At 47.9% G+C, this 72,089-nt stretch overlaps 1 protein-coding gene across 1 annotated transcript; it reads right to left on the bottom strand.

The window, feature by feature from the left end:
- Positions 1–32,240: 32,240 nt before the first annotated feature.
- Positions 32,241–46,584, bottom strand: LOC144773840 (uncharacterized). The gene is made up of 3 exons (XM_078658934.1): positions 46,179–46,584; positions 44,876–45,819; positions 32,241–32,360 (listed from the first exon to the last, which is right to left on the bottom strand). The coding sequence occupies exons 1-3, from the start codon at positions 46,261–46,263 to the stop codon at positions 32,241–32,243; spliced, it is 1,149 nt and encodes a 382-aa protein (XP_078515060.1). The 5' UTR covers positions 46,264–46,584.
- Between the last annotated feature and the right edge of the window lie 25,505 nt (positions 46,585–72,089).

Here is a 72,089-nt window from a genome sequence, read left to right as displayed (position 1 = left end):
AACATCATTGCAAGTCTTGGCAAAAGTAGAGGGCCGCTAGACTACCACTACCACATTTTTTAATTTGAAACCCGTTCCTTGCTTCAAGGACACATTAGACGAAATTTTCCCCGTTGCCTCGTAAATTATTCTTTTAGTTTCACTATAAGACTATACCTACGAAACCTTTTAGCAAAAACTGGTGCAAAGATGTCCCTATTGATGATCTGTGTCCTACCTGGAATGCTAGTCCTGAATCCATTGTGCACTTGCTATTCTTTTGCCCCAACCTCAAACTTAGTTGGCCCTAGCCACTACCTAGAAGTGTTAAGAATTTTGAGTACTGATACACGCAGAGCTGTGGTCTTTGGCCTAATCCGATTATTATGGAGATGATATTCCATCTGTCAAAAAAAAATTGAAATTCACTGTGGATTTAGCGCACGAAAAGCACTTTATGATGCATTTTGTTTTTTAATTCAAGTGATTTTATATCAATTTTTTTATAGAAGATGAGCTTATTTATTTATGTCCACCCACTTGTTTCTTTCTATTGTATAATGTATATGATGTGTACTTTTATGATCCCCTTGTGATGTGATCGAAATAAGGCAATGATGATGATAATGCCATCTCCCTGTAAGATCGCTGTCAATGTGTTAGGGCATCAGGTGCTCAGAAACTTGGATTATCCTATAGACTAATTTAGTGTCCTCTCCCAGATTGAAGGGACACTGCGAAAAGGGTGATTGAAATGGGGATACACATTCACCCTTCCAGGTGGCAAAAAACATTAAAAAAAGTCTCTCTCCCGCATACATGAACCCTTACATGCAAGAACCTGAAAGGAGAAATTGCCTGTGAAGAGACAGTAGTTCTCCTATTGTTCTATTCTTCTGTTCGCTTTCCCTCGACACATTATGTTCAGTGCTGTTAACTCAATAACCAGGACTGTCGGAAGTTCACTCTCCCGACGTTAAGCTTTTTAACAGCAGCGAGAGAAGCAGTCAGTACAAAAGGAGTGCACACGGGGCTCACAGTTGAAGCAGGTCAGGTAAGCGACAAGGTTTGGGCAACAGTGTGATTTTTTCCCTCTTCCATATTTAGCTCTATAGATTTTGTACAGCACGTGATTGCCAACAGATGGCTTGGCGCTAAAACAGACCAAATACCAAGCCACAGCTGCTAGTGGAGAGGAAGCTGAACGAGCTATGTTACTGTCTAAGTAGCAGTCTCTTCAACTGCTTCCTAACATTTAACAGGTTCGTTTCATGTCAGAGAGAATGTGGAAGCTTGTTATTGCTTTTGGCTGTCAAATGGAAAACGGGACACTCTCCCTGTCACATCTTGTGAATTCTGGCAACTTAACGACGGTGGACTGAAGCAGAATATAATAGTCTTTGTGTGCAGTGGAAACAAAAAAGCTAACAAATAAAGAAGAGGCAAGGTTTTTAAGGACCTTGAAAGAGATATACAGGGGCGGCTGGTACCCTTTGAAAGTGGTGAGTCAAGTGAAGTGCCCCTCCACTTCCCAAAAACCCAAAATAAAACACCCCACCCTCCAAAACCCCAAAGTAAGCCACCCCTCCCTTCAAAAGCCCAAAATAAAATATCTCTCCTTCCAAAAGGCCAAATAAAAACATAACACAAATTACAAAATAAAACAACCACTACATAAATTACACATATCTAATGAAATAAAATAGACAGCCCTTACCCACCCGCAACCGCGCTTCCTCCTCGGTGTTCTTCTCCTTCTCCGATGCATGAAGAGCTCCCCTACTCAATCCAGACGTGACTCTCATGCTGGTAACCAGAATGAGAGAAGCGCCTGGATTGGATGGAAAGGGCTGGCTGGACACTCATTCAGGCCCTGGAGGCCTGTCGCTGGTCTCCAACCAGCAGTCCTAAGACAGCTGGGTGCATGGGGGCGTGGCTTGGTAGGCCATGATAGCGGTCGCACTCTGAGAGTGCTCCGGACCCCTCACTAATCAAAAGCTATCCTGAGCCTCTTCTAGCTACCATCTCGCAGGGGCACCACTACAGGCTTAGTTCCCGCACAAGCCCCACTGTGGAAATCCGATCGGGCAGTGGGGAGCCGCCAAAGACTCCTGAAGTGCAAAGGGCTCTGGGTCAGCATGGCGCCCGGAAGGCCCGCACCCTGAAGGCCTGCTGGGGTACATTCACAGCGGCCCCAAAGAACAAATCATCACCCTTGAATGCCGGCCCATGGCGCTCACATCCCTTGAGCAGCACATCCTGGTGGCAGAGTGGTGCTGGCGGGCCCTGGTCGAGCAGGCGGACTGGCGGATCTGGCGGTCTGGCCCAGAGAGGAGGTGCGGGCCGTGGAGCCATTCCGACATCTCCAAGCGAGAGTACTGCGGGCGGGGAGCTGCCCGCCTCGTTCTGTTGCGAGGGCCTGAGTGGTACTCGGCCTATGATAAGGAGAGTAGTGCCAGCTCTCCCTTCCCCCAATGCAGACTGTGATCCCGGGGGAGCAGGATGATGAATGAGCCACGCGTACTGGAGTAGAGGCGTGCCCTGTGGAGAGGAGCCGCCGCGTGGTCTCCTGAGGTGCCTGGAATGCGGGTGATGGCCTGACCTACTGTGGAGGACTGACGGGAGCAGGGCCACGACCACGACCGGTGAAGGGGCTGCCCTGGCCTCCTCCCCTCCTGTATGTGAACTGGTGATCCGAGCGGTGAAGAGACAGCCACCGACCGTGAGTACAGAGATGAGGAGGAGGCACTGGGTGTGGTGGGGGGCTACAGTGCCGCTTCCCGGACAGCCCTGCAATCGGCGGGACACGCACCCCTCTCCATTCCTCCATCCCCTAAGGGCCCTGAGCACTCCTGGGCCCGCTTGGCCATCTGGCTGCCCCGAATTTGAGCGCGCATCCGTAGGAGGCCGGGAGCACCGCAGGACCCGCCGGAACGCTGTGCAGGCCGCGCGTGCACTTCCAATTGACCCAAAACCATAGGAACATTTCCCACAGGGCAATGAGCTGTGGCCCTCACCACTGCACCGACTGAGGCCTTATGGGAGACTCTGCAGATACTCAGAGCGAATCCGCACTCTCCACGACAGGCCGTCCCGAAGGAGACCTGGCTACCATACTGAACGCTATTAAGACGGGCCAGGCATCGATGGAAACCAAACTAGGAGAGGTCCGAGTGGACATTGCCTTCATCTGCCAGGATCCCTGCAACTCAATGGCCCAAGTCACGGCAGCAGAGTCCAGTGGCGGTCCGTCCATTGGGGGCGTTGGGGCGTTGCCCCACTAGCCATGGACGACCGCACTTGCATTGAAAGCCAAGGATCTGATCTGTGCTGTCTGCAGCTGTCAGCTCAGCAGCAGCGGATGAAAAAATAAATCCGAGCGCACTGTGCGCTACCGGCCCCGGGACAAGCCTGACACAATCCGGGCATCGTAGGAAGTGGGCCGTGGCCGGGGGGCGGGGCTGCAGCAGAGAGAGTGACAGGCAGCGCATGCACAGGCAGAGTGAGAATAGCTGGGACAGTAAATCAGTAATGCGCTTGTGGGATCCAGGAGTAGTGAAAACTTCGACTGGCCCGCGCATGCGCACAGTAGACCTTCCCTCCCCCCCCTTCTCGAGACACAAGCACAGTCAGGTAGGGACCCGGGCCCCCGGTCTCATAAATGGGCAGATAGTATCCTGCTCGTAGCCCAATCCTGGCGCAGTGTTGCTTTAACGCTGCGCCAGGATTGGCTGCTGCAGCAGGATGTGTCCGCACGTTGGTTGCTCTGCTGAGGGGCTGCCGGCTGCACTGTAAATTTGCCAATCACCATATGGCTATCCAGCCATATCGAGGTGATTGGCCATTTTCTACGCTGTCGGGGACGTCACCGTGCGTGGTGAAACCCGGCCAGATCACAACAACAGCTCAAGTCTCAAGTGAACAAAGTGAAAGTGCAGAGTCTGGAGAGTTACGAAGACAAAACGCGTGACCACCACCAGTCGTCCTGACCGTCGTCTTTGTGTGCTCGCAGCTCGCCTCGGGAGTCTGACGGTAAATAAATATTATATTGTCCTTTCGCTGCCCTTTCAGCTGGTCAATTGGGTCGTTACATCCAATACAAGAACATAAGCAAGGGTACCAGTGCTTTCACTTTTGAAAGTGTTATGGAGCCGAAAGTGAGCCATGTTTCATTGGTGTTGTTACAGCGTAGACCCAAAAGAATACAGGCTGGTAGGTGCCGAATTTTCCCTTTAAGCTGTCATTAATATACATACCTTTTTATGGAATTTTTACGTGCAGTTAAGCATCCATATGGTGTTCACGCAGGAGTTTGTAGTTAGCAAACGCGAACCAAATATATTGGCGCGCATTGCATGAGTACCCGGGCTACATTAATCAAGATCAGATGTGTTTAAAGCACCAGCAATATAAGTGATTTGCACAGAATCACAGGATATACTGGAGCCGGTCGCCGAGACTTGTACAGCACTTAGTGTTTTTTTTCCTAGAACACTAGTTCGGCTCAAGGCAGATGTATAAATATTTTCTCTGTTAGGAGCTATCTTTATGAAAAGGGGGGGCCCTCGGCCCCCCCGCACGCATGGCGGCGCGGCGACCGTCGCCCCCCCTTTCCCCATTGTTGTCTCTCGGTGGTGGGGGCGGGCCCTGGGGGGCGCGACCCACCACCGATTGGCCGGCGGCCTCCCTGACCCGGATACAAGGTAGAAGGTCCGGGTCAGGGGGGGCGGGCTACAGGAGGGGCGGGCCGGGGGGCGTGCCCCCCCCGCCTGGCCCCTCGGGAATAAAGAGGTGGGGAGCGCCCAGGAGACCCCCTTGTCCCTGGACGCTCCCTCACAGTACGGTGTGCCCCGCGCTCGGGGCTTCTTTGTTCTTCTCTTTGTCCCCTTTTGCAGGTCAGGTTTGGCGGGACGACGCTGGGACGGACAGAGCCGGAGCGACGATGGATCGACGAGGGCTCCAGCTCCGACGGTCTTTTTTGTTTTCCTGGTCCCGAGTCATCAGCTGGACAATCCCACGGAGCCATGGACGGGGATGTCGGGACATGTGACAGACACGGAGAGCGTCGGAGCACGGTGAGGGAGCCCCTTCATAGGGGCGGAGCAGTTGTGTGCAGTGGGTGGGGGCGCCTGTGGGTTGTGCGGGATCCTGGGTCGGATCGGAGGCGGAGTGGCCGTGCCACGTGTGTTTTTCTGCCCCATGTGCAGAGCCGAGACTGTGGCTTGGTGGATGCGGCGCCATCCTGTGTTTGTCACAGGACGGGCCATTGAGTGTTGGGACGGGTTTCGGTGTGCGAGTGCTGTTGCCCGGGGCGGGGGCAGTGCAGAGGCTGACTGGTCTTTCTTCCGCTGTTCTAGCAGTGGACGCTCGCTGCTCCCTTGTCTCACTGTTGGTTCTTTTGTCCGGCCCGCGTTCTCCCTCCTCCCCCTTCGTGTTTGGGTGAGCTTTGAACGCGAAACGCTGTGTTGTGGTTGATTGTAGCTGTGAATCAGACTTTTTTCATTTTGGGTCATGTGTCAGGTGTCTAGGGTGAACACTGCATCTCAGCAGAAGCCGGGTAGAGTGTGTGATAAATGTATGCAGTGCAGGGTGACGGTCTATTGCTGGGGGCGGTTTCCATTTGTCGTTGGAATGTGGTGAAGGTAGCGACCACTATTACCTTTGAGCTTTGAAGTGTCGAGTTGCATATTTCATCAATACGCTCACACGTACGTAGTGGCCTCCACAACATTTTACACTACAAGGCTTGGTGGAGAAATTAATAGCTTAAGTTTTCTCCCGTTTGAGGTGCGCACGCTCAGTACTTGTGCAATAATACGCGCCTTTGTAATTGTGCAGTTTGCCTACACGGTGCTTGACCAGCTTTCCAACATTTCATACCGGTAAAAACTTGGCAGCGTGTGCTTTGTATACATTAATTAGAATCACGATTCTGGTGTAAACCATATCCTTGCCTCTCACGAGCCCATAGACAGTTAACAATTTCAAACTAAAAGTTTCAAACTAGGTAATGTACATCAAAATATGCATTTTAAGCGTTCAACTTAGTTTCTGCCCTACAGAATGTCGGTTCTCGTTTGCCTGCCTACAACAATGTACAGCCAACAACATATGCCTTATTAAATCGACCCCAGAGGTAGGAGGCCAGAAGTTAAAATGCCTGTCTGTCCTCTCAGCTTTTCATTCTTCTGAAGCCAATAAAATGAGCAGTATAATAGTACCACTTGATATTATAGTATTTTAGACTTAAAGGAAAAACATGCCTTATAAATACCCAGTAAAACACAGAGTCAAAAGAGTCCAGAAATAAAGCACTTTATATTTATCTGTCTGGTCACTCGCTGCTTCAGCGCTTCCGCTTCTCTAGCGCGCAGACGGGTGGAAACTGGAAAGAGTGACTGGGACCTAACGTTCACAGAAAATAACTTCTGCCTAAGAAAAGGAAATGCCCTTTTCCTGGTAGCATGCACCATTAGTTACAAAGGCTTTACATGTTTCACACGAAACTAAAGGAAACTTTATACTCACAGCCCATAACACTCAGTCGTCTGCAATTGTGTCATTCATGTGTGACCTCGCTCGCAAGCATCTTCAATCCTTCCAGGTGACAAACTGTCCAACAATTCTCAAAATTCTCAAAATTGTTCAAAGCCAGTGTCCTTTTATGAAGAGAACTGTCCCCATCCCTGCTAGCTCTGGCAGAGCTCGCACAGACTAACGGGAGATGTAGTCTTTCTGCCTGCATGTCTCAGAATGAGGACCGTGCTGCGAGCAGCTGAATAAAAAGTGAAACTATTTTCTAAACAGGATGAGGGCGTGGAGCCTCTTTAAGTGATACGGCGGCTGAGACTTCGCTCGCACTCGGTGACTTTATAAGGTGATGTAATGTGCCCGGCTTTCCGCAGGATCAATGCATTTATAAACACTTCCCCCCTGAGTGCTGAAATTATACAGACGCCAAATACAAACTCAATACCATTTGCATTTTATTGCTCCGAGGAACAGGGCAGCCGAACTTTAGGGCATTCAGAAGCGTAAAGAAATTCCATATTTAAGCAACGTTGTTGCAAAGTCTGTAAAAATGCAACCCGGCATATTTAAAATAAGGTCTATTTGCAAGCTTACTTTGTCATGTCCTTATGTGTGGGCCGGCACTCCTCCATGATGGAAGGTACCATTGTGGCTCAGGATTGGGGGTGGCCAAATTCCCGGCCAATCCTAGCATGAGCAGCTGCGCTTGCACATGATGCTGACAATGTTCAGTGCAGAGGTGCCAGCTATCGACATCACCTGACTTAAGTACCTTGATTGTGCTTTCCATGCGGCTGATATACATAATTAGAGATGTTTTTAATCTGCTTTGTACAGTTAACAAGTTTTTCCCTATGCGTGCGTTAGAACACTTCTAGAATACTGTGGCCTCTTCCTTTCACCTGTACCCTAGTAAACGGGCCACTAGCTAAAATGATCTAACTAAACCTACATTTGTTGTTGTACCATAATAATTTGCCTATTGTTTTTATATGATCTACAACAAATAAACAATTAAGACTCTGCTGTCTACAAGGTACAGCTAACAACGGGCTATGGTTGCCGTTAGAATGTTCAGGTTCTGTCCACCTGGAGGTGAGAAAATAAGGCAGACACTCTAGGCCTCCTATTGGATGGGTACGATATTAATTCGCATCTCTGTACCAAATCATTTGTACACACCGGTCTTTACACTATTTCAGTTGTGTGCATAGGTTCCCGCCACGGGGTGGCTTATTCCGTTGTCCATGTGAGTCTTCTGCGGCATGAGTATGTTGATGTTGGCCTATAGAGAGAGGTTAATAGCTTCCTAATTACCGATGCACCCCTGGTCTGAGGCATCGTATAGGTCTTCAATTCACATTGTTGGTGCCCGGGTTGGCAGGTGGGAGCCCGACAAGAAGGTGAGCTCGAACTTCAGAAAACAATAGGTCTGTAAAAATTCAAGTTGTGACTAACTCTTCTGCCATCTGGGTAAAACTTTATATACATCACCCCTGAGAGTGTGGTATGAAATCCTGCATTCGATTTACATGTAGAGTTAAATAAGATGCTGCCTAGTAACTGCATTAGCTATTGCATATATGCTTAACCTAAAAAGAGCATTTGTTTAAGGAGTGGTGATGTAAACGGCAATTCATTGCCTTTAAATTGATTATTAATGGCTTTTTGCCAACCAGGGGCAAATTGATTTCGCAGAGTGCATAGTATTGTCAGAAACAGTGGAAAATGCTGCTTCGGAATTCAGTTTTTGGAAAACTCATTGTCTAAATCAGAGCTAACGCTACATGGGTGACATTAAATTTCACCTGGAGAATAGGATGGATGTTGACTTTCCTGGGCTGCTTTATTGATGTCCTCTAAGCACTTGCAATACTTTATCCAAGCCATGGTTGCTGCTTATGTCTCTTACGCAAGGAACAGCCATTGACATAAGTCAAATTTTGACACTCTAGAACGACTATCATTGGTATCAGCTAGGTGATAGTTAGAACAATCATGGAACCATTCACGAATAGGGTATACCACCTTCGCCCGGGGTCATCCTGGGGATTAACGACATCTAGGGGTAGGGCTTGACGAGACTGAGAGAGCCAATTTCCCAGGTCCCACTTCCCTTTCCAAGCCAAAACAGAAAGCCAAACAATGGACTGATTTCATTGTGGAGGTAATTACCATGTGAGGTGCTGTTCACTATTCTAGGGGGGAAATTGCACCAGTCCAAACATTGCACCTGTCCAAACGACCTTTCATGGATGATAGGTTAAAGTCAACATCATTAGTAAGCTATCCTAGGGTTAGCTGTATTGCGTGCAGCCTTCAGGTTAAGTCTTGAGGGAATATAGAGCAGCTTGTTTTACCAGTCTTTAATCTCATGAATGAGTAAATGAAGGAAGAACAGGTGTATAACAACAAATATATGTATTTGTTCTAAACACACCCCTTTAGTTCCTTTCCGAGGCTAAAAGCAAGAAATTGCAGTCAGTAAACTTATTTAACACACAAGTAAATTGGCACAATATACGTGAGCCTATGATGAGATTTGAGGCGAATAATTACAGTGTGAAAACTTATATGGCACACAGTAATTTAGCACCATATACGTTGAGCTCTAGGGGTGTACCAAAGCCATATATTAAAAATATGGTGGGGGAACCACGGATGGCATAGAGACAGGGCCTAGAGCCTGTAGAAAGACTACTCGGGGTCCTGATAATGTTACACACCCTGATGTCACACCTAAAAGTGCCCAAGAGCCTAGTTGCGGCATCGCATAGTTCTGGGGATGCATGTGATCATGTCCGGTTGGCTGGGATGATATTTCCCAGACGCCAAAGTGGCGAGCGGAAAAGGTCCTTGGGCCAGCTTATGGCCTGGCGGAGTTGGGGCTGTGCTAATTCTTTTAGCTAAAGACTGTGATGCTGCACTGTTAAGTAGATTGTCTTGTTTTTTACACATAGATCCTATGCATAAAGACGTGGGTAGAACACCAGGGTTAAGAGGTGATCTCGCCTGCAGCACAACTTTCTTGTGTAACAATGATTGTGAAAATAGGAAGCCAATTTTACAACCTACCATGGTTAGGGCGGCGCTGATCCTATGCTTAACGACATAGATGCTGCACTAGCAAACAGACAAACTGAGGCTATGCTTAACATTTACTGTCGACGCGTTAATGTGTAGTAATCTGGCACTAAGATTATCTAAAGCTTAGCAACTGATGGTAATGTAAGACTAACGCGTGTACAGCAGTTATCGCCGGAAACATTAATGGTGTGGGTCTATCTTTCCAATTTATGTACGACCGGGTCCATGGCGGATACCTGGAGTGCTCCACATCACAACAGCTGCAACAGGTGGACAGCCCAAGGGATGCTACGTCAGTCACGGCTGGGTCCATGGCGGATATCTGAGGAGTGCTCCACACCGCAACATCAGCAGCGGATGGACGTCAAAAGGGAAGCATACGTCAAGAAAGAGGACACCAAGGGCCTAAGTATTTCTGGCAGGTGTAAGAGCTACCCATTCCCTAAGGTGGAAGTGGGAATTGTCACCCAGGTTTGCTTGGTCTTTTCCTGGTTCTTGCAGTTTCTCAAACCTGTCACGCAGGGGAGGAACTCATCACCAGAAGTGGAGGAGCTACAATGTGCCAGCACAAGCAACATGCTGGACGCAGGACAGGGAAGAGTTGGTTTGAGGGTCTGTGCCCTGGTAAGTTCAGGAACTTCTTTCAGGGACTTTTAGCTCAGCAGCCCGACCCCCTGTCAGTGGTGATACTTCACCTAGGGGGGACTGAAGTGGCCAAACTGGGGAGGCGAATACTCATTGAGTTCATCTCCACTGTGGGTGGGTCTTCAGGACTTGCCCGGGTGGCACAGTAGTAGGGTCTCAACTTATCCCGTGGTGCCAGGGACTCGGTCAGGGCGTTGAATCACTCGATAAAGAGGATCAACACACAGTGGGACAAATTATTTCAAGCCCCCCTCGGTTGCAGATGATCCAACATGGGGTATTTGTTCTACCTGGTGAGGGGAGTCCATTTGACGGAGGAAGGAAGGGTCCTGTGGTCTGATGATGTCAGGGCCTGGTTGGAAGGTTTTGCTAAAGTGAGAACTTTCTAGGGTAGGTCTAGGCAGGGGGAGGCCAGATCGTCGGTTAACAATGCTGGCCTGTGGCGGTAAGGTCATTATCGGTGAGCACATATTTGAGGTCTGAGGGGGCGGGCATCATCCTATGGAGGTTCCCGCCCAGGGGGAGGGGCCTGCGGGCCACTCCTAGAACTCCAGGGGCAAGGTAATGGATGCTGCAAAGCAAAGGAGCGCGGATAGGAGTAGTTCACGCTTTCCTTAGGCTGGTAGCCACCCCGCGCGCGTATACTCATGACGTCACCGGCTGGCGCAGAGTAAGGGCCCTCCTTCAGTGGGTAAATGGAGTTCAGGGCGTAGACCGGGCAATTCCCGGGGTAACACTGCGCATGCGCACGTCTCATGGGGAGGCGCAGCTTGTAGGACCTGACACCGGTAGTGACCCTGCCATATGGCCAGAAATGTACAAAAATCAAGATGAGGATGTTTAGACTCGGTTAGGAAACAACATGTATTAGAGTTTTGTTAAGGTCAGGCTCTCAAACTTGTTGACAATAATTTTGTATCGAATGTCCTGCTGATTTTTGTATAAATTGTTGATCATGCAATTAAAAACCTTTTTTAATTTCATACTTTAATAAATACGGCCGGGCGACTAGCGCCCGCCTTCCAAAAAGTAAAGACGTCTCGTGTCCACGTTTCTGGGTGTTGGGTGCCGGTTTGGGGGGGAGGCGGCAGCTAGTCGCTGACCATGTGAAAAGGGGGGGCCCTCGGCCCCCCCGCACGCATGGCGGCGCGGCGACCGTCGCCCCCCCTTTCCCCATTGTTGTCTCTCGGTGGTGGGGGCGGGCCCTGGGGGGCGCGACCCACCACCGATTGGCCGGCGGCCTCCCTGACCCGGATACAAGGTAGAAGGTCCGGGTCAGGGGGGGCGGGCTACAGGAGGGGCGGGCCGGGGGGCGTGCCCCCCCCGCCTGGCCCCTCGGGAATAAAGAGGTGGGGAGCGCCCAGGAGACCCCCTTGTCCCTGGACGCTCCCTCACAGTACGGTGTGCCCCGCGCTCGGGGCTTCTTTGTTTTCCCACCCACCATCCCTTGGAACAAAAGTCTTGTGGCATTCATTATGTCTTGTTTAATGGTAAGTTGTGGAAGGTACTGTCCACATGTTTTACATGGTAGTAGAAATAGATCTGTTGGTATATTTTGTTGATACGTTTGTTTAGGAATTTTTTCCCCTTTTTAGCAAACTGTGTGTGAAGTGATTTTTCCTTGATGCCAAGTGTCTTTAGGCCTTTTTTCCCTTTGTAGCTGTACGGTGATACTGTTATTTATTAGCCAGTGTAGCTGTCCTTTAGAGTTTTTTCCCATAGGTCGTCGTATTTATTAGGTATGGGGCATGCGGTAAGGTCATTATCGGTGAGCACATATTTGAGGTCTGAGGGGGCGGGCATCATCCTATGGAGGTTCCCGCCCAGGGGGAGGGGCCTGCGGGCCACTCCTAGAACTCCAGGGGCAAGGTAATGGATGCTGCAAAGCAAAGGAGCGCGGGTAGGAGTAGTTCACGCTTTCCTTAGGCTGGTAGCCACCCCGCGCGCGTATACTCATGACGTCACCGGCTGGCGCAGAGTAAGGGCCCTCCTTCAGTGGGTAAATGGAGTTCAGGGCGTAGACCGGGCAATTCCCGGGGTAACACTGCGCATGCGCACGTCTCATGGGGAGGCGCAGCTTGTAGGACCTGACACCGGTAGTGACCCTGCCATATGGCCAGAAATGTACAAAAATCAAGATGAGGATGTTTAGACTCGGTTAGGAAACAACATGTATTAGAGTTTTGTTAAGGTCAGGCTCTCAAACTTGTTGACAATAATTTTGTATCGAATGTCCTGCTGATTTTTGTATAAATTGTTGATCATGCAATTAAAAACCTTTTTTAATTTCATACTTTAATAAATACGGCCGGGCGACTAGCGCCCGCCTTCCAAAAAGTAAAGACGTCTCGTGTCCACGTTTCTGGGTGTTGGGTGCCGGTTTGGGGGGGAGGCGGCAGCTAGTCGCTGACCATGTCTCTCTTTTGAGGCGATAGGGATTTCGCCGTGTGCCAAGTCATATCGTCCTGCACTGCTCTGCTTATATACACTGGCAACTACGCTTGGTTTCATTGCTGCCGTGTTGGTGTTTTGCCACCATCCGTCTTCACGTCATATTTATTATTTGCACTCCTGCCCTTGCACATTACTTTTGTCCTTGGTAAAAATGCCTCGCGCCTTTCCTTGAATGTTTGTTTTAAGGCGGTAGCTGACGTTTCATGCCAGAAGTGAAGTTACACCGTTCCCCCCGGTATGCTTTCACTTCTAGACAAAATGTGCTTGAACTGGTAACCGATTTATCATTTCTGATAATAAAAGGGCAAGACTGTGGACATCATTAATTGTGAGCTGGAATGTGTTTGTCTGGTGACTGCTTCCTGCTGCAGCATGACGAGTGAAAATAAAAAAAGACGGAAAGCTGATCTAAATTTTACATGGTGACATTTACATATGAAGCAAATGGGGTTTCTTTTTGTGCGTTTTTAATTGTTAATTGACAATTATAATCCTAAGGAACTCAAATGTAATTATTTCTAATGTAAATGTCACCATCTATTATTTAAGACCAGATTTTCATTTTTCGGGGCTGTGTTTCATTGTATATGTTTACTTCCACTCGGTCGACACACTCCTGCAGGACTACTCCACATTTATTACTCAACAACAATAATGAACTCAATTCCCTGGACACTGGCCATAACTAATTGTTAATCATTCTTTGCAGAGGCATAGCTGCTCTCAATGGCATATATTGCACTATGGTGATCTCATTATTTATAGCTGCTGAGTCTTCATATTGCTTATGTGCAACACATTTATCGTTTCATTTGCACAGTACTTAAGTCCAATCGTACAAGTGGCTCACTACAGTAACTGTTTAATATATTTAAGGCAGTAAGATATGGAGCAGGTTTTGATGTATTTAAATATTTCAGTACTGCATTTTCACAATAGCTAAATAAACCTCTCTTTCTCAAATTTTCTTTAAAATGTACCATTTGCCACTGGTTTCTTGAAGGTTTTCTCCCCAAACACGAAATAACACTTAAATCCAACACTTACGCCCTACCACTTTCAAATGTCACCAGCCGCCACTGGCAGAGTCCCTTCTCTCAGAAGTAGAAGATGCCATCTCCATTCTAAAAAAGCAAGTAAAGCAGCTTTAGACTCATACATCGGATCTCCATAGACGGGCCAAAGACACCAACAACCGCTCCAGCCGAAACAACCTCCACCTGGTTGGCCTTCCTGAGGGCTCAGAACCCACTCAGGTCACCACCTTTATTGAGGATTAGATCAGGTCCTGGATGCCGGCAGATGCACTCCCTCCATGGTTTGTCGTGGAGGGCACCCAACACACTCTTGCCCCAAAGCCACCACAAGAGGCTCCACATAGTTAGTTATCATGAAAATCCTCAGCTTCAGGGACCGCATCACCATTCAACTGGGAGCCCACTTGCAAAAAGATCTGCTCCACAAAGGGGTCACACTTATGCTTTTTCCTGATTATACTAAGGAGGTGCAGGCCCACAGACGTTCTTATCTCCACGTGAAACAGAAGCTGCACGCTCTCAATCTGCTCCTTTCCGGCTCCTTTTTCCAGCCCGTCTTAAAGTAATGTTCCAAGGTAATTCCCTTTTCTTTGATATGCGGGAGGTGACATGGACCTGGGCCACTGAAGAATGCCCGTTACGCCCAATTAAAAACATTCCTATGACAGGCTCCCAACCGGGACTTAAAAAGACTGCATTTGCGCCCCCCCCCTCCCCGTGGGAGGCGTGCTGGGTCCCGGAAACAGCTTAACACCCATGGTACAGCATCCCCTTCACCGACTGGCTCTCCCCGTGGAGGGATAGATTGTCGCGATTACCAGCCTGCCGCTAGATGGAAGGATTAGATCAGGTATAAAACACACAACACTCTTCTCTTTTTCAAATAAACCCTTGGTTTCACCCAGGTTCCTCCATAGGACTACTACTCCCAGAAGGCTTAAGAGGCGAGGTAACAGGAAGACGGAATCAGGTGACCCATCCAGGACACCTACGATAAAGCACCGCCTCAGGAAGTGAACGGTGCTTGACAACTTTCCCTGAAGCCTAGGTGCGGAGGGCGCTTCTCGATGAAGATTCCCCTTCGCTACACCCTTTGATGCTGAGGTTCCTTGCCTTGGCAGAAAGAAAAGGGGGGGCCAATCGGCCCCCACGCATGCATGGCGGGGCCCGGCCCCTCCCATATCTCCCCGTTCCCTTCGTGGTGGCTTGCCCCCGCCCCTGCCCCGGAAGTCGTTGGGCACTTCCGGGCCGGGGGGGCGGGGCCGCGGCTGCGAAGGGGTTAAGAGCTTGGGGAGCACGGGAAGCGGCCTCTTTTTGCCCGCGCTTCCCAGGCTCGCTCCTTGCCCCACCGTGGGGCAGTTTAAATTTCTTTTTTGTCTTCCAGGTCACCTTTTTCCGGAGCGGGATCAGTTCGGAGAGGAGAATCGTCCATCAACAGGAGCGGTTTGGCGAGGGGTTCCTGTGGAGTTTCTGTTACTCCACTTTCTTTTCGCTCTCCCTCTGCAGGTGATGTCCGGGATCGCTGTGATGTCCATGGTCGGACATGGACATGGAGTCGGCGGGGGACTGCGGTGCTCCGCGTGGGACGGGATGACCTGGCGCTCCGCGTGGGACCGAAGGACCGGGGGCCCTTGTTCTGCCCGAGAGAGGATCCGGACTGGATGATGAGTCGTGGCGGAGTGTATCTTGGCGCAAGTTAAGTATGGGCAAGCAGCGGTGTCAGGGGGCCTGGCATGCAATGCTAAATTGCGGTGTTTCCCTGGCCGGGTAGAACGGGAGGGCAGAAAGGTTCTGGGTGGTGCTACCTCTTCGTCGTAAATTGCTGAGTAGGCAGTCGTTTGAAGGATCGAGGCAACAGTTAATTTTAGGATGTTAGATTACTAGTGTGCCCGGCAAGCCATACTGCTTTGTAAGCTCTCTGCTTCGATCGGATACCGCTCTACTGATACCTAATGAAGATGACAAGTGCCCCGCGCGCGTTAAAAAAGCAGAGTCAGAAGAGCCGAATACAGTAAATGAGCGAACAGGTCGGCGGAGTGGTAATACTAATACTGAGCGGACTGAGACATCTAGCACGTCGTCAGGGGGTAGCAGTTAATGGCGGAAATTTCTTAATTTTAGCACTTTTTGCGATGGGCTATAATGCTTTAGTAATGCCCAGAGAGCATCCCTTATCTACATGTAAACCGTGGGATTGTGGAACAGCAATTTGCAGTGGTAAACTCTTCGTTCTGTTCTGAATGGGACGCTGTTTTATATACAATTTACAAGTCATAGAAGCGTGTAGTTAGCGCTGATTTTAAGATCAAATGCAATTTTCATGGAAACTGCGCCAGAAATATTATGGAAAAGTGCTGTGCATTGGTTAACGTAGTGAAATTAGGCAGCATTCATTTGCGTATGTCAAGGGCTGCTGAGTAGATAACATCATTCCAAGACAAAAATGTTTAACAATGCATCCGGCTTTGAAATAATAATAATGACGACAAAGGTTGTAGGAAAAAGTAAGCTCACAAGGTAGGTCTTCAACGAAGGCATCTCTCCTCCCTAGGAAGCGTAATGATGAATCAGAGAGGTTTCGATTAGAGGTCCGCCATTCTGTGGGAATTATGGGAGCTGCTGCCAATAATGCTCGTCTAACCAGGGGAGATTAGGGACTCTGAGAGCAAACATGGACGGGGTGGAATTTAAAGTGGAAAATGGAAGGAGAGGCGCCTCCAATGTAAATTTCAAATGTGTTACATACGTTTAACCTTGGTTTATTGAAGTAATGAAGCTCTCGGTTTAACTTTTAGCTCAAAGTGTTTGTTTGTGATTATTTTACCACACGTGGGTCGCAGAGGAGTGCTGGGTATTTCAGGGAAGACCAACAAGAACAGTTTTGTGCGAGGTTTCATTTGAATAAACTGTAAAGGGTGCCAGTCTGCACAGTTTTCGTAACTGACAAGCAGCACGTGGGTGATATAATAGGCAGCATGACCTGTAAGTGCCAAGTGGGCCCTAAGTCTTGTTTTAGACCTTTAGCTTGTGCAGGTTTTTAGCTGGAAACATTTTCCCAGAATGCATTTTGATGTTGGGGAAAAAGCCAGGAGTGGCTGAAGGTGTCTCAGGTGACACGAGGCCTCTACCTCTATTCTCGTGAGGGGGAGACCCCATGCTTGCACTGAGAAGCAGAAACTCTTCCCTTGCACGAGTGAAACTGGACGTCAGATTGGCCAAAATTTTAAACTAAGATATGTCACACAATATATATTTCGGAGTACAAAGGTCAAGGCAGCTGTCCTGTAAAATCCGAAACATCTTGCTTCGTAGTTCAGCGCTAGGAGAAAGAAAGTGCAGGTATGAATTCGATCATGCCCTGGCCCAAGAAGTGTTTGTATATGGAACGTGCGGTATGCACACTGACACCTTTAGCAACTTCCCACTAGGGAAGTCATTATGAACTAGCCTTCGGGTTGCTTATTGGTGCCAGTAAACCAATTTCCTTAACAGATAACAGTAAAACCAACTGTGACGTGCTCGTTTAGTCAAATCAGACAGGTGACACATTGGACAAGGTTCAGGAAAATGACATTGCCTAGTAAAGTTCTGTTTCCTGGTTGCGCGGCAGCTATGCTAAGCACAGACGTCAACCACGTTCTGTTGCAACTCAGGGCAGAAAGCCTAACATAGGAATTTGAATAGCATTCTGCCGTGGCTCTGGTATTGAGAGTCGAATGTTGCTCATTCCTAGGGGGGGTGCGTCATGTGGTTATCCCATGAACGTCCAACTCTTCTATTCTGAACTTTATGCATTACTGAATGCAACGAATCTTAGGTGACTATGACTTCCAGGCCTTGGCCACTGGGACCAAAAAGGGAGTCATCAAGTGGATTTCTTATTGAAACCTGAGTGGGAATCTGAGGTGTTGCCACTCTTGTTGTCTGCATTGCTCACATTTTGTTTGTAAGTGTTCCTCCTTTTCCTTGAGATGATTTGTAGGTGGTTCAGAAGGCCTTAAACATTGTTCTAGCCAGGTCAGGGAGCCAAGTTATGTGAGCATAGTGCGAGAGGGTTTCCTGACATATGCTGCCCAATATTCTAGGGGGCACACTGCTCCAGTCTAAACGACCCTTATTGATGGTAGGTTAAAGACAACCTTATTAGTAAGCTATCCTAGTGGTAGCTGTTGAAGGGCAGCTGTCAGGCTAAGGCTTGTAGGGAGGTAAAGCAGCTTGTTTTACCAGTCTAAAATCTCTTGAGTGAGGAAATGAAAGGGAACCACACCAAATATAAGTATTTAGTCAGAGCACATCCCTCTGGTCCCTATAGGAGGCTATGAGGCAGAAAATTACAGTCAGTAAACTTATTTAACACGCAGTAACTTAGCACAATATACGTAGTGCCCTAGGGGCGTACCGAACCATATATCAAGAAAGTGGTATACGGACCACGGCAGGCATGCTGTCAAGGCTTGCAGCCTTTAGAATGGAGGGGACCAACAGGAAGCACTCAAGGTAGTGACACATGGGGACCCACGCGAAGGAAAAGCCTTTATCTCACAGGTCATCTCATGTTAGTACTAAGATCAATGACATCAACCGATCTGATAGTTTCAGCAAGCTTGGAACGTCCCCACGTTAATGACCGATTGCTGGGGGTCCTGATATTCCTACACACCCTGGCCCCGGATGTCACACCTCGAAAGGTGTCCAAGAGCCTAGTTGTGGCATCACATAGGTCTGGGGATGCTTGTGATCATGTCCGGTTGGCTGGGATGGTATTTACCAGAAGCCAATGTGGGGAGCGAAAAAGGCTCTGGTGCGATTTCACAGCCTGGCATAGTTGGGCTGTGCTAATCCTTTTGTGTAAAGATTTGGAGGCTGCACTGTCAAACAGACTGTCCTTTTTTCACACATAGATCCTATGCATAAGGACGTGGGTAGAAAACCAGGATTAAGCGGCGATGTCCTCGTCTGCAGCACAATTTTCTTGTAGTAACAATGAATGTGAAAATAGGAAGCCAATTTTACAGCCTAGCATGGTTGGGGCGGTGCTGATCCTATGCTTAAAGACTTAGATGCGGCAATGGCAAACAGACTGTCCCTTTCAAACTTAGTTCTATTGCCTACAGACGTGGGCGGAAAACCAGGAATAGGAGGAGATGTCCTGGTCTGCAGCTGAATTTTAGTAACAATGAAGGTGCCATGGCACTGCACTGCACACTGTGTAACGTCCTTAAGGAGCCATGTGGGCACTAGTGGATTCACGGTGGACCCCATGCACTGGGTCACTATACGGCACACTGGGTACTATTCTTTAATGGAGGTCATTCTACAGGGCACTCTCTCCGTAGCACTAATCCAAACACACTACATGGGACACAAACTGAGGCTAGGCTTAACCCTTGCAGTTGGAAGTGTTAATGAGTATGCATCGGGCGCTAATTTTATCTAAAACTTAGCAGGTGATGGTAATGTAAGATAAGCACGTGTGCAGAAGTTATCGCCAGAAACACTCATGAAAGGGGCCGCCCAGCGGGAGGGGCCACTGGTCTCTCCCAGAACTTCAGGGGCAGGATATCCATCGCTTAGAAGGGTGCAGGGGAGGGAGTCTACGCTTTCCTCAGGCTGGTAGCCACCCCTCACATACACTATGATGTCATCAAGGTGCGCGAGTGTACGGGCCCTCCTGTTATGGTTAAATGGAGTTCATGGAGCGCACGTGGGTGAAACGTGCCCTGGGTTGCGCATGCGCATCTCGAACGTGAGAGCGTAGCTGTAAAAGGACCTGACACCGGTTAGCGACCTTGCCGTACGACTTAATTATTAGAATGCACAGTTATTTTTCAGGATGTTAGATTCGGTTAGGAACCATGATGTACTAGCTGCTTGTTAAGGTTAGCCCATCATACCATATCAAAATGGATGTTAATCTAATGTTCTGAAGTGTGCATTTAATAATTGTATAAAGGTTTTATTTTATTAAATTTTTTAATTTTGTTTCATATTTTAATAAATACAGCCAGGGGGTCCCTGACCCCCTGCCTTCCAAAGACTCATGTGTTGACTGGTTGAATTAAGTAATGTAGTCTGTGTATTAAGGCGGGGGGTGGGCGGTAGTCCCAGACCATGAGAAACGGGGGGGCCAATCGGCCCCCACGCATGCATGGCGGGGCCCGGCCCCTCCCATATCTCCCCGTTCCCTTCGTGGTGGCTTGCCCCCGCCCCTGCCCCGGAAGTCGTTGGGCACTTCCGGGCCGGGGGGGCGGGGCCGCGGCTGCGAAGGGGTTAAGAGCTTGGGGAGCGCGGGAAGCGGCCTCTTTTTGCCCGCGCTTCCCAGGCTCGCTCCTCGCCCCACCGTGGGGCAGTTTAAATTTCCCACCCTCCATCCCCTTGGTTAGCAGAATTTGGGTAAGGACACTGGTAGGTATATTGTGTAGCGATATGCAAGATCATAGGAATACAATGTTTTCTTCCTTAGGCCTTTTTCCCGTTTACAGACAAATGTACATATGTATATGTTTTGTGGGCTTTTCTGTGGTTTTAACTAATTTTCCTTAGGCCTTTTTTATGCAAGATCATAGGAATACCATGCCTTTTCTTCCTTAGGCCTTTTTTCCCGTTTACAGGCAAATGTACATATGTATATGTTTTGGGTGCTTTGCTGTGGTTTTAACTAAATTTCCTTAGGCCTTTTTTCCATCTTAGAATAGCAATGTCGTATTTATTATGTGGGTCTGGCGGTAAGGTCATAATCGGTGAGCAGCAATTTAAGGTCCTTAGAGGGGGCGGTCCCATTCACTAAAGGGGCCGCCCAGCGGGAGGGGCCACTGGTCTCTCCCAGAACTTCAGGGGCAGGATATCCATCGCTTAGAAGGGTGCGGGGGAGGGAGTCTACGCTTTCCTCAGGCTGGTAGCCACCCCTCACATACACTATGACGTCATCAAGGTGCGCGAGTGTACGGTCCCTCCTGTTATGGTTAAATGGAGTTCATGGAGCGCACGTGGGTGAAACGTGCCCTGGGTTGCGCGCGCACGTGGGTGAAACGTGCCCTGGGTTGCGCATGCGCATCTTGAACGTGAGAGCGTAGCTGTAAAAGTATCTGACACCGGTTAGCGACCTTGCCGTACGACTTAATTATTAGAATGCACAGTTATTTTTCAGGATGTTAGATTCGGTTAGGAACCACGATGTACTAGCTGCTTGTTAAGGTTAGCCCATCATACCATATCAAAATGGATGTTAATCTAATGTTCTGAAGTGTGCATTTAATAATTGTATAAAGGTTTTATTTTATTAAAATTTTTAATTTTGTTTCATATTTTAATAAATACGGCCAGGGGGTCCCTGACCCCCTGCCTTCCAAAGACTCATGTGTTGACTGGTTGAATTAAGTAATGTAGTCTGTGTATTAAGGCGGGGGTGGCCGGTAGTCCCAGACCATGCGGGTCTTGTACCTCGACATGTCGCGTGACATTCTGCAAGCTGGAGGCCAGTGCCTACTTGGAACTCCTTCGAATTTACAGGTATTCTTCCGCCATTCCGAGAGTGGAAGACTGCTCCTGGATTGAGCTCTCCTCTCGGAATGGTTTCCGGACCCTGCAGCGATGCGGATTGGCTCACCTTGAGGGGTTTTTACGTATTTCCTGATTGTGCCGGTTTGTGCTTTACCAGTTTCCAGCCTCTGCTGTAATAAGAGGTGTTCTGAGGAGCTCTTGTGTCAGGTTCCACCCGTTACTCCTCGGGGCTGCGTTGAACGTCCTTACTCCACACCCACACGACCACCCCGCGGCCCGATAGTAATAATCAAAGACCACCAGGATGATCCCGTGAGCGCGGGGAAGGAAGGGAACAGCGGGGAGGGAGATCTGTAACGATAAACACAAGAGGTTTTAGAATCACACCCCTCCCTATCTGAAACTAGCAGGTAATACAATTAATACTGAACACCCAGTTATTGTTAACAAAACAACAGCATACCTGTAAAGAAAAATATACAGGCTTGAAATACAGGAGAGGGAGGTGAGGTCCTGTCAATGGCGGGGATTGATTCTAAGGAGCAAGAAATTAAACATAAGACTTAGAACATTTGGATACAGAGCTTAAGCTGATCCTGAACCACACCTACCACTTATATGCGAACGCTATGCTGTAAGCCATTTCTTCCATCATACTTAGGTACCCCCCTTTGTTCTCTCCTGTATTGTAATAGAAAGCAAAAAACAGGTTGTCTTCAAATCAACACACTTGAAATGATTCATAGGTTCCAGACACCTTCAAATTCCGGTGTAACGCTGCATTCACAGTTCAAATATGTACAAGTCCGACTTTAATAGTGCATACGCACTGCAATCTCCGGTTAACTGCAAGTCTGTCTCTTTCTTGTAACAAGGTGGTTTTAGCCCCCACCAAACTCCTAAGCAAATTATCCAATTACCACCATTGGATTACATGGCCCATTTCAATACTCGACTGTCCTGTTTCAATCACCGTTTTCCCCGCATGAGAAAGCAGCCACTTTTCTCTTCCGGAAAACGGGGAAAACAAACACAGGTCATCAACCGTCACAAGGATCACACACAGCCGTGTGCGCATCAAAAAACGGGCTCACCCGTAGTCTCGTGAGGCGTGGGGTCGTGTGTCACCAGCCGGCGAACACACACACAGAAGTCTACTCACAGTAGCGTTGGTCTCCAGACAAGAGCCGCTCCACGAACAGACTCTCTCTCGGCGGAATTATCGGCACTGTTCCTGCCGGGTTCCTGGTTTAAATTTCCTGATCTGCGCGTCTGACGTCACGCGCTATGTGCCCCAGAGCCCTCTGGGGATTGTAGTTCGACATTGTTTTGGTTGCCGTTTCTCACGCATTGCGCGGACGGGGGCCCACAAGGCCGGGTTCCTGACATCTTGGAAGTAAGAGGCATGATGTGATATTCCTTTGATCCCATTTGAGACTTCTGTCCCGATTCTTTTTACCGCAGTACACTCAAAAGATGTTTATTTTTTCTCTGCCATATTATTTGTGCCAAGTATTGTACTAGGGAACAATGAAGTAATATTGACCTAACTCTAGTGATAAGCAGCCTGCTGATACTGTTCAGTGTACCACAATGACTTGCTTTCATTGGCCGGAGAACCGTGGAATTCCCTGAATGTGTATTGCTGTTATTGAAGTTTTGGGAGCCTGCAATTGATGTCAGTGCGACAGTCCTGTATTTCTAGTGCGGTGACCTGGGTGAATGCATACTGTGTTTCTTACTGTCTTCTCGGTTTTTTCGTACACACAGTGTTACCAGACGAAGGCAGGCGCGCTAGACCGGACCTGTGAAGCAACAGGACTTCTTTATTATTTTGTTCCCTTCCCTTTTCCCTTGGGTGCTCCTTTTTTACGCTTTGTCATTTTAGCAATGTGATGGAAGTATTGATCAGGGTAAGAGGGAGGCTACTCTTCACGGCATCGTTCCTGCTGCCTGTTAATGACAGGTTAGTGGCGTACATCTTACCTGGTGCTGCTGACAACCCCGACAGATGGTCAAGCCCAAGTACGACGCCCAGCCTGAACGATGGACACCAACGCGGTCTTGACCTCGTTGCTGGAGAGCCTAACTGCTCTGCAGCAAGAGGTACAAACCTCACGCTTAGAAAATCAGGAATTGAGGAAAGAAATGGGTACATCAGGAAGGGAAGTGTCAGGTCTCACCCGGCAAGGTAGGGGGTCTTATATTAGGGAAGCTACTTTACTCCCTCCATCACCTACCACACATCCCCAAGCCCCTACACCTATGGGGTGGGTTTTCGCTACCAATGCTAGCTCCCAATGGAACACAGACCCAGTTTCCACAGTACATGTTATTCAAAATACTGGAATCCCTTGGCTCCTCCTGAACACTTCTACGGGTATCCCAAAAAATTTGAGACTTTCCTAAACCAATGTCGTTTGCATTTCCTCTGCAAACCTGCAGTGTTTCAAGATGATGCTGCCAAGACAGCATTTATGATGTCCTATATGGGAGGTAATGCCGCCAGCTGGACTATTCCCTTAATGGAACGAAACGATCCTACGTTGCATAGTTTCACTGATTTTTGCTTAGAAATGAGGAAGCCGTTTGACCACAAGTCCCACATGATGACCTTGGATCGTGAGTTAATTACACTTCGACCTGGGTCACAAGATCTGCTCACATAAATCACAACCTTCAACCGTTTGATAGTGGAAACTGACTGGCCACAGGAAAAATGATCTTCTCTCTTTTACCAGGGATTAAGGGGTGAACTGAAAGATGTTCTATCTCAGGTGATACAGCTGCCTCAGACTTGCGAAGAAATTATTAACCTCACAGTCCAGCTTGATCACAGAATCCAGGAACATAATGGAGACAGATCCAAGGGAGAGTCATGATTTTTACTCCCTAGACCCAAGCCTCAGCCAGAAGAATCCTCCCGGCAATTCGACAAACCAGAACCAATGCAAATAGGAGGCATCATAGGGCCTCTTACCACAGAGGAAAGAGAGAAATGGAGGAAAATGAAATTATGCCTGTACTGCGGAAAAGGGGGTCATTTCATCAGAGAATGTCGTGCCAGAGCTCAGTTGCTAGACAAAGGCATCGCCCAACGAGGACAAGCATTGATTGGAACAAAAGAGCCGTCGGAAAACTAATAGGCCTGAGTCAGAAAGGGATCACTGGTTCATCAGGTCTCAAGACAACGATCTTTTCAGTTATTGTCAATACAATACAACCCGCAGTGGCACATCTAACAGTGAGTATCCATCTACAAATGGATGAGAACCAGACTATTACAGTGGCAGCGTTACTGGACTCTGGGGCTACCGGTAACTTCATCGATCTACAATATTCCAAAACCATTGGTATTGCTTGGGAGAAGAAAAATGCCCCAACAAACGTAAAAGCAGTAGATGGAACTGCTCTGACCGCTGGGCCTGTTTGGTACCATACAGTCCCACTTCTAATGCGGTTCGGAGACAACCACTATGAACACATACAGTTCGATATCATAGACGCACCCCAGTTCCGCCTCATCCTGGGCATGCCCTGGCTCACTTTGCATGACCCTGTTGTGGAATAGGCAGCACGCATAGTTGGATTGAATTCTGATTATTGCAGAGAGCACTGTACCAAACATGCAGTTATTTCAAAAAATTCCTGGGAAGATTCTCAGGCTGGTCTTCTGGCCGCTGCATGTGTTACTCCTGCTTATTGTTTTGCTACCTCATTGCCAAGTGAATATGAAGAGTACCAGAGTATCTTCGACAAACAGAAGGCTACCCAACTTCCACCCCATCGAGTCTATGACGGCCGCATTGAGCTGATCCCTGGAGCAGAGATACCATGCAGCCGGGTATATGCCCTAACGGAACCCGAGACACACTACTTCCGAAACTACCTAGATGAGAACCTGGCTTCCGGTTTCATTAAACATTCCTCATCACCTGCTTCCTCGCCCCTCTTCATCATTTCCAAGAAGGACTGCGACGAATTACGCACATGCATTGACTAAAGAGCTATCAACCGGGTCACTATAAAAAATCGTTATCCCTTACCATTGATTCCAGTTCTATTAGACCAACTAAAGGGGGCTCGTTACTTCACCAAATTGGACCTACGAGGAGCCTACCATTTGGTAAGGGTTAAACACGGTGATGAGTGGAAGACCGCCTTTCGTACAAAGTTTGGCTTGTTCGAGTATAGGGTAATGCCATTTGGGCTCTGCCACGCCCCGGCGGCGTTTCAATACTTCATGGATGAAGTACTCCGGGGTTTGCTGGAGACTATTTGCATCGTATACATAGACGATATCCTTGTCTATTCGTCCAGTCTCCAAGAACACATTCTGCATGTAAAAACAATTTTAGAACGACTCCGGTTACAGTCCCTCTATGCCAAATTGGAATTTTTTTTATTTCATGTCCAAGAGGTCACATTCTTGGGGTACGTTATAAACGCACAAGGATTCCAGATGGAAACAGGCAAGGTGGAAGCAATCACTGAATAGAAAACACCTCTAAATGTGAAATCCATCCAAAGCTTCTAGGGGTTCGCCAATTATTATTGCCGTTTTATCAAGGACTTTTCAAAGATTATCCACCCCATCTTCAGCCTGTTAAGAAAGAACACTCCTTTTCAGTGCGGGGAAGAGGCTGAGGAATCATTCAACATACTCAACGAAAGGTTCACACATGCTCCTATCCTCCGACATCCCGATCCGCAGCTTCCTTTTGTAATGGAGACCGATGCCTCCCAACACGCCCTCGGAGGAGTGCTGTCTCAATGCCATCCCACTACCAGACAGCTACACCCTGTGGCTTATTACTCGAAGAAACTCACCCCAAGTGAAGTGAATTACTCGATAACGCACAAAGAACTCCTCGCCATAAAAAGGGGGTGTGAAGAATGGAGGCATTATCTTCTAGGAGCACATCATGTTATTGAGATCTACACTGATCACAGAAACCTGTTGTTTTTGAAAACAGCAAAAGCACTAACACCTCATCAGCTAAGATGGACTCTTTTCTTTTCTGACTATGACTTTGTCATCAAGTATAGACCCGGGCCGCAGAACGGCAAGGCGGATGCGATGTCCCGCATCAATGATCCTGAAATCCTGTCGTCACAAGAAAAGCTTGAACCCCCGTCTATTCTTCCTGAGACTTGTTTCCCTACTATATTGACGGCTTTGATCACTTCTCAGGATTTCCTTGAAGCTCTTAAAGTGTCCCTAGCAAATCTAGACTTCAATGCTTGGATACAGGAGCAACCAAAATACCGCACAGAAAAAGACAACTTGTTGTATCATTATCAAGCACTATATCTCCCCAACGACAACGTTCAAAACCAGGTGTTAGCGTGGGCTCACGATTCCCCATTGGGAGGACATTTGGACGATATGAAATGATTGCTAATATTGAAAGATCCTTTTGGTGGCACACGTTGAGAAAAGACACTGCGACATATCTACAAAACTGTGCTGTGTGTGCACAAGGAAAAGCAGTCCACAAAAAACCCACAGCCTCCTACAACCGTTACCACTACCCCCAAAACCATGGCATACAGTGTCAATGGATTTTATCGTCGAGATGCCACCCTGTGAAGGGTACACAACCATATTGGTAGTCGTCGACCATTTATCCAAGATGGGACACTTTATACCCCTCAAACGTTTACCCACTTCTGCCGAGCTGGGCCTTGTATTCTTACAAAATGTGATCAAACTCCATGGAATTCCTAGTGTCCTTATTACGGATCGAGGATCACAATTCATTTCCCGTTTTTGGAAGGCTTTATGCAAAACTATGCACATGGAAGCCAGACTATCAAGCAGTTACCATCCACAAACCGATGGGAAAACGGAACGTCTGAACCAAACCCTGGAACAATACCTCCATTTCTTCACCCTTCAAAACTCTTCCGATTGGTATGCTCTGTTATGGACAGCGGAATTCACTTATAACAACTCTGAACATTCAACTCTGGGATGCTCGCCCTTGTTTTGCATGAACGGGTTTCATCCTAGCATGCTCCCTTTTGAATGGCCAATCCAAACGAAGCTTCCGAGCATACAAGAACTTCATGCTCATCTCAAGGCTGTCTTGATAGATGCCAAGAAGCATCTTAGATCAGCTCAGCAAACACAGAAACACTTTGCTGATAGAAAAAGATCCCCGGAACCCGTTTACCAAGTGGGAGACAAGGTCTGGTTGGCTACCAAGAACATACGCCTTAAAGGGGTGAATAAGCTTAAACCTAGATATATCGGTCCCTATGGTATTGAAGAAATTATAAACCCTGTGGCTATGAGGTCATCCTTACCCGAATCCTGGCATATCCATCCTGTATTTCATGTCTCCTTACTCCAACCCTGTCCCGCCAGCATGAGACTACCTGACCGCCCCCTCCCTGTGGAAGTAGGTGGCCAGGAAGAATATCAAGTCCAAGTACTCCTCGATTCCAGAATAGTGAGAGGGACTGTGTAATATCTTGTTGAATGGAAGGGGTATGGGGTTGAGGGCAGGACATGGAAGCCAGTGCAGAACCTCAACTGTCCCGACTTACTAGAACAGTTCCACGCTTTTCACCCAGGAAAGCCTGGACGACCACCGAGTCGGCGGTCCTTGCGAGGGGGTTCTGTCGCGATTACCAGCCGGCCGCTAGATGGAATGGTTAGATCAGGTATAAAACACACAACACTCTTCTCTTTTTCGAATAAACCCTTGGTTTCACCCAGGTTCCTCCATAGGACTACTACTCCCAGAAGGCTTAGAGGCGCGGTAACAGGAAGACGGAATCAGGTGACCCATCCGGGACGCCTACAATAAAGCACCGCCTCAGGAAGTGAAAGGTGCTTGACAACTTTCCCTGAAGCCTTGGTGCGGAGGGCGCTTCTCGCTGAAGATTCCCCTTCGCTACACCCCTGTGATGCTGAGGTTCATTGCCTTGGCAGAACGGGTCTTGTACCTCGAGCCCGTGACATTCTGGAAGCCAGACGCCGGTGCCTACTTGGAACTCCTTCGAATTTACAGGTATTCTTCCGCCATTCCGAGAGTGGAAGACTGCTCCTGGATTGACCTCTCCTCTTGGAATGGTTTCCGGACCCTGCAGCGATGCGGATTGGCTCACCTTGAGGGGTTTTTACGTATTTCCTGATTGTGCCGATTAGTGCTTTACCAGTTTCCAGCCTCTGCTGTAATAAGAGGTGTTCTGAGGAGCTCTTGGAAGTAAGAGGCATGATCTGATATTCCTTTGATCCCGTTTGAGACTTCTGTCCCGATTTTTTTTTTACCGCAATACACTCAAAGGATGTTTATTTTTTCTCTGCCATATTATTTGTGCCAAGTATCGTACTAGGAACAATTAAGGAATATTTGACCTAACTCCAGTAATGAGCAGCCTGCTGATACTGTTCAGTGTACGGTGTACCTTACCACAATGACTTGCTTTCATTGGCCGGAGAACCGTGGAATTCTCTAAGTGTGTATTCCTGTTATTGAAGTTTTGGGAGCCTGCAATTGATGTGAGTGTGACAGTCCTGTATTTCTAGTGCGGTGACCTGGGTGAATGCATACTGTGTTTCTTACTGTCTTCTCGCTTTTTTCGTACACACAGTGTTACCAGACGAAGGCAGGCGCGCTAGACCAGACCTGTGAAGCAATAGGACTTCTTTATTATTTTGTCCCCTTCCCTTTTCCCTTGGGTGCTCCTTTTTCCGCTTTGTCATTTTAGCAATGTGGTGGAAGTAGTGTTCAGGGTAAGAGGGAGCCTACTCTTCATGGCATCGTTCCTGCTGGCTGTTAATGACAGGTTAGTGGCATACATCTTACCTGGTGCTGCTGACAACCCCGACATGGATCCCCCGGACTCCAGAACGGCTCCAGTGGTCAGTACCTGATGACTGCCGAGGGCCCCGGTGGCTCACCTAGACCCAGTCCTGAAGATGCCGACCTATCACGCAGCCCCTGCATTGGACTCGGAGCGCCGCCATGATGAACACTTTAGCTAGAAGAGCTCGTATCCTTGAACATTGAGGGACCCGCTACACAGCCCTGTAACACGTCTTTTAAATCCACAAACCTCCGTACACAAGCGGTTTAGTTTGGCATTGTGTTAATTGTTAGGGCGACAAATGCTTCAGGTCCTAAAGTATAGGGTGGGTGGAGGGGGCAGGGAAGGGAGGGGTACAGTTGTCCTGTTTTTTTTTTTGTTTTGCACCCTGTTTGTATGTTTTTCTCCATTCAGCGCAGCGCACTTTCACGACATAACATCGCAAACACATGGGGATACTGCACACATGCTGCATCTAGAGGTGCTACGTCCATTCTTCACCCCGGGCCCACTGCTGACCCAGCCCAGGGGACCCGCTGCATTTCTCATCTGACATGACGTTTATGTCCCAAGATCACAGCTCCCTCTGGGTCATGTCCTGGAATGTAAACGTTTGCTTGACTGTATCAAATGTACGACAGTCCTGAAATGTGCTCAGCGCCAGTCTCCTGACATCCTCCTACTCCAGGAAACTCACCTCATGGGATCACACTGTGCCTTTATGGTGTGCTGTGGCTTTTACAGAGTGTGGCACTCTGGCTTTAACAGGGGCTCCTGGGGAGTCGCCATTCTACTCAGAAGGGCCTTCCTCTTTGTCCTCTCCCAGGTTGAGGAAGACCAGCAGGGGCGCTTCGTGATTCTCTCTGGGACGTTGGGCAGTGCGGACCTTCACCTCCTTTCTATCTATGTCCCACCCACGACACTTGCCTCAACACTACAACACCTCACTCATAGCATCTCCAATGTAGCCCAAGGTCGTCAGTTGATCCTTGGTGGGGACTTTAATGCTGTTATGCAGTCCACTCTAGACTCTACAGGTACCCCCTCACCTACCAGGCTGCTCCACGCCAAGAAACTGTCTGACTGGGTGGCCAACCTAGGCCTAAGTGATGTATGGGGGATTTAAAACTCTTAAGGGTGTATATTCGGCATGGAATAACGTACGAAAACTCCTGGGCATCGGGAGATTCTCCTATTATACAACTCTATTGGGGAATAACAACCTCCCAGAGACTTTTAATGATGCATGCATGAAAAGGTGGCAAAGGGCAGGGATTAACCGGTGTGGCAATTTCTACTCCAACACAGGATTTAAGTCATTCGAGGAACTAAAAAGGGAATTTGGGCTAAATCAAAGAGACTTCTTTAAGTTTCTACAAATCAGAGACTTCTTAATGAAAAAAGGGGGAGGCCCATCTAAGTTTAAAAAAAATCAGACAATTGAAATAATCAGCCTAAATACGACTGTTAAGATTGGAATAATTTATGATAACCTGACGTCCGCACTACCGGACGACATGGAAAAAATCACGGCAAAATGGCAAGATAAACTGGATGTGGCGGAAGGGACAAGTGAGAGATCCTTCTAAGCATCCCAATCATGGTTAATGTCGGCAAACTTACAAGCCCAATACTACAAAACCTATTTCCAGCTATACTATACACCAAAAAAGATTGCCAAGTGGGGCACGGGCAGAGGCACGGAATGCCCAAGTTGTATGCAGTATGAGGCAGACATCGTACACATATTTGCTACATGTGCTACTTTGGGTAGAGTTCGTATGGAAATATCCACCTTTCTGTCTGAAATCTTTATTTCAAGAATTGAAATTACAACGGGTGAATTAGTATTAGGGCTGGACGGAGATATTCGTCCTAAAGGAATGCAAGGGCTTATATTTATCTCCACGGCAGTCTTTAGAATATGTTTGGCCGCAGCCTGGCTAGACCTCAATCCTCCCGGTTTTCAACAATGGCAGGCGAGACTCCTGGCCACATATAACCTAGAAATGGCTATATATCGTAGGAAGGGTAGAAGGAAACAAATGACGGGGCTGGAAATCTGGGACCCCTCACAAGCTGGATACAGAATCTTGCTTCATAACTCAACTATGTCAAATCTTGTGAACTAATATAGGAAATGTATAATACTTGTGTCAAAATGCTCCAACAAAAATGTCATATCACTAACCATGTACAAATATTTATGCTTTCATGCCTGGGGAGGAGGGGGGCATGGGGGGAAGTCTATTTTTCTTCTGATCGTATGTAAAATAGGGGTTAAAATATATCTCAATAAAGACTTGTTTAAAAAAAAAAAGAAAAAACTATTTTTCCATTTTGGCATATCCATCTGTCACGAAATATAAAGCAGCTTCACTGTATGAAATTTACCACATTGAACAGTAAGTTGGATTATGCTGCTAGAACTGTGGGCACAGAGTCAAGAACTTTGCTAAGTAGAGTGTTTTTTTATTTATCATTAAAGCAGCTTTGCCTGCCAATTACTTTTTTTGTAATGCAAGATAAAGCCTTTCAGGTGTAACATGCATATGAAACCTAGACCTTCGTGGCTCAAGAGCAGCACTGCTCCTAACAAATTACTCAATTTTTGTTCTGCGATGTTGAACCAATTTTTAAGACTTTATGGCACCATTTGACATCTTGTCTCATACTGCAACCTTAACCAACAGTGTAGTACAACTAAACCTATGCACGCCAAACTGTGTATGTAGCTACCCAACCATCACCTAGTCTTACCATAAGTAATACAATAGACCTGGGAGACAAAATTCTGCCTTATTGAATTGTATTGTATTGTTTTTTATATCGCATTTTCCATACACCATTTGAGGCTTAAAGCGCATTATGGATGTATAGTAAAATATCAACCACAGAACAATCATGGTACAACAACATCATTGTCAACAACCAATGTGTCTGTGTGTATACACACACATGAACAAACACAGACACACACACACACACACTATATCATATCTCTATTTATGAGGACCGGTCATTGGCCGCAATATAGTGTGTATTCCCCTTTTCTAACTTCACCCATATTTTGATACAGAAGTAGATTATAAATCAGATCAAATCAAATGTAACTAAACTTTTACTTGCTTGAAATCCTCTCACAAATGTGCACGCACCCACACACAGAAACTCACACACATATTATCAAGCGTAAGAACATTGATTACAACTACTCCTCCTTAAGGAACGGCTCTCAAGAGAAGACTTGAAGTGAATCTGGAGCTTGAGGTTCAGCAAGTCCATAGGGTCACTTTCAGGAGGAATCTGAACAAGCAGAAACACAGAAAGATCCTTGTTAACTTTTCGTCATATACGATGAAAGAACTCATCTTATGAAGCATATTAGAAAATGTCTCTTTTACTAGCAATGGGTATACCTTTATTATATGGTTAGACGTCTGTAAGGCCACGGAACAATGGCAGTGGGAACTGGGGAGAAGACTGGAGGAACTCAATGTTCTGTATCATGTGGAACAATACAATGTATAATTATCGGAGGGTTGAAGATGTAGAGAAGCTGATTGAGTCCATCAAGGGAAACGTTTGTCATTGAGATGGGTACGGGGCTTTGGATTAGAAGGGGCTTTAGGTGGGCTATAGGTGCTGGTGGCGGGTCTCATCTTGTTCTGTGTGTCTGGGCGTATGGGGGCACATTCGGTATTGGAGTTCATATTTTTGTTTTGCGCCACCATGATAGCGTTCATACAGCATTTTAATAATGCCTGGTAGTGAGGGGAGGGTTGTCCAGGGTGGGGGTTGGGGGTGTGCATTGGGTAGGGAGCAGTGGAGACTCAGGTGCTGTTTTTAAATAAAAAATGGATGGGACAATACTTGGTCTCCGACCAAGCAGAATACTGTAAGAGGTTGCCAATTATTGTACGGAAAGTGGCTGATGTAGATTTGATATATTTTGAAAGTGAATGCTCTGGCAGATGGATTGTGGGACAAATTGAGTGCCAGAACAATATTTTTATACGGCCCTAACTCAGATGATCCCTCACACCTTTCAAAACTGGAGTGGGACCTTTTAGAAGTTCCCTGGCCAATACTCCTGGGAGGAGATTTTAACACGCTATTGGATTTAAATCTGAATAGATCCACTAGGAGGGACAGTATAAATACCCTTAGGGTCAGGAAGGCCCTGTAAAGCATTTTCCAGCGTAGGGCCTAGTGGATGTGTGGCGATGGAAGCTGTTGCCAGATGGATGAAGAACAGCTGCCTTCAACTCAACTCGGACAAAACCAAGATACTCATCATGGGCCCACACCGCGATGCCTGGAACGACACCTGGTGTCCCCCCGCACTCGGAGCCCTCCTCCCCCATAGACCAGGCACGCAACCTCAGAATTATCCTTGACCCGAACTCAAAATGGACCTCCAGATCCATGCCATCACCTCCTCCTGCTACCATACCCTCTGCCTCCTCCGTAGGACCTTCAAGTGGATCCCCCCGAACATAGGAAAACTGTCACATACGCCTTCATCAGTAGCAGACTGGACTACGGCAACACACTCTATGGCAGGATCAACAAGAACCTCATTCGCAAACTCCAGAACATCTAGAACGCCGCAGCCAGACTAGTCCTCAACCTATCATGCCACATCAGCCAACACCTGCGGACACTACACTGGCTCCCCATCGTGAAGAGAATCACCTTCAAGCTTCTCACCCATGCACACAAGCCCCTCCACAATACCAGAACCGCCAACCTGAACCACTGCCTCTCGTTTCACGCTCCCCAGCGCTCTCTCCGCTCAGCCCAGCTCTCCCTCACAACGGTTTCTCGGATCAAGAAAAACAGAACAGGAGGACGCTCCTTCTCCCTCCTCGCGGCCAAGGCATTGAACTCTCTACCCCTCCACCTCCGACAGACTGCATCGCCCCCTAAGTTCCTAAAGGACCTGAAGACCTGGCTCTTCGATGGAACTCAGTGAACTACCAGGACCTGCGGAACCCCCCACCCCCTATCCTTTAGCTCCTTGAGACCCGTTCTGGGTGAGTAGATTGCGCTCTAAAAAACCTTCATTGATTGATTGATTGATGTAGAATGGGACACCAGAGAGGGTACCCTTTCCACAGTAGGAAGTATGGCCATTTTCTTTGTGGATGAAATTAGAGAGATCAAACATCTGCCTGGGCATGTTCCGATTATACAGCTGTCCAAGTGCTGATTGAACTTCCCATTCACCTAGAGAATTACAGATGGACTGTTAATCGTGCACTCCCCTCGGGCAGACTTTAGAAAAGGCCAGTCAGTCCTTTATGGTTAATATCGGGTCTGCCCCCGTTGCTATAGTCTGGGGCACTTATAAAGCTTTTATTCAGGGGGTCCTGCGCAGCCTGGCTGCTAATAACAATAAGAGGACTAGAGAGGAGCTGGGGTCCCTCAAGCAAGAAATAAGGCAGTTGGAGGTATTTCTACAAGTGCAGACCTCTAGGCTCTAGGTTAGAGCCGGGGCAAACCCATAAGAGATTGGAGGAGGCAAGGAGGTTGAATTGGGCTTGAAGGGAAGTGCCAGGAAAAATGGTAGGTGAACTGTTGAACTGTACCTGGCTTTTTGAGTATGCGGGGCGAAGTGCGGCATTGTTGGCTTGTAAAATAAGAGTGTAGAGAGCCAGAAATACTATTAAAGAATTGGTTGTCAAGTCCCAGGAAGAAGGTACTGGGAGGGCGGATGAGATGGAAGATCATTTACTCGCTTTCTTCTCTTCTCTTTATAAAGAAGAGGTTAAACCAGATCTTGGGAACCTTAGGCGTTTGCTAAGAGATAGGGGATTGCCGGGTCTCCCAGATCAGTTGCAGAATGTCTTAGCTGCTAGGATTGCTGAAACGGAAATTAGGGAACATCTGAAACTCATTCAGCAGGCTCAGATGCCGTTTGCTTCAAGCTATATAAAATGCTGAAGGAGGTGATTATTCTAATATGGAGAGAGTTATTTTATGCTATTCACTTTGCGGGTGGGAAGGCAGATTCCCGAATCATGGAAGGAAGCCACCTTGGTGCTGATTTTGAAGCTAGCGAAGGATCCTAAAAAAGCGGATTCATAAAGGCCGATTTCACTGTTAAACGCTGACTATAAAGTGTTTACCCGTATTCTTGCAAGCTGGATAGCTACTCTAGCTACCCAATTAATACACCCATACCATAAAGGTTTTGTTACCAAGTGGTAGATCTACGAGCTCACGCAACAACTTATCGGTCCAATTGATCTCCTTTGGCTGTGTTCACATTTAATGCAGCAAAAGCCTTTGATATAGTTTGTTGGGAGTACTTGTGGGAGGTTTTGGGGCATTGCAGGTCTGCCCAAATTTTATCTCCACTATGCAAAGGCTCTATGAAACCCCAACAGCCCGAATTCTGTTGAATAGGGTACTGACTAAGAGTTTTAATATTTACAGAGGTACTAGGCAAGGCAGCTCCCTTTTCTCTTTGATATCTATATGGAACCATTGCCCAAATGCTCTGGGGAGATCTTCAAGTAATACCATTCGCAGCACAAGGGTTTAGTACTAAGATCACTTTATATGCCGACGATCTGGTTATTTATACGGCAGAATCTGATGCGACTATAACAATGATAGAGTTTGTTAGGAGTACTTTTGGGAGGCTTTGGGGGCATTGCAGTTCAGCCAAAATTGTATCTCCTCTATGCAAAGTCCCTATGAAACCGCAACAGCCCGAATTCTGTGAATAGGGTACTGACCAAGAGTTTTAATATTTACAGATGTACTAGGCAAGACTGCCCTCTTCTCTTTCTCTTAGATATTATGTATTGGAATATTTCTTGGCAGCAGGGTGGCACGCAACCAGAATTTAGATATTTGGGGATATCCATCTTTCAATGCCATGGGGCAATCTTGGTTTATAATCTGGAGAGGGTTGCTAGGGATTTAGATAAGCCACCTACTAGATGGACGAATCTCCCATTAACCATATATGAGCCAGTCTATTTGATTAAAATGAACATTCTTCCCAAGTTGACATACCTTTTTAATTGCATCCACTCCCTTTTCTTGAATTGTACATTTTTAAGATCCAGAGGTAAATAATATCCTTTATATGGGCCTCTGGGACAGTGAGATTGTCATGGAAGACACTGAGGCATAGTTTGGAGAAAGGAGGCTTGGCATTACCTAATCTGGGGAAGTATTTGAATGATTTTCAGATTAAGAACTATAGAATGTTATTTGAAACACCAGCGTTTACAACATGTAGTCAGCTGCTAACAGGTATGAGAAAGGACCTGGAGAGTCTGGGGACTTGTGGTCTGCTGTACAAGTTTGGTGAACCAAAATATTTTTTAAGTCAGGCTAAAGGTAGTAAATGCAGCCATCATACTTTGGTATAAAATCAGGAAGGCCCTGGGCATAAAATATTACCCAGATTTCACCCCTATCTGTTACTACGCAGGCATGCCTCAATGCCTGGAAGATATCTTGAGTCATTCTTTGCGGGATGCTAGGCTAGTGCTGTTGGGGTATCTCTTTACTGTGCAGCGCCTGGTGCCTTGGGAGGTAGTGTTTAGCAAGACCTTCGGCTAGCTGTCAAGGTTTAAATATGTGCAACACCACTCTTGGTATATTGGCGAGAAGCAAGAAATTGGAAATCCCTGGGGGATTGTGAGGAGGCTAAAGGACACACAGTCTATAGAAGGAGGTCTCCATGTGGTATTGGATGCTGCTGGATGCCAAGGATAGTAAGTTGCCTGCTCCTTCCTTGATCTGGGAAGATAGGACGCTAGGGTCTGAGTTACCACACTTGTGGCAAACATCTCTCAGGCTCCGATATCATGTTGTTAAACCAGCAAATTTAAAAAGGAACCACTTTTTTACAGGATTTTCTGGTCTCCCCAAAAGATTGTGAGATTTGCAATAAATGAAGTCCCGAGATGTAGAAGATGTGGCCTCCTCGAGGATAATGATGAACATATGTTCTTTTCCTGTCCCTCGCTTGTGAAGTTTTGGGAAGATGTGAGCAAGGTCCTTGCTGGGACTTTCCGAGCTGGTGTTGTGATCAATCCCATACTTGTCTTATTTGGAATTGACATTGCAATCAGCTGTTGGGTAGACGTAGCACAGCGGTCCCTCCTGTTTTATCCGTTGCTTCTTGCTAGAAGGGAAATTTGCAAGAAATGGCTCAGTCCCATAGGCCCCTCTATGGAAATGTGGGTAAGGACTGTTCGATGGATTTGTAAGTTAGATACTTTCACGTTGAGAGAGAAAATGCTGCTTTTTGGGATTTGAAATTTGAAAGAAATGTAACCATTAATTTAAAAATTTGATTGCAAAATTATAGTGAGCCTTTCTCACTCCCCTCTGGGGTTCCGCATGGATCAGCACTTATCCATACGCTTTGTAATGTTTATGTGTCTTCTCTTGCCTCCCTGATGAGATCATTTGGCTTTTCTCTTACCTCATATGCTGATGACATACACATTGTGGTGTCTCTCTCCAACCAGGACACAGATACAGGTGATAGATTTTGCAACTTTATGCAGGCCATCACTACCTGAATGAGTAAAATTTGCCTAAAATTGATTTCAGGAAAAACTGAAGTCATTCTGTTAGGAAATAAAACCTCCTTCTGCTTACCTTCCTGGTGGCTGGATGAACTAGGGCTTTCACCCTCTGCCAGTGCCTGTGAGAAAATCTAGAAACTTGGATGTCCAAATGGACAACAAACTCTCCTTTGGAGGCAAGGCAAGCGTAGCTACTGCTTCTACCTTTTTTACTCTATGGTTGAACAAAAACATTCTTCGGTTTATACCATTGGAGCCCTAAAAAACAGTTGTGGCTTAGCTGGTTATGTCAAAACTGGATTACTGTAATGGACTTTATCTAAATATACTGCAACAACACCTAAAAAAACTTAAAACGCTGTTTAATATTTGCCCGACTGTAACTTACTACACTGACTCCCGATAAGGCATTGCATTAAATTTAAAGCTCTATGTATAGCCTTTAAAGCTCTCCACCATATTGGCCTTTACCATCTTAGGCAGAGCCTTAAATGGAGGTATCAATGAGGACTAGCTAAGTTTAAGGGGAGGGGGGAATATTAAGTGACTCAGGTACGTCAGACAATAAAAAGGAAAAAAGCAATGTTTTCCTTTGCAAGCCCTCACCCACCGACCTAGTCGGTGGCATGCTTCATCATCGGGCCCACCACAGTGGCACCGAATGTGCCCCGGGTGTGCTGCAACGCCAGGTGACTGCGGAGCTGGTATATTGCTGCGTGTGCAGTGAAGGAGTGAGAAGTGAAAGTTTAAAAAGCTATACAAGGGGTCCCAGCACCCGAGGGTTAACAAGTATTTAATAAACTGGGCCTCTGTTAGCTGTTTAAAAAGGCAAAAGGACAAAGTGGAGTAAATGATGATCTCCCATGTCCAGTGTGGTCTACATGTTTCTGCCAGTGCCTTTTCTATTATAAGCTGGCTTTCCTCAGGACCGAAAAGTAAAGTGATAAAGTGCAATTAAATAATAAACTAATAAACTATATTAAGTGTTTGTGTTATTTCCTTGGCTATGTGTCGCGCTCGCTAAGGCGCTGTAGCTGTTAGAGGGGGATTCCCTCAAGCTTTTCTACATAAAACACATAGGACAAGACGTACAGGGGAGAGTCATGTTAGGATGGCATTTCTTAGAACTCATGGTGGCCGGCTTTTAGGGTGGTGTACGGCTTAAATCCGGCTAGGGTGAGCTCATAACACTTGTATGAGACTAGTGAGAGTATAGAAACAACCGTTAGTGGGTGGTGGTGGGCTAAAAAACGAAATCACAAGGTGAGGTACAGGAAAGTACTAGTACTGGGTCCTCACGCTGTTATTTCTTGGTAAAAAGCCTCATGGGTCGCCTGGCAGAGAAAGAGACCCTGTGGAGATAAACGAGGTTCACAAGGCTATCTAACCTGTAAGGAGAGAAGAGTTTTGGCTTACCCCATGTTGCTGGACAAGTGGTTTTACTCACGAGTAGTTCGGTCTGGTTCCTCCTTGGACCTATTCGTCCTTCTGCGGCGCCCGGTGTGAGGTGAGTGGGCCGCCTGCCTTTGTATTTATATTGTTTGTTAAACTCGATGCACCTGTTCAGGTTAGAAAGAGGGAGGGGTGCGCGATAAACGCTGTCTCATGGTGGGTCTCGCTGCGCATGTGCAGAGGAGTAGTGCGCGTTTCTAGCGCATGCGCGTTGGGCTGCCGTAGCGTTCTGTATTGGGCGCATGCGCAGGAGGATACGCGCGTGTGAACTGGTTCTCAGGTTGCCGGTAATCAGTAGTTTGACAAAGTCTGTAACATGGACGGTGGGTTGAGAACATAGATCACGTAACAATGTCAGCATATGTGCGTTCTGCCGCATTGGGCGGAATTGGAAGGAGAAGAATGGACTGAGAAGGGGGCGCTCATGCAGGAGCATGATGGCACTGCTACCCGAAGGGTTTAGCAAGGGTGTCTATGTGGCCAGACTGTTCCATGGGATGGAATCATTAAGGCCTTGGGTATGGGTGGAAAGACGGTAAATCCAGCGTTGTTCTTTTTGCAGTAGGAGTTTCTCATCCCTGAGGTTGTCAAATTTCTCAATGACGGTCCACGTGAAGTCATTGGGTGTGTGGTTATGGGTCAGAAAGTGGTCTGTGAGCTTACTGATGTTTTTCCCACATCTTATGGTACTTCTGTGTTCTGTCATTCTTGTGCGTACTCTTCTGGTTGTCATGCCAACGTACCTGAGGCCACATCTGCAGGTAATCAAGTATACTAGATTGGAGGAGTTGCAGTTTGTGAATTGTCGTTGTGTCCAGGTCTTACCTGGTTCCAAACTAAGTGTTTTTGACGGGGATGTTAGGTGGCATACACTGCAGTTATTACAGGGTTGGTGGCCAGTGATTTTTGGCAAACCCCATGCATTGATGATGGTGTTGTCTTTGTCCTGATTTTTAAGACGGGGTCTGGTGTTCACCAGTTGGTCTCTTAAATTGGTGGCTCTTCTGTAGGCGAAGCGAGGCTTTTCCCACTGCCTGGTGCCAGAGTTTATGATTTTCCAATTGCGGTTGATGATGTTAGACACTTGGTTAGATGCTGTGTTGTACGTTGTGACGCAAGTTAGTACAGGGTCTTCTTCCGGTTTTTGGACTGTTTCTAGGAGAGCCTCCCTGTTTTGATTCCTGGCTCTTTTGCAGGTTTTGTTGATTATCCTGGATGGATAACCACGGTCCCTTAGTTTGTGCACCAACTCGCTAGATTGTTGTTTATAGTCTTTTATGCTGCTGCAGTTACGCCTGATACGCAGGAATTGCCCGTAGGGCAGGTTTTCCCTCAGGTGTCGGGGGTGAAAACTATCAAACCTGAGCAGGGAGTTTCTTGCTGTGGGTTTGTAGAAGGTAGTGGTGGAGAGTACTCCATTTTCTGGTCTGATGTTCAGGTCTAGGAAGGGTAGCTCAGTGGAACTGCTAGTGTATGTGAAGCGCAGGTACGGGTCTAGTTGGTTGACCCATAGCATGAATCTGTCAAGTGATTCCTGGTTGCCATTCCATATTATGAGAATGTCGTCGATGTAGCGACGCCACATTCTTATATTGATGGAAAAAGGGTTGGTTGAGTGTTGTATGTATGACTGGACATGTTTAAACTACATGTAGAACTGGCTGAATTCCATCCAGGATAATCAACAAAACCTGCAAAAGAGCCAGGAATCAAAACAGGGAGGCTCTCCTAGAAACAGTCCAAAAACCGGAAGAAGACCCTGTACTAACTTGCGTCACAACGTACAACACAGCATCTAACCAAGTGTCTAACATCATCAACCGCAATTGGAAAATCATAAACTCTGGCACCAGGCAGTGGGAAAAGCCTCGCTTCGCCTACAGAAGAGCCACCAATTTAAGAGACCAACTGGTGAACACCAGACCCCGTCTTAAAAATCAGGACAAAGACAACACCATCATCAATGCATGGGGTTTGCCAAAAATCACTGGCCACCAACCCTGTAATAACTGCAGTGTATGCCACCTAACATCCCCGTCAAAAACACTTAAGGGCTCATTAGGATGGCGGACGGAAGAGCCACCGCGGCCCTGTAGTAGGCGGAAAAAGCCTTTTCCGTGTCCGCCTGCCGCGGATACTCCGTCCGCCATATCAGGATAGGAAAACGTGTCAAATTCCCGTCCGCGACGGGAAAGCACGCTCCGCCGCCGAACTACACACGAGAGCGTGGCGGACGGAACACATCCGGAGGCCACGCCGTACGGACTGACGTCGAAGACCGTCCTCCAAATCAAGATGGCGGAAAATACACATAAAACCGCAGCGGAAAAACAACCTGTCTGAACACGGCGGAATCCCCACTGCGAAGACAGGTGACATAGCAGAGATACCCACCGCAAGCTGACCAACACCATGGACCCAGCGCTACACGCTTTCCCGATGCTCTTCGCGATCCACCACGTCCTAGTCATGGCCCACCACGGACGACGACGCAGGTAAGGCACAAACCATTGGCTGTCTGCAGGGGAATACCAGTAAGGGACGTGACGTAGGGAGGGGGAGTGTCATGTTACCGAAACCACTGATGAGAAGCATATACAAATACACATTTGTAGTACGCAAGCAGGAATGACAACGACAGACCACGAGACCTGATAGACAACCTTTATTGTACAAAATAGGGGTAAAATCACAGTGTATGCGTGAGCATGGGCAAAGTGGGCACCACAGCAGCTACATCATTGGCAGTCAACGAGAGGGCAGAATGCAGTATCAGAGCATCAACAGGGCATTGTGCAGTACAGAGCAGGTACATCATTGGCAGTCAACGAGAGGGCAGAATGCAGTATCAGAGCATCAACAGGGCATTGTGCAGTACAGAGCAGGTACATCATTGGCAGTCAACGAGAGGGCAGAATGCAGTATCAGAGCATCAACAGGGCATTGTGCAGTACAGAACAGGTACATCAGAGGCAGTAAACGAGAGGGCAGAATGCAGTATCAGAGCATCAACAGGGCATTGTGCAGTACAGAACAGGTACATCAGAGGCAGTAAACGAGAGGGCAGAATGCAGTATCAGAGCATCAACAGGGCATTGTGCTGTACAGAGCAGGTACATCATTGGCAGCACATGAGAGGGGCTAAGTGCATCAACAGTCCATTGCACAGAACAGGTCCATCATTGGCAGCACATGAGAGGGGCAGAATGCAGTATCAGAGCATCAACAGGGCAATGTGCAGTACAGAACAGGTACATCAGAGGCAGTAAACGAGAGGGCAGAATGCAGTATCAGAGCATCAACAGGGCATTGTGCAGTACAGAGCAGCTACATCATTGGCAGTCAACGAGAGGGCAGAATGCAGTATCAGAGCATCAACAGGGCATTGTGCTGTACAGAGCAGGTACATCATTGGCAGCACATGAGAGGGCAGAATGCAGTATCAGAGCATCAACAGGGCATTGTGCTGTACAGAGCAGGTACATCATTGGCAGCACATGAGAGGGGCTAAGTGCATCAACAGTCCATTGCACAGAACAGGTCCATCACAGGCAGCACATGAGAGGGGCTAAGTGCATCAACAGTCCATTGCACAGAACAGGTCCAGAGGCAGCACATGAGAGGGGCTAAGTGCATCAACAGTCCATTGCACAGAACAGGTCCATCACAGGCAGCACATGAGAGGGGCTAAGTGCATCAACAGTCCATTGCACAGAACAGGTCCATCACAGGCAGCACATGAGAGGGGCTAAGTGCATCAACAGTCCATTGCACTGAACAGGTCCATCAGAGGCAGCACATGAGAGGGGCAGAATGCAGTATCAGAGCATCAACAGGGCAATGTGCAGTACAGAACAGGTACATCAGAGGCAGTAAACGAGAGGGCAGAATGCAGTATCAGAGCATCAACAGGGCAATGTGCAGTACAGAACAGGTACATCAGAGGCAGTAAACGAGAGGGCAGAATGCAGTATCAGAGCATCAACAGGGCAATGTGCAGTACAGAACAGGTACATCAGAGGCAGCACAACTACGTGTCCCTACCAAACCGTCACAGGGACCACAAGAGTGCCACGCAGTTCTCAATGGACACACCATGTGAACTAACATTTGAGTGAAGTGTACAGCACCTCACATCACAGAATCAGGGGGACTGCGTGAACTACCTGCCTCGGACACACTGGCAGCACCAGCAACAGGAGTGTGAGACACAGACACAGCCCGAGTGACACACACATGGGCCACGGACCCAGACACACTGGCAGCACCAGCAACAGGAGTGTGAGATACAGCCACAGCCCGAGTGACACACACATGGGCCACGGACCCAGACACACTGGCAGCACCAGCAACAGGAGTGTGAGACACAGCCACAGCCCGAGTGACACACACATGGGCCACGGACCCAGACACACTGGCAGCACCAGCAACAGGAGTGTGAGACACAGCCACAGCCCGAGTGACACACACATGGGCCACGGACCCAGACACACTGGCAGCACCAGCAACAGGAGTGTGAGACACAGCCACAGATGTAGTCACTGACACGTGAGCCACTGACCCAGACAGACTGCCAGCACCAGAAACAGGAGTGTGCAACACAGCCACAGATCTCCTAACTGACACGTGAGCCATAGACCCACATACCCTGCCAGGATCTGCAACAGGAGAGGGCACAACTGACACTGTGCCACCATCTGATACACGAGAGTCAACTGCACCAGCGCCACTGGGACAACTGAAATGATGAGCCACAGGGCTGTATGGGCCAGGAGGCAGGGTGGGCCTGGGAGCTGGGGATAGCTCACCTAGAGCCAAATCGGGGTTGGCAGGTGTCAATGGTGTGTGTCTGCGTTTCTTAGGGTGGTGTGAGTGCACCCTGGACAGGACAGGACTGCCAAGTGGTGGGGACTCCAAAGAATCACCACCCAGCATAGGTGGCGCAGCTGCTGCGGGGGATCTGGTTTCGGGGGACGTGCTGGAGCCTGCTTGTCGTTTGCTCTGTGCCTGCCGCCTGGACTCGGAATGATGTGTAATGGGGGATGCAACAACAGGGGACACCCTCCTCTGCTTCTGACTGGCCTGGATGGGAGTGGAGGTATGGGGGGACTCCGCCGCGGAGACATCAGTGTTACGTTTAGTAGAAAACATCAGCCTCAGTGCAGCCAGGGGTGAAGTATGCCTGTCCTTGATAGCGCCATTGTCCATGCCAGATGCCTTGTCCGTAGGATGTGCCTTATCCTTAGGTGGAGTGTTGTCTCTGGATGTAGCCTGTGCCCTGCTCGCCGCCCTGTTCCTGCCAGCAGACTTGTCGTCTGTGGTGCACCTGTCTCCAGCAGACACCTGCTGTCTGTGTGTGTCCCTGTCCTTGGGAGAGTCCCTTACCTCTGCTGTGGGCCTGCTCTTGGGAGTCTCCCTGCTCTTAGTAGGTGCCTTAGTCTTCTCACTGTCCTTGGGAGAGTCCCTTACCTCTGCTGTGGGCCTGCTCTTGGGAGTCTCCCTGCTCTTAGTAGGTGCCTTAGTCTTCTCACTGTCCTTGGGAGAGTCCCTTACCTCTGCTGTGGGCCTGCTCTTGGGAGTCTCCCTGCTCTTAGTAGGTGCCTTAGTCTTCTCACTGTCCTTGGGAGAGTCCCTTACCTCTGCTGTGGGCCTGCTCTTGGGAGTCTCCCTGCTCTTAGTAGGTGCCTTAGTCTTCTCACTGTCCTTGGGAGTGTCCCTTACCTCTGCTGTGGGCCTGCTCTTGGGAGTCTCCCTGCTCTTAGTAGGTGCCTTAGTCTTCTCACTGTCCTTGGGAGAGTCCCTTACCTCTGCTGTGGGCCTGCTCTTGGGAGTCTCCCTGCTCTTAGTAGGTGCCTTTGTCTTCTGACTGGCCTTGTCCAAGGAACAGTCCATGGACATGTGACTATCCCTTGCCTTGGGAGTACCTTTCGTGTTGAATGGCTGTGTAGCTCCGGAAGGCATGTCCCCCAACAACACTTGTGGATCCTGTGTGTGTACTCCAGTGCATCTGACGTCGTCTACGTGAACAGATTTAGCTGATCTAGGGGATGGGGTCTGTGCCCTGCGTGCCCTGACGTGCTGTCTGACGCTGCTTCTAGTGCAATAAGCTGTATTTGAGTCCTGCTCAGAATAATCACTACCCCCTGAGACATCCAGCGGTGTAGATGGTGAAACACAAGTAGCACCCTGTTCGTTCGACTGTACTATTGCAGACGACACACTGCTTGCCAATGACTGCACTGTCCTGTGTAGACCTGCAAGATCGCCATGCATCCCTTCCATGAATGCCACCACCTGCCCCAACTTCCTATCATGGTCCTGGAAAGCATTTGTCATATTGGTCTGCCCCACACACAGCTGTCTGAGCAGATCAACGGCCTCAGCACACAGTGCATTTTGGCTCACCGTGGCAGGGGCAGCGGTGCCTGCACCGAACGCCACTCTGCTCCCCCTACTCCTCCGGCCACGAACAGTACATGGTGCAGTTGGCGGAAGTGTGGGCCCTGTGTGCTGTCTTACGACAGAAGGTGGTGAGTGCCCACTCCCAGTCTGTGACAACAGTGCAGGCTCACCCAGAGTGTCCGACGAGGAGGACGATGGCGTCTCCACATGCGAGTCCTCAGGGACGGTCCTGTCCCCCTCTCCGGCGCTGGCCTCCTCCGTGTCAGTCTGCGTGTGTGCGAAGTCTGAGCCGGACTCATTTCCTCGGCTACTCTCCACCGTCTGTGGCTGAGTGTCCTCTGTCAAAGCTGAAATGCACAGAAAAGATGTGTGAGTCATGGGCACACTCACGTACAGAAGGAACAGGATAGCCAAATCACATAGCAGACAAAGGTTTAGGAGCCCTCATCCTGCACATGGCCCACCCCTACCAGTCATCCTCACATTTTCTGCCATGGGGCCATGGACCACTAGGGGATGTGCTTTTACACTCAACTACTAAGCAAGTGGCGTGTCAACATGGCGGACCTGGATGTCAAATGAGTACCGCCCAATGGGACCAAAAAGGCATCACAGGCATACATACGCAACACGGAACTCAATAGTGTGTCTGTGCACCAATACATGCATAGCACTCACAGGTTTCCTACACAGACAGTATGCTCACCGCTAGTTTGCTGTCGATCGGCACTCAGACGTTCGGCCAGTTCAGGATGCGTCACTGCAATGATACGTTGCATGAGAGGGGTCATGGAGCGTCGGGCCAGACGGGGCGTCCTTGGAATCAGGCCCAGTGTTACTTCCGCTACATTCTTGCTCAGCCTGGAAATGTCGTCCCAGCGTTTGTGGCAGTGTGTATGTCGTCTGTTGCACACCCCCAATGCCCGTACTTCCCTTGCTATGCTCCTCCACAGGTCCTTGCGAAGGTGCAGCTTGACCTACCATGATGGGAGACAAAAGGGTGTAAGTCAGTGGACAGGTGGCCTGTCACACACATAGGGGCAAGACGTTACTGTCAGCAGCCATGCACAATCAGGAACATATGTCTAGCCCACACTACACAGCTAAGATAGAAATAGGCCTGATCATTCGGCCCCCTCATGCACACCAACATGTCCCACACTGCACTTACCACCCGTCCCGGTGCGCCGTAGAGGCGTCCATAGTTGCGGAGTACACCGTCCACGAGGACATCAAGCTCCGCGGCGGTGAAGGGTCGAGACCGGATCTCTTTGCCTGACGACATGGCAAGATCACGGAGTATGGCACTAGAGCAGCAGTCGGTGGTCAGCTCAGCAGCAGCAGCAGGTCGAGGTGATGGTCACAGGCAGCAGTCGGTGGTCAGCTCAGCAGCAGCAGCAGGTCGAGGTGATGGTCACAGGCAGCAGTCGGTGGTCAGCTCAGCAGCAGCAGCAGGTCGAGGTGATGGTCACAGGCAGCAGTCGGTGGTCAGCTCAGCAGCAGCAGCAGGTCGAGGTGATGGTCACAGGCAGCAATGGTCCCCAGGGTAGAAAGTTTCATTTTGGCCAACACACATATATAGGGCCCTCAGCACGTGTCAGTGGCATACGTCGCCAGCAATTGGTCAGCCCTGGAAGCGTGATCGTGAAATGGCCCAATGACTGGCCCTGTTGTTGCGGTGCACAGCTTCCTCTACTTGCGATTGGCCGTATGCGGCCAGCGTCCCTCTTCCCATTGGCTGCATGTGCAGGGACCGTCACGGGCACACATCGGCAACCGCACGTGCAAGCCTCACGGAAGGAAGCTTCAGTTGCAACAATGTTGTATCACTGGCGCCTCCATGGCGGTGCACGTACACAGCGGGGGAGGTGCAGGCCTATACACCCTGTAGATGTACTCAATGGACATGCCAGTTCATGACCCCCCTTACAGTCACCTTGCATCATCCACCGTACACCGGCCGGAGCGGCCGGCCCATGAACAACCGCCGTGCCAGGCCCTGCCCAGGACCGCCGTGCCGGCCATGGCAACAACCGCCATTGCACGGCCCATGAACAACCGCCGTGCCAGGCCCTGCCCAGGACCGCCGTGCCGGCCATGGCAACAACCGCCATTGCACGGCCCTTCCACTACCGCCGTGCCAGGCCCTGCCCAGGACCGCCGTGCCGGCCATGGCAACAACCGCCATTGCACGGCCCTTCCACTACCGCCGTGCCAGGCCCTGCCCAGGACCGCCGTGCCGGCCATGGCAACAACCGCCATTGCACGGCCCTTCCACTACCGCCGTGCCAGGCCCTGCCCAGGACCGCCGTGCCGGCCATGGCAACAACCGCCATTGCACGGCCCTTCCACTACCGCCGTGCCAGGCCCTGCCCAGGACCGCCGTGCCGGCCATGGCAACAACCGCCATTGCACGGCCCTTCCACTACCGCCGTTCCCTGGCGGTCCGTGCAATGGCGGTTGTTGCCATGGCCGGCACGGCGGTCCTGGGCAGGGCCTGGCACGGCGGTTGTTCATGGGCCGGCCGCTCCGGCCGGTGTACGGTGGATGATGCAAGGTGACTGTAAGGGGGGTCATGAACTGGCATGTCCATTGAGTACATCTACAGGGTGTATAGGCCTGCACCTCCCCCGCTGTGTACGTGCACCGCCATGGAGGCGCCAGTGATACAACATTGTTGCAAATCGACCATCCGTCCCGGAACCTTACACATGCACTTGCCGGTGTGTGGGCGTGACGGTCTGTGCACGTGCAGACAGTGTGAATGTCGAAGGCGGCCCGCGTATGCCCAGACGTAAACAGCGGATGCAGTGCACCGCCATGGCGTGATCAATGTTAGCATCTTAGCCGATGATGCACCTTGTACCATTGTCTGCAGCTGCCTGCTCACGGTTGTGTGCGTGATTGCGTGGCTACACATGTCATGCTCCATCCCATGTGTGTCCATACCATGGCCATCGGTGAGCCACAAGTGTCCATCACGTGTGCATGTCCACATCGGGTAGTACCCTACACAATTCAGTCGTACCTCACATGTACACAGTAGATCCCGTATGAATGGGCACCTGTGAATCAGTTGTGAGTGAGTGGTATGTGTCAGATGATGACTATGGTGGGGGTTCTGTTGTGTACTGTACATGTGTGTTGCCTATTGTGTCCCCATGCATGTGATGTCCGTATGCCCACCATTCCTGGTGTTGCCATTGGGGCATCATGATATGGGGGGGTGGGGGGGTGTTTAATTTAGTATGTGTGCATGTACTTGCATGTGTGCATGTGATGTTGGGCCTACACATGTGGGTCATGTCACATGTCTGGTTGGCAGTGATGTTGAGGTGAGACACTGTGCATTGCACATGTTGCTAAACATCATGTTGCTAGTGGATGCACATTGTAGCTACGTCGGTCCATGTTGTCCTGACAATCAGAGGAGTCACACATATGACAAGCATACACTGGATACTACATGTTGGTAGAGGGCGTTGACATGTGATTGAGGTGCACACACGTGCGTTGTATGTTAATTGACTTCCATTCCATCTACTCCCACACAGGAGGGCTCCAAATGTCCTTCGCCCATACACTGTGCTGGAGGATATGGTGGACGAGGAGGTGATCCGGAAATTCAGGCTGGATCGCCGTCGATTGTTGGAACTTGTGACCCTATTGTCTCCTCATCTGCAGCCGCGAAGAACCTATCCAGGTTCCATGACACCCACGCAAAAGGTGATGGCGGCACTCCATTTCTTCGCAACAGGCACATTCCAGTACACAGTTGGAGATGCCGGGGGAATGTCACAGGCCATGTTCAGCACGGTACTCCGGGATGTACTGACAGCCATGATGCTGTACAAGCATGACTATATACATTTCCCTCAGGCGGCGGACTTGCCAGCGGTCAAAGCTGGCTTCTATGCCCTGGGTCGTATACCACACGTTGTGGGTTCCATTGATGGCACGCATATCGCGATCATTGCACCACGGGCACGTGAGCAGGTGTATAGGAATCGGAAACACTTCCATTCCCTGAACGTGCAGGTGGTGTGCCAGGCCGACAACATCATCTCACATGTGTGTGCAAGATTCCCTGGCTCTGCACATGACGCCCACATCATGCGGAGCAGCATGGTCCCCCAACTGATGGCTAATCTTCGTCCAGCACAAGCGTGGCTTGTTGGTGAGTATGCTGTGGTGACAGGAGTGATATCTGTGTGGCATGGTGTGCCCCACAATGCAGGTTGTGATGTTTCTCTCTCTCTCTCTTCCACCAACACAGGCGACTCGGCTTACCCAAACAGGCCTTGGCTGCTCAGTCCCTTACGCAATCCCACTACACCAGGAGAAATGAGATACAATGATGCCCATGGTAGGACACGTCGAGTGGTAGAACGGACATTTGGCCTGCTCAAGTCAAGGTTTCGGTGCCTGGATAAGACTGGAGGGGCCCTGCCTTACTCACCAGGCAAAGTATGCAAGATCGTGATAGCGTGCTGCATGCTTCACAACCTGGCTGTGCGCTATAACATTGAACTGCTCTTGGACCCTGATGAACTGCAAGTTCCTCGCCCTCCCGACCCAGCCATGTCAACTGATGAGGATAGTGGTGAGGAGGAAGGTGTGGACCAGAGGCGCCAGATCATTGATCGCTACTTCCCTTGATTGTGAGTGTGCTCCTCTTGTGCTGCTTGGGTATGCCCTGTGAATGTGTGCTGGTGTTGTGGCATAGTGGTGTGCTTCATCTCTGTGTTCTGCTATGTGATGCATGCATGTGTGTGTGTGTGCTAAATTGTGGCCAATGCACGTCTCCATGATGTGTGTCGTCTCATCCATTACTGTTGTGATGCGTGTGGGTAGTTAAATGTTGCACTGCAGTGTGTTCTGATGTGTGTGATCTTGTTTCCTGACGTGTCTTTGCGGTTTCTATTTTCCCTAGGTCACTCCCGCAGCGCCATGATTCTGTACCAGTTGGATACCTGTACCTAGTAACATCTGTTTCTGATGCATTCATGTGAATAAACATGGAGACAACACATGATTGAGTGAGTAAGTGGCTTTTATTTACAAAATGTGCATGGGTGTAGGTGCATATTTACAAATGAGTGAAGGGGTGGGGGAGTGAGAGTTGAAGGTTATGGCAGATGAAATGTCCGTGCGGACACCACATAGGGTGGTGTCTGCCTAGTACAGCAGGCCTGTGGCAGGTGGGACCGGATAGTTGGCAGGGTGAATGGCATGCGCAGGTACTGGGACAGTCATTTTCTGTTCCTCTTGGAGCGTGTGGCAGGTGCTTCCACACTGCTGTCGCCCACTTCCAGCCTCGGTCGGCCCCTCCGTCTTACTGCCGGTACGGTGTCATCTGGTTGCGCAGGGGCATCGGGTACCACATCCGCCGCAGGTGGCGGTGGCGGTGGCGGTGGCGGTGGCGGTGGCGGTGGCGGTGGCGGTGTTTGTGGCCTGATTGTCCTGGTGAAGATGTCCACTAGTTGGCCAAGCCGCCTCTCAATGGCCCCCAACATTGCAGTGTTATCTACAAAGTCCTGGTGGGCCCGGTCTGCCTGTGCCTGACCACGTTGGTAGCTCACCTCCACCCTGCCCAGTGCCTCCAATGACTGTTGCACTGGATTGGGTGTGTTGGTATCCTCCCGTGTTCTTTGACGTATGCTCCTGCCTGCCGGATCTGGCCTTGCATCTCTGCCTTGCCTCACACTCTCCCTGCGTGGCTGGGATGGCGCTGGCACGGCGTTGGCCGTTGGGTTGGGCAGGGTGGCAGGAGTGGTGGTAGCAGTGGTGGTGGTGGTGGAGGTGGTGCTGGTGGTGGCTGTGCAGGTCACAGTGGCCGGTGTTGTCACAATGGCAGAGGCCGTAGTTGTTGGTGCAGGGGTGACCTGGGAGCCAGATGGCCCTGGCTGGCTGCTTGTGCCGGGATCATCCTCTGCCCCGGAGGTGGCTGGCCAATCGTCCCCTGAGACGTCTGTGATTGGCGAGTCTGGAGGGCGGGTGTTGCTTCCAGCTGTCAGATGAGGATGACCTGCAAAACCAAAATGTGATGATGAGTAATGTGGACTTGACAGGTTGTTTTCACTTTTTTGGCCGATTCTGTCTGCACTGGTACTCACCCCACCCACCGCCACCGCCATCCCTATGGACATGGGGGCCTGTTGGGAGTTGTGGTTCCATCCCCTCACACCCACCACCACCGCCACCGCCATCCCTATGGACATGGGGGCCTGTTGGGAGTTGTGGTTCCATCCCCTCACACCCACCACCACCCACCACCACCGCCACCGCCATCCCTATGGACATGGGGGCCTGTTGGGAGTTGTAGTTCCATCCCCTCACACCCACCACCACCCACCACCACCGCCACCGCCATCCCTATGGACATGGGGGCCTGTTGGGAGTTGTAGTTCCATCCCCTCACACCCACCACCACCCACCGCCACCGCCATCCCTATGGACATGGGGGCCTGTTGGGAGTTGTGGTTCCATCCCCTCACACCCACCACCACCGCCATCCCTATGGACATGGGGGCCTGTTGGGAGTTGTGGTTCCATCCCCTCACACCCACCACCACCGCCACCGCCATCCCTATGGACATGGGGGCCTGTTGGGAGTTGTAGTTCCATCCCCTCACACCCACCACCACCCACCACCACCGCCACCGCCATCCCTATGGACATGGGGGCCTGTTGGGAGTTGTGGTTCCATCCCCTCACACCCACCACCACCCACCACCACCGCCACCGCCATCCCTATGGACATGGGGGCCTGTTGGGAGTTGTGGTTCCATCCCCTCACACCCACCACCACCGCCATCCCTATGGACATGGGGGCCTGTTGGGAGTTGTGGTTCCATCCCCTCACACCCACCACCACCGCCACCGCCATCCCTATGGACATGGGGGCCTGTTGGGAGTTGTAGTTCCATCCCCTCACACCCACCACCACCCACCACCACCGCCACCGCCATCCCTATGGACATGGGGGCCTGTTGGGAGTTGTGGTTCCATCCCCTCACACCCACCACCACCCACCACCACCGCCACCGCCATCCCTATGGACATGGGGGCCTGTTGGGAGTTGTGGTTCCATCCCCTCACACCCACCACCACCCACCACCACCGCCACCGCCATCCCTATGGACATGGGGGCCTGTTGGGAGTTGTGGTTCCATCCCCTCACACCCACCACCACCCACCACCACCGCCACCGCCATCCCTATGGACATGGGGGCCTGTTGGAGTGATTTCGACGTTGGTGAGTATGTGGACTGCATGCATGGGTTGGGCTCTGGGAGATGTGTCTTCACAGTTGTGTGAGGCACACCATGTAGTAGTGCTCGTGGTGCTTGGTTTGTACTTACCAGCCTCTTCTCCCTCAGGAAGTCCATCAAGGCTCTCAGGGTGGATGATGGTCATCACCTTCTCCTCCCACTCGGTGTAGGGTAAGGGCTCTGGAGGGGTTCCACCGCCTGTATGATTAGCCCGGAGATAGTTCTTGGCTCGTATGGCTTTGACTCGGGTCTTTAGATCGTGCCACCGCCTCTGGATGTCCTGCTTCGTCCTCGGGACGCTCCCGGAGGCATTCACCCTGGTGACTATCCGGTCCCACATGCTGTTTCTCCTGGCTATGCTGGTCTGCTGCACTAGGGCCCCGAATAAGTGGGGTTCCACACGGATGATCTCATCGACCATAACCTTCAACTCGGTGTCAGTGAATTTGGGGGTTTTTTTTGGTGCCATGGTGTGTGGTGCTCGGGGTGTGGGTTTGCGTGGATGGGGTGGTGCAGGTGTGTGGTGTGTAAGAATGGTGTGGTGGGTGTTTGTGTGGTGGGTGTGTTTGGGTGTGGGTTGTGTGAATGCTATTTCTCTTTGGGCTCAGTTCAGTGGTGTGTCCTGCTAGCAGCTATGCTGTGTTGCAGAGGAGTTGTGGAGTGGGTGGGAGTTCTTTTATGGTGTGTGTCTAGACCGTGTCTGAATGGTTATTGGCAGTCAGGTGCTAGGTGGGAGTGTTGGCAGGTGTGGATTGTGTGGTGCTTGGCGGTGGATCATTGTGTGTTGTGATTGGTTTGGATATTTTCGGTGGGTGGGCGTTTTTTTTCGTGTGTTTGGTGATAAACTTCCGTGCCAATGTATGGCATTGGTTTGACAGTAGGGATGTTGTTTGTGTTGTCGTTCCGCTGTGGTGCACGGATTCTCGGTGCATTGGTTCCGCTGCGGACGTGGATGGCGGTGACTACCGGGGTACTTGCGGAGTTATCCTAATTGCGGACACGGACATTGCGCAGGTATAGCGGGGGTGGTGGATGTATTCGCGGTCATGTGCGTACGCGGCGGTCGGTGTTTTTACTGTTCCGTCCGCCTGCCGCGGACTCAGGTGTACTCCGACCGCCGCGGACGGGGATTGGAGTGCTCCGTACGCCGCGGTCGGCGTTTTTTGTATGTTTTATCCTAATTGCTGTTGCGGATTTTCCGCGGACAGGTCCGGAGTAGCTTGCCACCTTCCGCGGCGGACGGTACACGTTTCCGTCCGCCATCCTAATCGACCCCATAGTTTGGAACCAGGTAAGACCTGGACACAACGACAATTCACAAACTGCAACTCCTCCAATCTAGTATACTTGATTACCTGCAGATGTGGCCTCAGGTACGTTGGCATGACAACCAGAAGAGTACGCACAAGAATGACAGAACACAGAAGTACCATAAGATGTGGGAAAAACATCAGTAAGCTCACAGACCACTTTCTGACCCATGAGGGGGAGACAGCTGCACTTGTCATGCTAGACTTAAGTGCAGCTTTCGATACTGTGCTACATGACACTTTGCTGTCCCGACTACCGGACATTGGAGTGAGAGATCATGCTCTTGCCTGGTTTAAATCTTTTCTCTCCAAAAGATCATTCCAAATACATTGCCCACCCTTCAAGTCATCTTCTCGCGACATCAGCTATGGGGTTCCACAGGGCTCTAGTTTGAGCCCTACCTTGTTCAACATCTATATGGAACCCCTGGCTCGAGTCGTAGAGAACTTTGGGGTGGGCATTGTCAGCTATGCTGACGACACCCAGCTCATGTTCAAGCTCACTCCAGATAGCGAGAAATTTGCCACCAATTTCTCTAGCTGCATGGCTGCGGTCGCCACCTGGATGGATAATAACTGCCTCCGTTTAAATGGTGACAAAACGGAGGTGCTAGTGGTAGGGAACAAAACCTCAATATGGTCCCAGGCTTGGTGGCCTACTACACTGGGTGAGTACCCCCACCCAGTCGAAAAAGTCAAAAACCTAGGGATAATGATTGACTCGGATTTGTCGGGAAAATCACAAGTCAATAAAACTATAGGCAAATGTATGGGCACGCTAAAAATCTTGCGAAAAACCATCGATCTGATTCCCACTGACGCAAGGAAAACTTTAGTGCATGCACTTATAACACCCCACTTGGATTACGGAAACGTTCTCCTATTAGGGGTGAACCAAAAACAACTGCACCAGCTTCAATGCATTCAAAATGCAGCTGCCCGCATGGTACTGGGTTTACCAAAAAGATCATCCGCCTCTGCAGCCTTGTCTAAGCTACATTGGCTCCCAGTTAGAGAAAGAATTAGATTCAAGAGTCCCTGCTATGCCCATAAAATTGCACACAACAAAGGTCCTACCTATTTGAGAAATCTTCTCACTATCCATCGCCCTACCAGAAACCTCAGATCCTCGGGTATGTCACAATTTAAACTTCCCCGGATCTATAGAGCAAAACTGGGTGGTCGCTCCTTTCGATTCCTTGGAGCAAAACATTGGAATGCCCTCCCAGTTCATCTGAGAATGGAACCATCAGAAACCCTCTTCAGAGTCAAACTTAAAACTCATCTCTTCCCCCATTAACATTTTTTTGTACTCTGTTCTGGTGGGCCGTAGGGAGTTTTGTCAGCAATTAGCGCGGGGATACACAGTTGTGCAGCCATGCGCTTTACAAAACGCTTTATTATTATTATTATTATTATAACCACACACCCAATGACTTCACGTGGACCGTCATTGAGAAATTTGACAACCTCAGGGATGAGAAACTCCTACTGCAAAAAGAACAACGCTGGATTTACCGTCTTTCCACCCATACCCAAGGCCTTAACGATTCCATCCCATGGAACAGTCTGGCCACATAGACACCCTTGCTAAACCCTTCGGGTAGCAGTGCCATCATGCTCCTGCATGAGCGCCCCCTTCTCAGTCCATTCTTCTCCTTCCAATTCCGCCCAATGCAGCAGAACGCACATATGCTGACATTGTTACGTGATCTATGTTCTCAACCCACCGTCCATGTAACAGACTTTGTCAAACTACTGATTACCGGCAACCTGAGAACCAGTTCACACGCGCGTATCCTCCTGCGCATGCGCCCAATACAGAACGCTACGGCAGCCCAACGCGCATGCGCTAGAAACGCGCACTACTCCTCTGCACATGCGCAGCGAGACCCACCATGAGACAGCGTTTATCGCGCACCCCTCCCTCTTTCTAACCTGAACAGGTGCATCGAGTTTAACAAACAATATAAATACAAAGGCAGGCGGCCCACTCACCTCACACCGGGCGCCGCAGAAGGACGAATAGGTCCAAGGAGGAACCAGACCGAACTACTCGTGAGTAAAACCACTTGTCCAGCAACATGGGGTAAGCCAAAACTCTTCTCTCCTTACAGGTTAGATAGCCTTGTGAACCTCGTTTATCTCCACAGGGTCTCTTTCTCTGCCAGGCGACCCATGAGGCTTCTTACCAAGAAATAACAGAGTGAGGACCCAGTACTAGTACTTTCCTGTACCTCACCTTGTGATTTCGTTTTTTAGCCCACCACCACCCACTAACGGTTGTTTCTATACTCTCACTAGTCTCATACAAGTGTTATGAGCTCACCCTAGCCGGATTTAAGCCGTACACCACCCTAAAAGCCGGCCACCATGAGTTCTAAGAAATGCCATCCTAACATGACTCTCCCCTGTACGTCTTGTCCTTGTCCTATGTGTTTTATGTAGAAAAGCTTGAGGGAATCCCCCTCTAACAGCTACAGCGCCTTAGCGAGCGCGACACATAGCCAAGGAAATAACACAAACACTTAATATAGTTTATGAGTTTATTATTTAATTGCACTTTATGACTTTACTTTTCGGTCCTGAGGAAAGCCAGCTTATAATAGAAAAGGCACTGGCAGAAACATGTAGACCACACTGGACATGGGAGATCATCATTTACTCCACTTTGTCCTTTTGCCTTTTTAAACAGCTAACAGAGGCCCAGTTTATTAAATACTTGTTAACCCTCGGGTGCTGGGACCCCTTGTATAGCTTTTTAAACTTTCACTTCTCACTCCTTCACTGCACACGCAGCAATATACCAGCTCCGCAGTCACCTGGCGTTGCAGCACACCCGGGGCACATTCGGTGCCACTGTGGTGGGCCCGATGATGAAGCATGCCACCGACTAGGTCGGTGGGTGAGGGCTTTCAAAGGAAAACATTGCTTTTTTCCTTTTTATTGTCTGACGTACCTGAGTCACTTAATATTCCCCCCTCCCCTTAAACTTAGCTAGTCCTCATTGATACCTACATATAACACAGGGGATACGGGCTAGCGTACCTAGTCCTCTCTCTCTCTTTGATCTGTATAATATAGAGCCTTAAATGGTACATACCAAATAGAACACTTCGTTCCATGGAAGCTAAAACCTTAGTGGTTTCCAGATTCAAGAAATCGAATTGGGAAGGCAGAATCTTCAACGTGAGTAAGGCAAAGGCATGAAACTCACTGCCTTTTCAAATTAGATCTTCCCCCAATCTACTCACATTCAGAAAGGAACTGAAAACATGGCTATTTAACATCTAGGGCCTGATCTTGGATAGTCTCCTGAAAACTGATCTAGCGCCAGAACACCTCCAGGTAGCTGCGCGCTGTACAAATTTATTAAACATAACATAAATTAATATAAACCTATGGTACAAATAACATAATTTGTAAATAAAATGATATTTTTGTATTTATATTGAATAATTAAACACAATATAAATATTTATAATTATCAGTAGTTTTTGGAAATACTTAAAAACGTGAATTTAATAAATCTTTAAAAATAAATTGTATAAATGTGTAACAAAAACTATTTTTATGTTTAAATTTCTTTATTATTTTATAGTTGCAACATATGAACATGACAATGTACGGTTAATTCCCCATCACTGGTACTGCAGAATATGCGGCCTTTCAAAGCAAGTCAATGTAAGGGTACAAACCCGATAGTATGCGCTCCTTCCACATGTGTCACATACAAAATTGAGCTAAAAAACAGAACCCCCCCCATAAACACCTCCCTCCCCCACCCCTCGTGTTCCATGTCCACTACTTTTTTTTTTTTATAAATCTTTTTATTGTTTTCAAAACATAAACAAGACATAAGAAGGGACCACGGCAAATACAAAGAACCCCACAGTTCGTGTTGAGACTTGATAAGCATTCGTCAATAAACAAAGCATGCAATCCCTCTTCTAGCTCTAGTGCTGCACTGTCAAGCCCCTTCAATCAACATAGCATTGCGTCTGAGCTCAGGGCTCTAAGTCCTTAATCAATGCCCTATTTGTGGCCCCCCTCAATATCTATTCACTCCCAATCCCCCCACCCACCCCTGCCGCTGGCGCTGTTATCTAGATAAGAAATGGTATCAAAGTACTACTCTCATGTGTGACATGCTTACAGGCCATCTCATCCATTATACTAAGGGTCATCGCTACCTCCCGTGATTCGGGGACCACCCACTGCGCTAATCTCCCCCAGTCCTGAGGAAGCCGCCTGTGCCTGCTCCACCCCCACCAATGATCCAGCTTCCGAGTCAACATCCACATCCAGCATCCGGAGCTCCGCCACCAAGGCCTCCCAGGCCCTCGCCGCCTCCAGCGCCTTATCACCATGGGATCTATAGGCTTGTCGCAGTCTAACGGAGCTCTCGCTGCTCGCCCACATAAGTAGCGCTGCCTTCCACCTAACATAGCTAGGGCCAGCTGCTGCCTTCCAATGGGACGTAATTTCTTGTTTAGCCAGAAGGAGACCTAAGTCAATAAACTTGCTAGTTATCTTGTTTTTACTAGTGTGCGGGAACCTGTGTAAGAGGCACACCCCTTTATCCATAGCAACCTGCCGCTCCGTCACCCCACAGAGCGACCCGGTGACCTCATCCCAGTACGTTCCCAGCTGAGGACACTCCCATAACATATGGCTCAGGTCCGCACCCTGAAACCGGCATCAGGGGCATATCGCAGTTTCGATTAGAAAATACTGATTAATGTTAGCTGCACAAAGAATTGAATCAACTGGAACCTGGCATTCCTGGTACTCTTCCATGCTCTTTCAAGTATCTCTGTCCAGGCCACGTCCGGGATGGACTTGTTTAAGTCCGTCGCCCATTGCTCCCGCAATTTTTGTAACGGGTTAAGCCCTTCCCCTAACATTCTTTTATACAGACAGGTAACCGCCTTATACGTTCCCGCTGCAATCACCACGTATTGACGCGCGCCACTTGTCGGTGGTTCCGAGAGGCCAGCACCCCAATATTTTTGCAGGGCTGCAATCAATGCCGCATGCATCAGGAAATGACCACTCGGAAGACCAAAGGTCTCCTGTAACACGTTATAGGGCACCAGTACACCGTCAGCATATAGGTCGCCCACCATCTGCAGGCCCAACTCCTCCCATTCCGCCAGGCCAGACCAGTCGCCACCATGTGGTAGCGCCGTGCACATGCCCAACGGTATCTCGGGTGCGTAAGGGAGCTGCACCCCAATTCTGCTGTGTTACCGTTTCCAACACTGTCTTAGGGTGTCCTCCACCATCGATAATTCGGCAGTCCTCAGTCGCTGCTGCAGGATCACAAAGGACAGAACATGTCTCGGCACTTCCGGCACAGTCCCCCCCTCTGGCCCTCTGAACTCCAGCACTACCGCCTGAGTGAGAACCTGGAATTGCGTTGCCAGATAGTATAATTCGAAATCTGGAGCAGCAAGGCCTCCCTCAGCACGCGGCCGCATCAGTGTGTCCAGCGCTACTCTGCGCCATCCCGCACCCCAAATAAAGCTACCTACTGCCGAGCGGAGATGTCGAAAGAAAGCAGCCGGTATCTGTATCGGTAAGGTCCGGAAGAAATATAAAAGACGAGGAAGCGCCACCATCTTCAGGAGCGCGATGCGACCCGCCACCGACAATGGCAAGGTCCCCCAAAACCGCATACTACTCCTCAAGCCCCTCATCGCTCTCCCAATGTTGCCCTCGAGAAGATCCTCCTGTGTGTGATACACCAGTGTTCCTAAATAAGGAAGGCATCTCGGCTCCCACGCCAGGTCAAGCGGTAACACTGGCGGGTCGCATGTACTAGACACCGGGAAAACACAAGTCTTTGTCCAATTAACCCGCAGGCCCGAGATATCCCCGAAACGGTCAAGGAGAGTGCGCGCCCCCTCCAGGGCGTCCCCCGCATCTGCCAGAAACATTAGGAGGTCGTCCGCATAGAGCGAGATATAGTGCTCGCAACCTCTGAACCGAAGGCCCCGGTACGCCCCTCCCATTCTAGCGCGCGCTGCCAAGGGCTCTATCGCAAGAGCAAATAGCAACGGGGAAAGTGGGCAGCCCTGCCTAGTGCCCCGCCCCACCCCACCGGGTAGGAAGAGGACACAGCCCTCCCCACGCGGACTCTAGCTGTTGCCGACGAATACAAGATTTCAGTCCAACGGACATATCCGACGCCGAGCCCCAAGGCCGCCATAACTGAGAACAGATAGGGCCATTCCAGGCTGTCAAATGCCTTAGCAATGTCAACCGAAAGCTGTAGTGTAGTTCCTATTATCCCAATAGGCTCTGCGCATTGGAATAATACCTTCAATAGTATAGGCCTAGACCAGACGTTAACTAGGTCTTCTATTGTCGATATTAGACTTAAAGTTTTGGGTTTGCCAGCTAGCTCAGAGTTCACTAGAAACTTTCTCGAATAGGCAAGGAGGAGTTGAACCTCCCTGGATAGACAAGAAGGGATTTAGTTTCTGACAACCATAGAACATGACAACTTTGCTCTCCCCTAATCAAGAGTGTATCTCTAGAGTCGTGTGAAAACAAAAGACGACTTATTTTACTCAGTCAGTACGTGCATTCTTAGTCTCACCAGATTGTAGAGAAAAGGAAGAGACGGGCGTGTTCAATAAAAGATGTTATTTATTGATCAGTCTCTTTTCTCATACAAGAGAAATGGATCGATATTATTGCAATACTTATGGTTAAGTAAAGTGCATACAATAAAAGCAGAAGTATAAAATAATACTGTAAAAACATTGATATGGTTTCTAAGCCATATGATGGGTTAAAATGAATAAAATAGATACATACACATGTACATTTGACTAATCGTACTCAACTGGTGTTTCTAACTACGCCTACCCCAGATGTACCTGACCTAAGCCTAATACGTGGGCGGGAATAGAAAGTAGCAGTTTAAGTTAAGTTTGTTTTGCCAAGTGACTGACTCAAGAATTCTCTGCAAGGGGTTATTCAGTTCTGTACCTGGAGTCTAGGATGAATGAGGGATGGTATCTCTTGTCTCTGGTCTCGATATTCCAGGCTGCCTGCGAGGGCTACCCGGAAGCGCCGGAGCTGGATTTCTCGGCAGGAGAAAGCAGCGTCTCGTTCTCAGCGCGTCAGGAAGGCGGGGCTGCGCCAGCGGGGTCTGCTCTGCTCTGGGCTTCGGCAAGTCTGGCTGCTCCGATCTCGTCACCACCGCGTGTGTTTGCATAGGGCAATATCGGTAATATTTATACCTTTAAGGTGCCGAGATTGACGTAAGGATGGACATAGATACGTCAATAAGGATGTCATACGACCTGGTCGTTAGCACATTCTTTTGCTGAAGTTCTCGGTGAAATCAAAACAATGGCCGCAGGGTTTTTCCCAGGTTGTCATAGGTTTGATTTGTTTTGAGAACTCCGTATGCCTTATCAGGGGCTGGAGGAATATCACTTGTCTAATTAGATGGCAAGCGTTATGACCTAATCAGATAACACGTTCCTGTGCCGTAGTGTGGCTTAATCAGATAACGGTTCCTGCATCATGGGGGTTTTCTGCCTCATGGGATGGCTGCTAGTTAACTTGTTAACCAGAATAGGGTCAGGAATAGGGGGATCGATACAGAACCTATAGGAATACATCACACCCACTCCACGCTAACTATGGACATATTTACGAATCTATGCATAGTAAAACATACTGTAGAGTATCGTGTATACCTTACCACCCCAAAATACATAAATGCATTTTGAAATTATCAAATATACGGAAAAAACAGTCACATGTAATATATGCACTCAAGCTGTAGAATAATGCTAAAGTAATCACGCATATCTATACATTATCACTAATTTGTATATGAGAATTTACACATGAAATGGCTCTTAATACAGAAAAAAAGTTTCGAGACCATTCCATCACAGAATAAAATAATTATGAACATACCAGCGGGCAGCTAATGTCTATAAACTATCTAAAATTAGAAGTTTTAGTTCTCTAAGAATAGTTCTTACTTTAAGCAGAAGATAAGTGTCCCGAAAAATATGTAAAAATATTTTGGGGCTGCTGAAAAAATCGCTGTCCGTGAACTGGAAGGAAAATTGTTCATGGTATTTTGCTATTCTAGTTGAAGGCCAAATTCAGGGAACGCCGTGTGCGAGCTTGCTCAAAAGTCTCTATTTCTGCTCTGGTGAGAACATCATATCATTTAGACTGTCGAAAAAGCTGTCAACAGCTTCCTGGGAGAGTTCCACTAACTCGGAAAAGGATGTAACCATGCATTCGTGCGCATGATTGTCTCTATTGACGTTTTGATTAGTATTGCTGACAGAAGGTCGTACCTGATCAATGCTGCTTTCATCTTGAACTTCACTACCCCTCAATCGTAGTGGTGAAGCTTCCACGAATGCCGTCATCAGGATTGGTAGCCGTTGAGGGCAGCACAAAGCATGAGCCTTTATTGGACTCAACAATGTTTCTGCATCCATTGGCGCATCTGATTGTAGCGTCAGACAGGTGTCTAACACGCATTCTTCTCCGCATAGCAAGCACCTTAATACAGGTAAAACACATCGTTGCCACATTGGTCGAAGTGAAAGAAACCAAGTCATGTTCAGATCTCTAAGCCGGGATAGTCCCAGGATTTTTGATATCCGGTCCCGGTATCCAATGGCTAGGATTGTTTCTTCCCTTGTCGCAGGTGTTTTGTCTGTGACATGGTTTGCCATAACGAAATATAAGGACTAAGAATAGTATTCCTGCAATTAGTCCCAAAATGAGGGGAAGTCCGCCAAAAATCGAATGGACGAAATCTGGAAAAATACCCAGTATGGCTTTGAATGGTGTTAATGCCATCGAAAATACTGTCTTAAATACTTTTGAGACTCCACTGGTATCAGAAATATTTAAGATTTCATTCAGGATTTCTGCGAAATGTATGGGGGAATTAGTTGATAACAATGAGTGAATCTCTGCAGTCGTCCTTGCGACTAGGAGATCATACGTTTCTTTTGATGACGTGAGCCTGGTCGGCGTCTGAAGAAGCACTGTTTTCATTCTGCTTAAAGTATCTATTCGAATAGAAGTAATTTTCAAGTTGGGCCATGCCCTTGCCTCCCTGTCTGGAAGGGAGCTGGGGAACAATAAGCGTCCACAGCACTTGACCTTCGCAGTCGTAGTTACGAGATAAGGAGTCCCGGGCATAAGACTACAACATCTGCGGTCCACAATTAGAACGTAACTCCCATTATAGAGTCTTTGAAAGAATGGTTCTACCTCTATTGCAGGTGCGCCTAGCTGGTGACATGAAAGGTTATTTGAGTTCCCTTCACAGGCTCCATGCAAACTAATTCCATTACACAGAAGTGTACCGCTCAGTGACATCGCACAATTATTGCCACTAAGAAACACTTTCTGTCCTTTATTACTGACACATGCATGTGAATAGGGCAAGTTCCATGTTGTTTTAATGTACCCTTTTCCCAATTTTTCGTACATGCCAGCCTGTATATATTTTTGGCAGTATTGAAACCTGAAGGTTGATATTGGAATATTAATTATCCCATGTATTATCCATTCACTGACAGGTCGTTCTGACATTGTCACTGGTAATCTCTCGAGTTTCTCAATGCTCAGGATTGTATAATCAGCACCCTTTTGTGCCATACTGATTTGTTTATCAGTGAGGTTAAAGATATTGAATAGTGACGTTGTGTTGATTAAACGCCAAGGCACATAGCCTGAACGCAGATTTTGTAACGTCCAGCCAAGCTGTACAATAGAACGCAATTGGGACTGACCGTGTTGTAAGAACAGTAAGTCTTGCGATAATATGTCGATTGCTGAAGACACAATGCTGTCCAGAGAAAAAATTCTGGAGGACAGAGTCATTAACCCATTGTCCACTACAGAAAGTGATTTTTCCAAATTAATACGGTCAATTTCCCGTATACTTTCTGCTGTCTCAATTTGAGTCACCTTCCAGGCCTCGTTGTATGCTGCATATACAGAGGCTGCTATGAAACGTTTCTGACGCTGTTTGCGCGGTCCCATAATGAAATCACGCAAGTCAGCACCATCAGTAAGTAAAGTTAGGTGTTGCTTAATTTCTGCCAGTGTGGAAGTTTGTAGCCACTGAAGGCATAATTTGCCCACACTGTAGGTGGTTATTATCCCTGGGTGTTGTCTTTGGGAATATCTAGGGTCTGGCCTGGTCATTCTGAACCCCTGTGTTTTGTTCAGGAATCTGTCTTGACAGTTATTAGTATCTGTGGGCCAGATCAACCACTTTTTCCAATCAGGATGTGTTCTGTTTTGGTTTAATACATAATTTACGTCTATCTCTTCATCTGTAGAGCTATTGCTGTTCATTGTTGGTTTTGGAATAGACGGTTTATTTAAGTCTTTGATTTTGGCTAGGCAAAGACAGGTAGTTTGTTGAACAGTGTCATTTAAAAATATAATTTGTTCTGGGATCATGCAGGCTCTAAGCAAAGATTCTATACCCTGTACTTGCCATTCTTTTGTACCCCAAACACTCTTTACTTCAACATTTTTGTCCCAATAATCAAAACCAAAAGTATTCATTTGTTCAAAGAATGAGTCTGAATATATCAATTTCGTGTTTGTTATCATGGTCTTTGTCCCTGTCTTATTTGACAATTTGAAATAAAATGTTTCAGCATTACTTGTGTTAAAACCTGAAAAGTATGAATATTTGTCATAAACGGTTCTTGAGCTTCCTTTTGGAGGGGTTGCACAATGTTCCCATTGATTATAATTTAAAACATTTCTAGGTTGTGCAGATCTATGTAGAAAATGGTTACCATAGTGGTTATAACAGTACATACTATCATAATTTGTCGAACCCTGCAAATAATCATGTTTGGTAAATTTAGCAGACATCACTAAGTCAGACATCATATTATTTATACTTTCAAAGTCCCAATCATCAGCAAATGAGCTTGGTTTTACAAAGTCACTCAACGAGATCTTAATTTGGTGTGGATATTTCAGGATTTCAACCGGACCATAAATTTCGTAGTCAGTGTTGTCCCATGCTACCCCACCCGGTATAGGATTGGCTGTGAAGTTGACTGAAGAAAGTTCTCTTTTCTCGACGTGTGAAGATGTGTGTGGTTTGAGGATCAAGTTGATTTTCTGACTTGCTGTGTCCATTTTAGCATATTTTCCCTCAATGAAGCGTCCCAAAGTTAGTACCATGATGAGCCAAAGTATGAGGATAAATGCACCGAAACCCACCCAAAATTCAATCCATGGAGAAATCAGATATGTTTCTTTCAGTTGTTTCAAAAGTACTTTAACTTTATCTTTAAAGGTTTTTGTTGATGGCTGTGTTTTTGATTCAGTGAAGCCTTCAGAGGAATCATCGAAGTTTATGAAGTAGCCGGATGCAGTTCTGTCAATTGTTCCAATTGCTTCAGGATTACTGTTTCTTGCATAGTCGTTTGTTACTTCATTATAGATTGGTGTGTCTCTGCTAAATGTTTTTATTTGGGTTTTCAGAGGTCTAAGTTCCATTGCATTGTTGCATAGTCCTTGTTGTAGTTCTGTAGGCGTTTCGAATGTGATTAGCCTCTTAGATTGAACCTCTGTGTTTGTAGCAAATCTTGGTGTTCTACTACTTATCGGGAGTCCACTTGGCCTACTATTTGTTATCGGCCACATGATTGTGGTTTTACCAGGTCGATGGATACAACTCGGTTCTCCTTTTTACCAGCAAGCGGCGGTAGTACAACTGATCTTGTCCCGTTGATGGACAAGACAGGAACTGCTTTTCTGTAAGAAGGCCAAAATTCCTTCTTTACCGCGATCTTTTCTCTGACTAGATCCCCGACTTTTGGAATCCAGACAGGTCTTGCTGGGACAGGTGGTGGTTCTTCAGTGGTTGTTGGCTGCTGTTTCAACTTTATGTTGCTCAGGTCTTTTCTTGTTTCGTTTAAGTCCTGCAAAATAGCCAAACGATCTTTGATATCAAAGCTTTTTTCCTTCACCACTGAAGTCTGACTGTCGAGGTCTAAGACTAACATCCTAGTTCTAAACAATAATTCGTACGGACTGAATCCCTTCAGAGAATTTCTTGGCAGGTTATTTAGACTACGTTGGACACTTATTAGATGTTTGACCCACCCAGCTCCCGAACCTAATATCCTTTCTGTTATAGATAGCTTTATGCCTTGGTTTTTTCTTTACACCATCCCGTATCCCTCAGGAAGGAAGTGAGAAGAGTCCCGCTGTGCTATGCTCATTTGGCCATGTTTCCCCTCAGGCTGGAGGGCTAGAGTCAAAACAATGGTCAAACGTAGCATGCTTCTAGCGTATATGCCATTTAGACTCGCAAATCTTTGTATAACAGTCCAGACGTCAGCCGAGTGCTGGTGATCTACATTATAAGTGGAAACTAGCCTGTATATGTTAATCGGACGCTTTGCTTTTTACTGTTGATCTTTTCTGGAGTGAAACGACACGGTATTACACCGTTTCTCTCACCACTGCGATTTCTGTTACAGTTTGGGAAGCTCTTTACAAACATGGTATGATGCAGGCTCATGCCTGGCCACCAGTACCTTGATTGTAATTCTTCCAGAGAATCTTTTAGTTTTAGGTGTCTGAGGCCCTCGCCCATATGTGCGTCTGCTATTAACAAGGTTCTCCTGTCCATGTTTGGAATCACTCTATCCCCCACTCCAGGGATTCGAGCAAAAGGGACGGAGTTTGCATCGATTATGTATGTATAATTGAGTGGATAGTTGATCGGTAGCGCTGAGCAGTCGCCTTTTGATGACGTTTTCACCGCCAGCACTGTTTCACCGTCAATATACTTCACTGTACGCTTTTTTCGAGCTACGGAAGCCGATTTAGTTGCTACCGCTGTGGCTGTTTCAGCCAATGAATTGCCTGCAACGTGAACGCCATCACGCTGATGACTCAGTGAGTGTATCACGTGAGTTTTTGGTAGTTTTTTTTTTAACAGAACTATTTGTTCCCAAAGCAGTTTTTGCTTTATTGTTGCACCTGTGTCATCTTTGTAACCGTTTTGAATCCATGTCTGCATATCGTTGTTATATGATTTGACGCAGTAATATGAATCGGACACTATAAGTGTCGGGAATTCGCGATCCGCATTATCTAGCGCCATTTTCAATGCTATTATTTCAGTCTGTTGTTCTGAATTAGTTTCTACTGAGTGTGTTTTTGTTAATAGAGGTCTTAGATTACCTCCGCGCCACACTTCTTTTGTAATCTCACACGTGTGGTTGTATGCTTGTTCTCCCCAAACGGAGGGTTGAGCATGTCCATCTGTATAGATTACACAAGCGTATTGTCGTAAGGGCAGAATGTCGATAGGCAGAGGGAATGTTCTTTTAAATTCTAGATTTTTCAATTTCTTTAGTTCTGGATCAAAGTAGTAGTATACTTTGTCCGTTGTAATTGAATTCACCCATTGTATCCATTCCGGATTCAATGTTGTTGTTGGTAAATTACACGGTGTTGTTAATGCCTCAAAGGCTGATTCTGCTGTTCTGACTGTGATATGTCTACCGTCCGCTTGATCTTTTTCTCTAGCTATTGCGGTTTGAACTGCATGAACAATGTTTTCTTTAATGCTGAATTTCTTTTCAGCTTCTGTGTACAAGTGTGATTTGAATGCAATTGGTACCTTTTCTCCCTCATTAGAGGTCAGGTATGTGAATCCGCATCTTCCTGGGATGACTCGAATCACTAGATTGCGTGTTATCATGTGTTTCTAATTTTGTTTTAATTAACATGTCTGTTTGTAAGGATCTCAAAATTTCTGTGTGTATTTGAGTCCAATTGGTTCTTTTAAAATCTGGTTTTATTAGATCATATAGGGGTTTGACCCTTTCTGCGTAATTTGCAATGTATGTTCTTCCGAAATTTAGGAAGCCTAGGATTGACTGTAGGTTTTTTAGTGTTCTAGGTGCTTGGAGTACGGCACATTTCTCTAGGAAATTGTCAGCCAGGCTTTTGCCTTCACTTGATAATTCGTATCCTAAGAACAGGACTGTTAGATGGGCAATTCTAGATTTTTTAAAGTTGAATTTGTAACCCTCTGCTGCGAACCCAAGTATTATGGTGTTCACTCTCTTCAAGTGAGTATCCAAGTCATCATCTGTTAGGTATATGTCGTCGACATAAGATAATGCCTCGTCATCATATGTTTGTAGTAATTCTGTTACTCTCGCTGAGAATACCCCTGGGCTATTCTTGTACCCCTGGGCTAACCGACAGAATTGTTTTTGAGTGCCATTTATTGAGAACGCAGACAAATATCTGCTCTCTGGTGCTATGTTTTGACAAAAGAATCCATTAGAGATTGTAGTGTAGTTCCTATTATCCCAATAGGCTCTGCGCATTGGAATAATACCTTCAATAGTAAAGGCCTAGACCAGACGTTAACTAGGTCTACTACTGACGATATTAGACTTAAAGTTTTGGGTTTGCCAGCTAGCTCAGAGTTCACTAGAAACTTTCTCGAATGTTCAGGAAGGAATTAACTTCCCTGATTAGACAAGAAGGGATTTAGTTTCTGACAACCATAGAACATGACAACTTTGCTCTCCCCTAACCAAGAGTGTATCTCGAGAGTCGTGTGAACAAAAGGCAATTTATTTTACTCAGTCAGTACGTGCATTCTTAGTCTCATCAGAATGTAGAGAAAAGGAAGAGACGGGCGTGTTCAATAAAAAGGTGTTATTTATTGATCAGTCTCTTTTCTCATACAAGAGAAATGGATCGATATTATTGCAATACTTATAGTTAAGTAAAGTGCATACATTAAAAGCAGAAGTATAAAATAATACTGTAAAAACATTGATATGGTTTCTGAGCCATAAGATGTTTTAAAATGAATAAAATATATTATATACACATATACATTTGACTAAACGTACTCAACTGGTGTTTCTAAATACGCCTACCCCGTGTACCTGACCTAAGCCTAATACGTGGGCGGGAATAGAAAGTTACAGTTTAAGTTAAGTTTGTTTTTGCCAAGTGAATAACTAAAGAATTCTCTGCGAGGGGTTATTCAGTTCTGTACCTGGAATTAAGGATGAATGAGGGATGGTATCTCTCTCTCTGGTCTCGATATTCCAGGCTGCCTGCGAGGGCTACCCGGAAGCGCCGGTGCTGGATTTCTCGGCAGGAGAAAGCAGCGCGTCTCGTTCTCAGCGCGTCAGGAAGGCGGGGCTGCGCCAGCGGGGTCTGCTCTGCTCTGGGCTTCGGCAAGTATGGCTGCTCCGTCTCGTCACCACCGCGTGTGTTTGCATAGGGCAATATCGGTAATATTTATACCTTTAAGGTGCCGAGATTGACGTAAGGATGGACATAGATACGTCAATAAGGATGTCATACGACTTGCTCGTTAGCACATTCTTTTGCTGAAGTTCTCGGTGAAATCAAAACAATGGCCGCAGGGTTTTGCCCAGGTTGTCATAGGTTTGATTTGTTATGAGAACTCCGTATGCCTTATCAGGGGCTGGAGGAATATCGCTTGTCTGATTAGATCGCAAGCGTTATGACCTAATCAGATAACACGTTCCTGTGCCGTAGTGTGACTGCGTCAGATAACGGTATCTGCATCATGGGGGTTTTCTGCCTCATGGGCTGACTGCTAGTTAACTTGTTGGTTTGTTTAACCAGAATAGGGTCAGGAATAGGGGGATCGATTCAGAACCTATAGGAATACATCACACCCACTCCACGCTAACTATGGACATATTTACTAATCTATGCATAGTAAAACATACTATAGAGTATAGTGTATACCTTACCACCCCAAAATACATAAATGCATTTTGAAATTTTTCAAATATACGGAAGAATTGCAATCATATGTATTGTATGCACTCAAGCTGTAGAATAATGCCAAAGTAATCACGCATTTGTATACATTATTGCTATTTGGTATATGAGAATTTACACATGAAATGGCTCTTAATACAGAAAAAAAGTTCGAGACCATTCCATCACACAATAAAATATTTATGAACATATCAGCGGGCAGCTAATGTCTATAAGCTATCTAAAATTTAGAAACCTTAGTTCTCTAAGAATAGTTCTTACTTTAAGCAGAAGATAGTGTCCCGAAAAATATGCAAAAATATTTCGGGGCTGCTGAAAAATTGCTGTCCGTGAACTGGAGGTAAACTTGTTCATGTGACTTTATTTTTAAAGTTGAAGGCCGAATTCAGGGAACGCCGTGTGCGAGCTTGCTCAAAAGTCTCTATTTCTGCTCTGGTGAGAACATCATATCATTTAGGCTTTCGAAAAAACTGTCAACAGCTTCCTGGGAAAGTTCCACTAACTCGGAAAAAGGTGTAACCATGCATTCGTGCGCATGATTTTCTCCATTGACATTCTGATTCGCATTGCTGACAGAAGGTCGTACCTGTTCGATGCTGCTTTCATCTTGAACTTCACTACCCCTTAATCGTAGTGGTGAAGCTTCCACGAATGCCGTCATCAGGATTGGTAGCCTTTGAGGGCAGCACAAAGCGTGAACCTTGATCGGGCTCAACAATATTTCTGCATCCATTGGCGCATCCGATTGTAGTGTTAGACAGGTGTCTAACACGCATTCTTCTCCGCATAGCAGACACCTTAATCCAGGTAAAACACATCTTTGCCACATTGGTCGAAATGATAGAAACCAAGTCATGTTCAGGTCTCTAAGCCGGGAGAGTCCCAGGATTTTTGATATCCGGTCCCGGTATCCAATGGCTAGGATTGTTTCTTCCCTTGTCGCAAGAGTTTTGTCTGTGACATGGGTTGCCATAACGAAAAATAAGGACTAAGAATAGGATTCCTGCAATTAGTCCCAAGATCAGGGGAAGTCCGCCAAAAATCAAATGGACGAAATCTGGAAAAATACCCAGTATGGCTTTGAATGGTGTTAATGCCATCGAAAATACTGTCTTAAATACCTTTGAGACCCCATTGGTATCAGAAATATTTAAGATTTCATTCAGGATTTCTGCGAAATGTATGGGGGAATTAGTGTCATGAATCCACTTACCCCTAACACACATATCCTGAGACATGTGCTGATTTCCCCCTTGGAAAAACCCACCCCTGTCCCGTGCTCCACGCACGCTTCTAGTCAGTGTGATTGGGTGCTTACGTTTATCCTTCTGCCTTATTATATGTTTCCTAAGGTTTTGTTACACTTGACTTTGCATGTGCTCTTTAGTACTCTGCCTCGTTGCCTTATATACTCTGCTTTGTTGCCTTATATACTTGTGGATCTTTTGAAGCTCATTTGATGTGCTGGGGATGCTCTGCCTTTGGCTCCGTGAAAGACACCGCCTTCGCGAAGGTCTTTCGGAGCTCTCCCCGCATCCTTACACGCAGCCTTTTGGTGCGCGCTTGAACTGGGACTGCATTCTGCGTCCCCGCGCACATTACCCGAACGTGACTGGGAGCGGCTGGGTGCGGTCGGGTATTTAAACCGCACCCAGCCTTCTAGAAGGCGCTTTGCCTTCCGGTTTTCTGCAGAGAAGGTCACGTCGTTAGGAGACACTCACCTGAAGGAGGATACATCCTGGCAGGACTCCACGGCGGTGCTTCTTCTCTTCTGGAGTTTTTGAAGACTAAGAACTAACTTGAAAGCTAAGTACATTTGCTACTTTTAAAGGCGCCCTTCGCAAGAAAGGTTAATTTTTGGGACAATTACTTGGTGAAAGCCTTCATGAAGAAGGAGACTTCGGACATTCAAGGCCAAACAGTATTTTGAGAACTAATTGCTTGATCACTATGTTTGTAAACTGCAAAAAGACTTGAACTTAATGTTTTTGAAATTGTGAAGAGATTTACAAGAAACTTTAGAGTTTGTTTAAGAAATGTGGGATTTGAGAAAGATGTCTAGGAAAAGGTGTGTCTATTTTTAATGCTTCTTTTATAGCACAATTAACAAACAAAAAGGAACAGAAACCCCGAGACCAAGAGACAAGGTTAATACCAAGTAAGTTTAGGAAAGAGACAGAAAGA

Source organism: Lissotriton helveticus, chromosome 8 (assembly GCF_964261635.1).
Source record: "Lissotriton helveticus chromosome 8, aLisHel1.1, whole genome shotgun sequence".
Classification (NCBI taxonomy): domain Eukaryota; kingdom Metazoa; phylum Chordata; class Amphibia; order Caudata; family Salamandridae; genus Lissotriton; species Lissotriton helveticus.
This window is presented reverse-complemented; position numbering and strand designations above follow the sequence as displayed.

Excerpts from the sequence above, each read along its gene's own strand:
- LOC144773840 (XM_078658934.1), bottom strand. The coding sequence starts at position 46,263 with ATGACCCCTCTCATGCAACGTATCATTGCAGTGACGCATCCTGAACTG. Across the intron at positions 45,820-46,178 it reads CGATCGACAGCAAACTAGCG|CTTTGACAGAGGACACTCAG; the intron begins GTGAGCATACTG and ends TGTGCATTTCAG. Across the intron at positions 32,361-44,875 it reads AGAGCAGGCCCACAGCAGAG|ATTCCTCCTGAAAGTGACCC; the intron begins GTAAGGGACTCT and ends CTGCTTGTTCAG.